The 72,089-nt window shown below is 38.3% G+C and overlaps 1 long non-coding RNA gene across 1 annotated transcript; it reads right to left on the bottom strand.

Annotated features, from left to right (window-relative positions):
• Window positions 1-33,039: 33,039 nt before the first annotated feature.
• Window positions 33,040-63,301, bottom strand: LOC308494671. Its single transcript, XR_013992938.1, has 3 exons — window positions 63,202-63,301; window positions 41,719-41,827; window positions 33,040-33,151 (listed from the first exon to the last, which is right to left on the bottom strand). It is a non-coding gene; the product is annotated as an uncharacterized lncRNA (long non-coding RNA).
• Between the last annotated feature and the right edge of the window lie 8,788 nt (window positions 63,302-72,089).

Raw genomic sequence — 72,089 nt, 5'->3', positions numbered from 1 at the left:
GCATTTATCCCTGGGATGCAAGGATGGTTCAACATATGCAAATTAGTGACAGTAGTATCGCGGCAGAGTGAGATGAGCCCTTTGTATTTCCTCACAAATAAACAACTAGTCAGGCATTTATAACCCAACAAAGTTTCCTCTGCTCAACACACTAGGACGCCTGAGAGATACACACATTGGGACACCTGAAGGTAAGCATATTGGAACATAATGTGGGGGAAGAACAGGGAAGATGCCCCCAGATGCAGTTCCCCAGTGCAGAGATTGAGCGTGCAGCACCATTGAATATGATAGTGGTGGTGGTGGGGGGGTACAGCCAGCCTGCACTCCACAGCTGGCATAGGGTAAGAGAGGCAGCAGCAGCACTGGTGCCCAAGAATCCAGCCCCCTCCCGATGGTGGCGGAGCTTGGTAGCAGTAACAGACCTGTCAGTGGCCTCCCATGGTGCCAGAGGCCATACGGAACCAGGTGGTACTGTGGCAGGCTTGTCAACCTGCCTACTCCCAACCCACCACATCCCACCCCCATGGTGGTGGTGCCACTGGACCCAGGCAATCTGGACACAGCGGGGTCACCCACCAGGCAGCAATTCCCATTACCACAGCAATGTTCTCCGCCACACTGTGACCCAGGAGAGGAAGTGCTAATAGCACAGGTAAGAGACAACAAAAATTTGTGCTATAGCATCATCTACTGGAAAAGAAAAAAATACAATTAAAAATGGACAAACAATTTGAATAGATGTTTTTCCAGAGAAGATATACAAGTGGTCAACAGGTACATAAAAAGATGCTCAACATCACTAGTCATTAGGGAAATGTCAATCAAAACCACAATGAGCTATCACCTCACACCTGTTAGAATGGCTAAAGACATCAAAAAGACGAGATAAATGCTGACAAGGATGTAGAGAAAAGGGAACGCTTGTGCACTGTTGGTGGACTATAAACTGGTACAGCCAGTTTATAAACAGTGTGGAGGATCCTCAAACAATAGAACTAATCATAATAGAAAATAGAACTATCATATCATCCAGGAATTCCACTTATGGGAACATACTGAAGAAAACAAAACACTAACTTGAAAAGTTATCTTCAACCCCATGCTCATAATAGTATTATACTGTGTTTCCCCCAAAATGAGACCTAGCCAGACAGTCAGCTCTAATGCGTCTTTTGGAGCAAATATTAATATTAGACCTGGTCTTATTTTACTATACTATAAGACCAGGTCTTAATATAATATAATACTGGGTCTTATATTAATTTTTGCTCCAAAAGATACATTAGAGCTGGTTGTTCAGCTAGGTCTTATTTTCAGGGAAACACAGTAAGTGATAGCCAAGACATGGAAATAACCTAAGTGTCATTGATAGGTAAATGGACACACACACACACACACACGCACAATGGAATATTATTCAGTCACAACAGATGAGGAAATCCTGCCAATTACAACAACATGGAAGGACCTAGAGGGTATTATGCTAAGTAAAATACTTCAGAAGGAAAAAGACAAATGACATATGATTTCACTTATATATGGAATCCGAAAAACAACAACAAAAAAACAGAAACAGACTCATAGACACAGAGAACAGACTGGTGGTTTCCAGAGGTGGGGTTTGGGAGGTGGATGAAATGGGTGAAGAGGGTTCAAAGGTACAAATTTTCAGTTATAAAATTAATAAGTCATGAGTATGTAATGTACAACATGGTGACTATAGTAATACCGTCCTGTATATTTGAAAGTGGCTGAGAGATCTTAAAAGCCCTCATCACAAGAAAAGAATATTTTCCTCATTATATATGGTGAGGGATGTTAACTATTATGGGGATCATTTTACAATATACATGAATATTGAATCATATGTTGTACACCTGAATCTAATATTAATGTTATATGTCAATTATACTATACATCAATAAAGATTTTGGATTTTTATTTATTTATTAAAGCTTTTAAAAACTAAGTACATATAAAGCTATATACAGAGGATGCCAAAAATATATATACACATTTTAAGAAAGAAAAATTATCAAAATTGTAATACTCAATATATACCAATAACACGAGGAATACAAGTCACATTTGACTTCTGCAATTACAAGAGATACTCAAAGTGGTTACCATCAGTCTCCAGACACTTCTGATTACAGTGAACTACTGCTTGAGCAACGTTGCCAAAGTGTCCACTTTTATAATTTTTTTTGGCACCCCCGGTATTTACTTAAGTATCGTTGTAGTTGCCTTTCATGTTACTATAGATTGATCAAAATACATATCTAGAGTCCATGCAGGTGTGGGGACAGAACCCCAGAAAGCAGTTTCCAGGCTCTCGGCCTCACATAGAAAGGTGCTGGCTCAGGTAGTAAATGGCCATCAACTATGATTGGATGGCCATCAGCTGTGGCTAGTTGGCCGTCAGCTGTAACCAGTGAGCCATTGGCCACTAATATAACTGCCATGGCTACGCTAGCAGAGAAAATGGGGGCTAGCAAGAAGATGGTGGCTGAGCAGTTAGCGGCGGAATGTGGATTATGGATTGCAGAGAAGTGGACAGCAGGTTGCAGACAGTGTGGCTCCTGCTTCCTGTGTATCCAACCCAGCTGCCAGCAAGATTATAATATTATGACTCCCCTACCTATGGCTCCGTGGGTGTTCCTTTTTGGCCTCACCATGTCCTGCGTTCTTATATGGGGAGCGGGTGCTGAGACCCCACGTGACAAATGGTGCAGCGAGCAGGGTCCCCTGTGTGACACATGGCATAGTCGGCAGGATACGGTGCCAGCCAAAGCTTTCCGAAGGGCAGTGGAGCAGTTTGTGCGCGTGAACACTCGGTCTCAAGAAGACCAGGAGGAGCAGTTGCCGGAGAGCTGGACCCCCGTGGAAGGGTGGGAAGATGTGGATGGTTCCCCAACCAGCACAGGCCAGATAAAGCGAAGGTCGTTGCGGCCCTGTGGGCTGGGAAGTGCTTGCTGACTCAGCCTGGATGCGGGACTTGTCCCAGGAGGAAACACTTGCTGAGTCCTCCTTGGGAGATGAGGGTGAGGTCAAGGTCATCCTTCACCCCCAGGACAGCCCTGGCGAATGACTATGGACTATGGGGAATTGCCTTCCATCCCTAATTTAATGGACTACTTGACTAGTTGAGAACATACTACCATGTAGTGGAACTGGCGGATGTTTGCTTTTGTGTCTTGACTGGCCGCCATTGATAATATGTAAGCACCTTGACTGTGAGGCACTGTTGTTCTAGCACGGTACCCCGAGAGGCCCAGAGAGAGAGTGGCAGTGCCCTGAGAACCCTGGCTGAGCCCAGGAAGTCTGGCTCTGCCCAGAGAGAGTGGCAGTGCCCTAAGAGCCCTGGCTGTGTCCAGGAAGTCTGGCTGTGCCCAGAGAGAGAGTGGCAGTGCCCTGAGAGCCCTGGCTGTGTCCAGGAAGTCTGGCTGAGCCCAGAGAGAGTGGCAGTGCCCTGAGAGCCCTGGCTGAGCCCAGGAAGTCTGGTTGTGCCCAGAGAGAGTGGCAGTGCCCTGAGAGCCCTGGCTGAGCCCAGGAAGTCTGGCTGTGCCCAGAGAGAGTGGCAGTGCCCTGAGAGCCCTGGCTGAGTCCAGGAAGTTTTGCTCTGCCCAGAGAGAGTGGCAGTGCCCTGAGAGCCCTGGCTGTGCCCAGGAAGTCTGGCTGTGCCCAGAAGTACTGGTGGTGCCCTGAGAAACCCTGGCTGTACTCAGAGAGCCTGGCTGTGTCCAGGATATTGCATTCACCTCCAGGCTCCTCGCACAGGGCGCCTCGTGGAAGACACTTGTCATGTAGATTGTGAGGCGAGACCCTGCAGGGGTGGAGTGTGGGGACAGAGCCCCAGAAAGCAGTTTCCAGGCTCTCGGCCTCACATAGAAACGTACTAGCTCAGGTAGTAAATGTCCATCAACTGTGATTGGATGGCCATCAGCTGTGGCTAGTTGGCCATCAGCTATAACCAGTGAGCCATTGGCCACTAACATAACTGCTGTGGCTACGCTAGTAGCAAATGGGGGGCTAGCAAGAAGATGGTGGCTGAGCAGTTAGTGGCGGAATGTGGATTATAGATTGCAGACAAGTGGACAGCAGGTTGCAGACAGTGTGGGTCCTGCTCCCTGTGTCTTCAACCCAGCTGCCAGCAAGACTATAGTATTATGACTCCCCTACCTATGGCTCCGTGGGTGTTCCTTTTTGGCCTCACCATGCCCTGCGTTCTTATGTGGGGAGCGGGAGCTGAGACCCCGCGTGACAGCAGGATTCTAGATATATACTTTACATAAGCTTTTTTAATTCAAATACTTTTTGTATTTATTCATTTTATCTTTACCTATCAGTTTTTGATATGTTAAATATCGTGATATGACTATAGATTTATTTTGCTTCATATTCTATTAAGAATTCCTGTGTTTTGAGTCGGGAGCAGGGGGATATTTGATCAATTCCATGGTATTGGATCTGAACTATGTCATTTATTCTTTCAGGAGATACAGAAAGGTAAACCTCATCAATTCTGCAGAAATCATGAAATCTATTAGGTAGAACGAGACGTTAGCATTTGATCCTGGACCCTGATTGTTACAGTTGAAGAGGATTTTACAAATGATTAAATTTCCAGTTGTATGCTAATTGCTCTGGGTTGAATTATTGCTCTCTCAAATGAACAACAAATTCAAATCTTGGCTGTTTGACTTATTTTATGCAGATATTGAGACAAAGAAATATCTTCCTTAGGAAGTACAAAATTACTATTTTTATTAATTTCAAAGAACATTAAAGAAAGTTCTAAATAAAAATACTTTTTATAATTCATTAATGGAAACTAAAGAGGGAAGGAAAACAAAATAAGCTTATTTCAGGGATTTAGTTAAGACTATAGAGAGGAAAGCAGGGAGGGAGGAAGAGAGAGGAAGGGGAATGAAAAGGAAGGAGGGACGGCAAGCGAGTATACACCTGTATGTGAGAGTGCCTAATGGTTCTAGGGTCAAAGTAAAATTTCTATTCATTTAAACCACCCTTCTATACCTACCTCTATTGTATCACAGCATGAGAATTGATCTTCAGAGACACCCTAGTGAAAATCTTGAATGATCTATGATTAATTATATTTCCTATCCTCAACTTACTAAGGTAAGAAAATAAAATATTTCATTTTATTCCAAAAGACATTTCAGTGTAAGCATTAGAGTAAAGGGGGTTAGATTTAAATTTTAATTAGTAGGAAAATTAAATTAACTGAATCCTCCATTCTTGAGGTACTTTGGCGAATTGAGATTTTATTGCAGTAAAAAAACTTCAGACTGCATTTCTACAGAGTAGGAAATTTCTCCTGTACTCTAATGCAAAGCTCTGAATAAATGCTATTCAGTTTCTGTTTTTAATATTTTCAGACATATATAGTAAATGACAGCCATGTGGAGACTGCCTTTGCTTCATTGTTTTATCAAGTAATTTTGCCCAAGAAATTCCGTGTATTTAGTGTTCTGCTAGGATATAAACATACACCCATACATCATTTTCATTTCTACATATATCCAACATTTTTAAAACATGCCACCAAGTCAAAATCTAAAAGATTTGGTTGATTAACACTTAGCTTCAGCATTTGTATATGTCACTTAAAACAATATTTTTAAAAATATTGCCTCTGAAGAGAAGAATCAAAGAAATAATTACAAAAGAAAGAACATATTTTGTAGACTGAGTTGAAAATTAAAAACTATTCTTGTTTAATGATTTACCTTCACAAAGTGTTTTTCAAGTGTTTCCTTTCCAGAGCTACAGATGGTCTTTGCCATTTAGCATCCTCATCCCTGTTAGAAGAAGCCAATTAATATCATATCCCTATACTTCTAATCAAGGCTGCCTTATTAGTGCTCTGTTGAATGAACTGTTGCTGATTAACTGAAAATTAGTCAGTGAAGCTAACGATTTTCTCTCTAGACCTGGTGGGCCCATAAAATGTTCATCTGAATTAAGGACAGTTAATTATGGTGTATGATTTGCCAGTAGACTGAAGTTCCTGAGTCAGTGTGAATAGCCCAGGTTGGGGGTGGTTGATTTGATGTAGTCTGGCAAGTCTCTCTTTTAAGATTTGCTGTTTTCTTCTTAGCTCGTATGTCTTCCAGGCATTTCCAGGAGATGGTGTCTGGCAGCTCCTTCACTCAGTTTACAGGAAAATCTCCCCAATGTGTCACGTGGGGAAGAGCAAAAGAAGAGTCTTTCATCACTGGTAATGTATTGTTTGGTAAGCAGCAGAAATTCTGGGGGTTAACAAAGATTATTATAATTTTAACATACTTTTAAGGTGTTGAAACACATTGCAATCAGCATAGAGATGATGTATATGAATATATGCCACCCAGGTGATGCTGCATCTGTAATGGTATGATGAGCAGATGTGAAGATGCTCTTTTAGATTGTTGGTCCTTGAGCTCCCAACGGAAAGAAACATAGGTTGGAACACATTTTTGAGTAAAAACAGTAAGAAGATTCCCCAACTTATTAAGACAAAACGGTAGATATACAGTAAAATGTCAAAGAGAGAAAATGCAAACATAGTTACTATGAGATACTGGAATTCATATTGCATCTTTCCTCACATGTCAAACAATAGTTTTATACATGGTATTGTTTTGTAGTCATTACATTTTGGTACTTCAGTTATTAAACCCACTGATTATAATTTAAGATGAATTTGGCTTTTAATTTAAAGTGTGAGGACTGACATACATAAAATATTTCCATTTTAGATCTATTTATCGTATTTCAAAATAAAGACTGCCTAGCATTTTCTCACACCAGTCATGTGCATGGTTAAAGAAAAGAGATATATCATTCATATAAGTCTAAAATCAATAGTCTTTATTTAAAGGAACCTTAGTAGTCTTCCATTACTATTTACTAAACCTGCCTTTTCTAGATATAGATGATCCTACGGACCTACTGAAGTATTCTATAAGACCTTCTCCCTTCAGATTATATTTTAGTTGAGCATCTTGTACTATAGAGATAGTCTACTTATAAGAGTATAACGTCAGAACTTGGTTTTGAGCCGAGGAATTAATAATAAATGAAATTTCTCCTCTCAAAAAATCATTGGTGAGAGAAAAAAATCAACCAACAAATGTGCATTTTTTTTCTTTTTAAAAGATTTCTTCAAGTGAGGAAAATAGAAGCTCAGAATTGGTTGCAGGTGTTAGTGAACCAGAAATTAGGTGAATCAAAAAAAAAAAATAGTTTCATGAGCCCTTTAAAAGCAATGTCTTTAATGACACACCAAGATATTCACTAAGATCGTGTAATGAACAAGAGGCACTCAGGATTAAAAAAAATAGCAGAGAAAGTTGTTGAAATATTAATATTTGCTTCAGGGTTTACCAAGGTAGATGTTGTGAGGCATGAATGAATGGTTGAATTAATCAGGATTTAAATAAGCTTAGCTTGGTTCCAGCCCTGGCTTCACCATCAGTGACCTGTGTATTTTGGCTGAGTCAAATATCTTCTCTGTCAGATGAAAGCATTGGCCAAAATCTGTGCTGTATGGTGTTTCCAAATCTCCTTACCAATAAGCTGAGTGGCAAAACACTTGGGCATCACTACGCTCTAGTTTATCATCTTCCCCCAGTATGCTAAGTTACAATTTTATATCCCATCCTTGTTCTTAGTCCACTAATCTCAGCATAGGTATTAAATGATCAGATATCATTCATACCTCCAAACTTTCATGCAACTTTCTTTTTAGCAACTATTATGTTCCAGGAATTGACCTTTCAACAGTTGAATAAATTCATTTTGGCTAATAAGGTTAAAATGAGAGTTGAGGAAGAGAGAGAAGATGCTTCATTTCATAGTGTTGCCTCTCTCTTGATCTCCTTCATGGAGAAACAGCTGTCTGGGTAGTAGTTTTAAGGTGACTCCATCCCTCTGTCCTTATTTAGCAAAAATGACTATAGATTGATTTTGGGCACCACCTTTAAAAACTTGTGATCCCTAAAAGATCCTGCTATTTTGAATGAAAAGTCTGTTTGTATTATGTGTTTTAGTACTGGTCATTGTTCCTGGAGGAAGATGTAAAAAAAATGAAAAGTTCAAGAGTGGCAACTGAAATAATCAAGGGGCATATTGGTGTCAAGTAAAAGAATAATATCTATAGATTCATCCACACTTTGAATTTTGAATGTGAGCATTTGTAGCTGAAAATTACTTCTTAAAGAGCGGTTTCACATATACGAGTATAATCTTTCAATAACCTTGAGAAAGACATCAAGACAGGTATGATCTGCATTTTACAGATGCAGAAATGGAAGTCTGAGACATACTGTGACTGTTCAAATTCTGATGGCCATTGGAAACTGGAATAATCTAGCCTTACATTCTAATCTCATACTTATTCCACTCTTCCAAATCATCTGAACTAACATATGCCTCTTGACAGGGAATAACCAGAATTATTTTTCCCAACCTCTGCCCTGTTTCTAAACATACTTTCCCTTTGACTTGCAATTGATGGTATATACTTCAATGTCCTTATTGTCTTGTACCTAATTATTTTAAATGCTGAACACATATCTAGTATTAGTATATTTACCTTATTTGATTTTGAAATTGGGAATCCTCAGACAAAAGAGGCTATTTTTATGTGCCTTGCTTAACAAAACTATATTAAAATAAATCAAATAATCATTTTATTACTGCCTTAGGGGATGTCAGAGAGGACTTAACGGGCTGACAAGAGATCAGAAAGCTATGGCCCATGGGCCAAATGTTTGCTGCCTGTTTTTATAAATAAAGTTTTTTTGGAACAGAGACACACTCTATCCTTTATGTACCATGTCTGCATTTGTACTACAATGGCAGAGTTGAGCAGTTGTAACAGAGACTATACGGCCTACAAAGACGAAAATATATATTTAGTATCTGACCTTTTATAGAAAAAGTTAGCCAACCCCAGGCCTAGATAATTAATTATACTCATATATAGAGTCAGTCCCTGAAAAGTGACTAAAGGGAATCAATGTAGAATACGCTGTCCTCTGTTTCATTTTAAGAATTTGATATCTCAGGAGCTGTTTGTTTTTTTTCAGGGAGAAAGAATATTTTTGGTACTTAACATAAGGGAATAGGAGGTAGAAAGGGAATTGCAAGAGAATTTGACAAAACTACATAGAGCACTTTAGAAGGGAAATTATATGTAGGAGAGTTATTCATCAAACATCAATCAAGAGAATGAGAAGGAGAATTGCATTAGGTAAAGGTGTGAACTGAGGTAGACCATCTAGAAGTGTTTGTGATAACCTGGTTGGTAGCCATAGTAATACATAGTGAATTTACTAATGCCAATCAAAATCCAAACCTGTTTACACTTAAAAATCATTTAAACTATTAGGGTTTAATTTTCTTTGCTTTTATCAAGGAAAAAGCTACCAGCTTTTCTTTATTACATGAGTAAATTTTGAATCTTGGGACATGGATTCAACTTAAGTAGAAGTTACTTTATGATCAGATATTAGCACAAATTGTTGTGCATCAGCTATTATAAAAACAAAATTTTAATATCCCATATTTTGAGAGTTATGGAGGTGACTTTTCTTTTCTTGGGAGATGATGAATGTGTGCCGACTGGCACCGCTGTTTAATTATAGATGGCTAGCTGTGAGGAATGTGGAAATGATCTCAGCCATTTAAACCTCAAGGCAATCTCCTGATGTGACCTAAAAGGTGTGCATTTTATTTATGTAGCTATTTTACCTACTCACCCAGATTTCTGTTGTACTTAGAAATTCCCAAGTGAAGTGTCTACAATTATTTTGTAAAGGGTTTGAAATAATATTTCCTTTCTTCTCATTTTCACTCCCAGGAAATTTTTACTTAAAGCTTTATTTTGGAAATAGTGCATAGGAGGCATTGTGGTATAGGGGAAAGGAAACAAAGTTTAGACTCAGGCACACCTGAAAGACCCTTTGAAAGGTCACCATGTGTTCAGGGAACTGCAAATGGCTCACCATATCTGGATGGCAGAGTGCATGTTGACTGTGGACAGTGACATGTCTGCAGAGGTAGTTGGAAGCCAGATAATGAAGGATGTTTTGTTGCATGCTAAGGAGTAGGAACAGTTCTCAAGGTAATATGGAACCCCTGAAGGGTTTTAAGACAAAAATATAATACAATCAAATTTACAACGTTGACAAATACTCTGGGTAGAAGATGGACTGAAATGGAGAGAGGGAGTGAGGGTAGGTAGAGATTTGAAGGGCTGGTGCAGGAATTGAGGTTTGCAAGGAATGATGAGGTGTAACACTGGGAGAATGTCTGTGAGGGTAGGGGACTGAATTGTTTAGGAGATACTTGTGTGGCTTAACTGATAGAACTTAATTTTAACAGAGACAAAGGTGAAGGAAGGGTCAATTTAGGGGCTGAGTTGATTATAATAGAAAAGTTAAGGAGAACAAGGATTAATGCCTATTTTATTTACTACTGCATGCTCAGAATCTAGGTCTGCCAAACAGAGTGTTCTTGTGATTTGACTCAGACAATAAAAAATACATAATAAAATAGAAATAAAGAAAACAAAGAATAATTTGGGTGATAATGAGAGAAGATGGCAAAAGAGAAGACAAATCTATAAAGATAATGCACATAGTCACAAATACAGTTGCCAAGTGCCAGCAAGAAAAATTGAGACAGGATTGTCTCCAAGGGCAGTGGTATGTCTCTAGATAACTGCCTATATGGAACTTCCTTGTGTAAAAAGATTATCTGCCTGGGTTTCCCAGAACAAAGACCCTCAGACTAAGGTTTTAGCACATAGTTAAGAGGTGATTACCGGCCAGGCTAGCATGGATTCAACAGGGGTAAAGAGTGTAAGGAGCAGGATAATGCTTCAAATACCACCAAATGTCCCTTCTGTGTAATCAGGTAGTTGTTTTCCTCTTCAGCTCTTCACCATAAAGAACAATCTAGGGAAACAACAAACTGGTAACAGCTGTTTGGACTTTATTCCTGTGAGACTTTTTGTCTCTAAATAACCTGGCTTGTCAATGGTTTTCTCCAATATCCCACAGCTAGATTTTCACACATGAAGATCTAAAGCTCGATGATCAGACAAGGAAGAGAAAGGACAGAGCTCAAAAGTTGATAGCTCGTTCAGAGGCTGGAGGAACACAGCTGAGCTGGTATGAGAATTGCACAAGCTAGACTACCTCAGGTTCCATAACAATGCCCTTGCACATGGCATGTGCTCAACAAAAGCTAGTTGTTACAAAAAGCAGTTGCAAACACTGGCCTGAACACTTGGTGAGACCAGCCTCACTCTCATGGTTAACAGAACAGGACCCCAGTCACTAAGGAGCCAGATATGGAAATGGCCAGAGTGAGATACTGTGACTAGGGCCACCAAGGATGACATGACACATCTCTATAGCCAACTCCTGAACCACGTCCCTGAGATTTACATCAACCAGAGAAGAAAGAGATGGAATAACACAAAATATACTATTTGAAACTGCATAAAATGGAGACAACTTCACCTAACAAATCAAATATTTTCTACCATCAAGAAGCATGAGAGAAAGTAGAGTACAGTGGGACCAGTGAACTTAAATTTGTTATGTGGTCCTCTGGCCTTGTTTTGCAAATAAGTGAATTTAATTTTATGCACATTTGATATGTTCATCAATCTACTGATCTATATCTGTCTGTAGAAGTCCTAGAGACCACCAGCATTCATTGATCAGTAGTTTCTCTGTCAACTACAATGATCTTTAAAACAAATTTTATATGCCTTTCTGTTTCTAAAAACAATGAAATTTGAAATTTAAATAAGGAACATTTAAATCACTAGTCATCCCACTAACCAGAATTAACTACAGTTAACATTGGAAAAATTTACTCTAATTTTTTATTTATGCATATATACGTGTTTTATTATAATCATGTATCTATTATGTTGCATTTTGTTTTTTACTTAACATTATATCATGCATATTTTCCTAGAAATTACTCAGAAATAAAAATTTGTAAATCATTTTAATACCTATATAGTATTTTATCATATGAGCAAATAAAAATGAATTCAACTTTTCCCCTATTGTTGGACATTTAGATTGCTTCCAATTTTTCATTATGATTAATAACACTATAATAAACTTCTTTTACTGAAATAAAAAAAGAGGTGATTACCAGCAGAGTGGATAACTGAGAAGGAAAAGCAAAAGCAGCCAATACAGAATGTGTTAATGAGTGGTCACCACCGTGGGCAACTGGGAGTTAAATCTCACTGATGGCATCTGGGAGACAGTATAGAATACACCTCAGAATTGTCCCATGAGAGGCAAAGAAAGTATTTATCCACCAATTCTAGTTTGTCACTGATTAAGGGGTTAAGCAGTGACAACTTTCTGACCCTTCCACCCAGTCGTGTGCTTGAGCTAAGTATACTTCCATGGGCAGAGAAAACCTGAGGAGTTGTGATTGTAAGAACTATGAACGCCAAACTCACAAACTCACTTGCTCTGGGTTCCAGTGCATGGGCAGCAGCTTGAAAAGCACCAGAGACACATGGGGAGGAACTGGATTGACTATCTTCAGGGCAAGTGTTGGAAAGGCAGGGGTCAGGGCAGTTCTGCCAGTGACAGAAGCACTGGCAGCCAATCTGGCTCCTTTGTTGAGCTCTCCTCCCATTCACCCAGAAGGTTCAGGCGGGCGCCAAATCTGAGTTCTCTGTTAACCTGGCTAACACTGTTCATCCAACCCTGGTGATTCCCTGAGACCCACCCCACTCAAATCAGGGGCCCGACCTGAGCTGCTGCCAGTGGGTTTTCCACACAAGTGGTTGGCCTCAGTTTGCACTGCAGACTTTCCTAAAATCAAACATCCACAAACCCCAAACAAGCAACAGCTAACCTTGGTGTGCCCTGTACCTCTTGCTAAGTTGCTTTAAGTTTGGCACAAGCAGTGACTGACCTCAACTGGCACTGTAACTCCCATTAAGTGGCCCCAAGCCTGGCACAATTTGCAACCTGTACTGGCTTGGAATATAGCTTCAGCTAAGCAGCCACAAATCTGGCACAAGTAGCAGCTGACCCTGGCTGACATTCTGGTGTCCATCAAAGGGTCCCAAGCCTGGCACTACTGACAATTGGCCTCACTTTGTAGCGTATGCTCTCCCAAGTGCCTCCAAGACCAGCACAAGTGGCAACTAACTGCAGATCACTTTGTAGTTCCCACCAGGAACTCCAAAGTTGGGCACAAATGGCAGCTTACCTTAGCCTGCACTGGATCCCCTCCCAATAGGCTCCATAACCATCACACCTGGTATCCAGCTTCAGACAACACCACAGTACCACCCAACCACCTCCACAAATAACACACCTGAAGGGCAGACTTGGCTGGCACCAGAGCCCCACTAAAGCAACTCCTGCTCTGTGGGGTCAGCCACCTCACAACAGCTTTCCCATTATAGTCACAACCAGTCAGTTTGAGAGTCAATCACACCCACTTATGTGCCAAGAGCAATCAAGGCCCAACTATAACAGGAAGGCACACAAACCTACACAAGGGACACTCCTGGAGCACCCAGCTCAGGTGAACAGGGAGACTGTTCCACTGGGCCTCACAGGACACCTCCTACATAAGGCCACACTGCCAAGACTGGGAGATGTAGCAGATCTACCTAATACATAGAAACAAACACAAGGAGGCAGCCAAAAAGAGGAGACAAAAACATGTCCCAAATGAAATAATAAGACAAAATTCCATAAAAAGAACTAAATGAAATAGAGATGAGCAATCAGCCAGATGCAAAGTTCAAAACACTGATTAAAGAATACTCAATGAACTTAGGGGAAGAATAATTGAACTCAATGACAACCTCAACAAAGAGTTAGAAACCATAAAAAAGAACCAGGCAGAAATGAAAATTACAATAAGTGAAATGAAGAGTACATTAGAGGGAATCCACATCAGATTAGATGAACGAGAGGATTGAATCAGTGCCTGGAAGTCCAGGTAGTGGAAAACACCTGATTGGAACAGCAAAAAGAAAAAGAACTTAAAAAATGAGGATAGTTTAAGGCACCTCTGGCACAAAACCAAGTGTACCAACATCCACATCATAGGGCTACTAGAAGGAGAAGAGACAGAGCAAGGAATTAAAAACCTATTTGAAGAAATAATGAGAGAAAACTTCCCTAACCAGGTGAAGGAAATAGACATACAAGTCCAGGAAGTGCAGAGTCCCAAACATGATGAACCCAAAGAGGACCACACCAAGAGACATCATAATTAAAATGCCAAAGGTTAAAGACAAAGAGAGAACTTTAAAAGCAGCAAAAGTAGATAGTTATGTACAAGGGAACTCCCTCAAGATTCTCATCTGATTTTTCAACAGAAACTTTGCAGGCCAGAAGGGGGATGGCATGAAATATTCAAAATGATGAAAAGCAAAGACCTACAAGCAATATTACTCTACTCAGCAAGGCTATCATTTAGAATCGAAGGAGAGATGTAAAGCTTCCCAGACAAGAAAAAGTGAAAGAAGTTTACCGCCACCAAATCAGTATTACAAGAAATGTTAAAGGGATGAAAAAAAAATATGAATGAAAAAATAAAGAGAAAACTTCTCATTGACAAAGACAAACATTTAGTAAATCAGTGGATCAACCAACTATAAAACTAACACAAAGGTTAAAAGGCAAAAGTAGGAAGATCATGTGTAATTAAAACAATAAATTAAGGGATACACACAAATGCACACAAAGGAAAATAGAAGCATAAACATGGAGAGAGTGAGTAAAAATGGTAGTGATTTTAGAATGTGTTCAAATTTAAGTGACCATCAACTTAAAATAGACTTCTATAAACATAGCTCAGTACATATGAAGCACATGGTAACCACACACCAAAAATCTATGAGAGAGATACAAGAAATAAAGAGAAAGGAATCCAAACACAACACTATAGAAAGTCATCAGCATCCAAGAGAAGAGAGCAAGAGAGTAAGAAAGGAATAGAGAAGAACTACAAAAACAATTAGAAAACAATTAATAAAATGGCAATAACTATATACCTATTAATAATTATTTTAAATATAAATGGAATAAATATTCCAATCAAAAGACATACAGTTGCTTAATGGATAAAAAGAAACAACACTTGTACATATGCTGCCTACAAATGACCCACTACAAATTGAAAGACACACAAAGACTGAAAGTAAAGGAATGGGAAAAGATATTTCATGCAAATGGAAACGAAAACAACACTGGTGTAGCAATACTTATATCAGACAAAATACACTTTAAAACAAGGGCTGTAACAAGAGACAAAGAAGGGTATTTCATAATGATAAAGGTATCAATTCAACAAGAGGATACAACTCTTTTTTTTTTTTTAATTAATTTTATTGGGGTGACAATTGTTAGTAAATTTACATAGATTTCAGGTGTACAATTCTGTATTACATCGTCTATAAATCCCATTGTGTGTTCACCACCCAGAGTCAGTTCTCCTTCCATCACCATATATTTGATCCCCTTTACCCTCATCACCCACCCCCCACCCCCTTACCCTCTGGTAACCACTAAATTATTGTCTGTGTCTATGAGTTTTTGTTTCTCATTTGTTTGTCTTGTTCTTTTTGGTTTATATACCACATATCAGTGAAATCATAGGGTTCTCTGCTTTTTCTGTCTGACTTGTTTCACTTAGCATTATTCTCTCGAGATCCATCCATGTTGTCACAAATGTTCCTATATCATCTTTCCTTAACGCCGAATAGTATTCCATTGTGTATATGTACCACAACTTCTTTATCCATTCATCTATCGAAGGACATTTTGGTTGGTTCCATGTCTTGGCCACCGTAAACAAAGCTGCAATGAACATTGGCGTACACGTGTCTCTATAGAGAAATGCTTTTATATTTTTGGGGTAGATACCCAGGAGAGCGATTGCTGGGTCGTATGGTAATTCTATTCGTAATTTCTTGAGGAACCTCCACACTGCCTTCCATAGCGGCTGCACCAGTCTGCATTCCCACCAACAGTGTATGAGAGTTCCTTTTTCTCCACAGCCTCTCCAACACTTGTTACTATTTGTTTTGTTGATGAAAGCCATTCTGACTGGGGTGAGGTGATATCTCATTGTGGTTTTCATTTGCATTTCTCTGATGATTAGCGATGTTGAGCATTTTTTCATATGTCTATTTGCCATTTGTATATCCTCTTTGGAGAAATGTCTCTTCAGGTCCTCTGTCCATTTTTCAATTGGGTTGTTTGTTTTTTTGTTGTTGAGTTTCATGAGTTCCTTGTATATTTTGGATATTAGCCCCTTATCAGAGGAACTGTTTGCGAAAATCTTCTCCCATTCAGTTGGTTGCCTCATTATTTTGTCAATAGTTTCTTTTGCTGTGCAGAAGCTTTTCAGTTTCATATAATCCCATTTGTTTATTTTAGTTTTTACTTCCATTGCCTTTGGAGTCAAATTCATAAAATGCTCTTTGAACCCAAGGTCCATAAGTTTAGTACCTATGTTTTCTTCAATGCAGTTTATTGTGTCAGGTCTTATGCTTAAGTCTTTGATCCATTTTGAATTAATTTTGGTACATGGTGACAGATAGCAGTCCAGTTTCATTCTTTTGCACGTAGCTATCCAATTCTGCCAACACCATTTATTGAAGAGGCTGTCTTTCGTCCATTGTATGTTTTTAGCTTCTTTGTCAAAAATTATCTGTCCATATTTATGTGGTTTTATTTCTGGGTTCTCAATTCTATTCCATTGGTCTATGTGTCTGTTTTTCCGCCAATACCAAGCTGTCTTGATTATTGTAGCCCTGTAGTACAAGGAAAAATCAGGGAGTGTGATACCTCCAGTATTGTTCTTTTTTTTTAATATTGCTTTGGCTATTCGGGGTCTTTTGTGGTTCCAAACAAATCTGATGATTTTTTGTTCTATTTCTTTAAAAAATGCCATTGGGATTTTAATGGGGATTGCATTAAATCTGTATATGGCTTTGGGTAATATGGCCATTTTAACTATGTTGATTCTTCCAATCCATGAGCACGGAATGTCTTTCCATTTCTTTGTGTCTTCTTCAATTTCTTTCAAAAATGTCTTATAGTTTTCAACATATAAATCATTCACATCCTTGGTTAAGTTTATTCCTAGGTATTTTATTCTTTTTGCTGCAATTGCAAAAGGAATTGTTTTTTCTATCTCTTTTTCTGATATTTCATTGTTGGTATATAGGAAAGCAATGGACTTTTGTACGTTGATTTTGTAGCCAGCAACTTTACTATATTCATTGATTGTTTCTAATAGCTTTTTGGTGGAGTCTTTAGGGTTTTCTATGTATAGCATCATGTCATCTGCAAAGAGTGACAATTTAACTTCTTCATTCCCAATTTGGATGCCTTTTATTTCTTTCTCTTGCCTGATAGCTCTGGCGAGGACTTCCAACACTATGTTGAAAAGCAGAGGTGATAGGGGACAACCTTGTCGTGTTCCTGAACGTAGAGCAAAGGGCTTCAGCTTTTCACCATTAATTATGAGGTTAGCTGAGGGCTTGTCGTATATGGCTTTTATTATGTTGAGGTATTTTCCTTCTATACCAATTTTAGTAAGTGTTTTAATCATAAATGGATGTTGTATCTTATCAAATGCTTTTTCTGCATCAATTGATAGAATCATATGATTTTTGTCCTTTATTTTGTTTATGTGATGTATCACATTGATGGATTTGCGAATGTTGAACCATCCTTGTGCCCCGGGGATGAACCCCACTTGGTCGTGATGAATAATCTTTTTAATGCATTGTTGTATTCGATTTGCTAGAATTTTGTTTAGGATTTTAGCATCTGTATTCATCAGAGATATAGGTCTGTAGTTTTCTTTTTTTGTGTTGTCCTTACCAGGTTTTGGTATCAGGGTAACGTTGGCCTCATAAAATGAGTTAGGGAGTACTGACTCTTCTTCAATTTTTTGGAAGAGTTTGAGCAGGATTGGTATTAGATCCTCTTTGAAGGTTTGGTAGAATTCACTGGTGAAGCCATCTGGTCCAGGACTTTTGATTTTGGGAAGGTTTTTGATGACTGATTCAATTTCCTTACTGGTGATCGGCCTGTTAAGATTTTCCAGTTCTTCATGATTCAGCCTTGGAAGGCTATATGTTTCTAAGAACTTGTCCATTTCTTCTAAGTTATTAAATTTGGTGGCATATAGTCCTTCATAGTATTCTTGGATAATCCTTTGTATTTCTGTGGTGTCCGTGATAACTTCCCCTTTTTCATTTCTGATTTTGTTAATTAGTGTCTTCTCTCTTTTTATCTTAGTGAGTCTAGCCAAGGGTTTGTCGATTTTGTTAATCTTTTCAAAGAACCAGCTTTTTGTCACATTAATTTTTTCTATTGTCTTTTTGTTCTCTATTTCATTTAGTTCTGCTCTGATTTTTGTTATTTCCTTTCTTCTGCTGACCGTGGGTTTCGCTTGTTCTTCTTTTTCTAGTTTTTTAAGGTGTAACATGAGGTTATTTATTTGGGATTTTTCTTGTTTCTTGAGATAGGCCTGTAATGATATAAATTTCCCTCTTAAAACTGCTTTCGCGGCATCCCAAAAATTTTGGTAGGATGTATTTTCATTGTCATTTGTTTCTATGTATCTTTTGAGCTCTCCTCTAATTTCTTCTTTGACCCAGTCGTTCTTTAAAAGTATGTTGTTTAATCTCCATGTATTTGTGTTTTTTCCTGCTTTCTTTTTGCAGTTGATATCCAATTTCAAAGCTTTGTGATCAGAGAATATGCTTGGTATGATTTCAATCTTCTTAAATTTGCTGAGGCTGATTTTGTGTCCCAATATATGATCTATCCTTGAGAATGTTCCATGTACACTAGAAAAGAATGTATAGTCTGATGTTTTAGGATGAAGTGCTCTATATATGTCAATTATGTCCAATTCCTCTAATGTGTCATTTAGGGCTGCAATTTCGTTATTTATCTTCTGTTTGGATGATCTATCCATAGCTGTCAATGATGTATTTAAGTCCCCTAGTATAATTGTGTTTTGGTCAATTTCTCCCTTTAGTTCTGTTAGTAGTTGCTTGGTATATTTCGGTGCTCCCTGATTGGGGGCATAAATATTGATGACTGTTATGTCTTCTTGTTGTATAGTCCCCTTTACCATTATGAAATGTCCATCTTTGTCTCTTGTTATCTTTTTCACCCTGAAGTCTGTTTCATCGGAAATCATTATGGCTACACCTGACTTTTTCTGGGTACCATTTGCTTGAAGTGTCAATTTCCACCCTTTCACTTTGAGTCTATGCTTGTACTTGTAGCTGAGATGTGTCTCTTGTAGGCAGCATATGGTTGGGTTTAGTTTTTTGATCCAATCTGCTACTCTGTGTCTCTTTATTGGTGAGTTCAGTCCATTTACATTCAGGGTGATTATTGATATGTGAGGATTTCCTGTCATTCTGTCTTTAGTTTTCTGGTAAGGCTGTGTCTCCATTGTTTCTTTGCCTTTTTGTTGTTGTCTGTTATTTCTGTGTGGTAGTATTCTATGATGTTTCCCTCTGTTTCTTCTTTTATTACAGTATATATTTCAGATTTGGATGTTTTTTGAGTGGTTACCCTTGAGTTTATGTAAAAGAAAGTTTGATATTTAGAGTATTCCAGTTTCTTCAGTACGCTTACTTTCTCTATTCCCATATTCCAGTTCAGGCCTTTACGCTCCCCCTTTTTATGTTTCGGTTGCCACAAGTTGTCCCTGTTGATGGTGGTCTAATAGCCTCCTTTAGTATTTCTTGTAGTGCAGGTCGTGTATTAGAAAATTCCCTCAGCTTCTGCATGTCTGGAAAGGTCTTTATTCCTCCTTCATATCTAAAGGAGATCTTTGCTTGATATATTATTCTTGGCTCATGATTTCTCTCTTTCAATAGTTTGAATATTTGGTTCCATTCCCTCCTAGCTTGTAGAGTTTCTGCTGAAAAATCTGATGATAATCTAATGGGCTTTCCTTTGTAAGTTACCGTCTTCTTTTCCCTAGCTGCGTTGAGGATTCTTTCTTTATCATTGATTTTAGACAGCTTCAATACAATGTGCCTTGGTGAAGGCCTGTTGGGATTGAGGTAATTAGGTGTTCTATTTGCTTCTTGGATTCGAGGATCCAGTTCTGTCCACAAGTTTGGGAAGTTCTCATCGACGATTTGTTTGAATATATTCTCTGTTCCCTTCCCTCTTTCTTCTCCTTCTGGTATACCCATTATTCTTATATTGCTCTTTCTGATGGAGTCAGAAAGTTCTTGTAGAGTTCTTTCATTTCTTTTAAGTCTCAAGTCTCTTTCTTCTTCCCTCTGTGTAAATTCCAGGTTCCTATCTTCGATGTCACTGATTCTTTCCTCCATCTGGTCAACTCTACTACCTAAGCTGGATATTTTATTGTTAATTTCTTCTATTGAGTTCTTAATCTCCAGAAATTCTATTTGGTTCTTTTTCAAGATTTCAATCTCTTTTGTAAAATGCTCATGGTGTTCTTTGATTGTGTTTCTGAGTTCATTAAACTGCCTTTCTGTGTTTTCTTGCATCTCGTTCAGTTTTTTCAGAATTGCGATCTTGAATTCTCTGTCATTTAAATCACAAAGGTCCATATCTCTAAGTTCCTTTTCTGGAGACTTTTCACTTTCTTTCTGAGCTATCTTGTTGCCTTGGTTATTCATGGCAATCACTGATTTACTATTTCTCTTCCTAGACATCTACAGGAGTGTCTTCTGCAACAGGTTGATAGGTATGCGAAGAGCTTTTGGAGTTCCAAAGCTCTTTCTGCACCAGATTCAGAGCCCGTTTGTTTCAGCAGTTCTGTTTACTCCTGCAGGGATCCGCCCAGATAGGTGGGGCCAGGGGCGGGGTGAGTTGTCAGAGGTGGCCCAGAGCAATGGCCGCGACCACCACCACAGCCAGTCCTGCTTCCACAGCTCCCTCCCCTTTGCCGGAACTAGTTGAGCTGCGAATCTGTGTCTGCGGTCCACAGTTCTCAGAGCAGCAAATATTCTGTCCTTTGATCCGACACTGCTACTTTATCGCTTCTAGCACCGGGCAGGTGGGGGCGGGGCGAGCTCTGGGAGGGTAGGGAGGGGGCGGCTAGTCTCCGTGCCTAAGGCTTCCGTTCTCTGCTCGGCAGTGAGGGCTTAAACCACCGATTTCAGCCCTCTTCCCTCAGTCTTTGCTCCGAGGTCTGCCGGGAGCGTTGGGTTCAGCGGTTTTGTATGCTGCCCCCTCAGCCCTGTGGGCCGTAAGCGGAGCCCTAGCAGTCCGAGTCCTTCCCTCTCCCGCAGTTGCGGAAGATCCGGGCGCAGCGGGCTCCGAGCACTGAGCTAGGTCTGCGTCCTGCGCCCACGCGGCTCCGTCTCCGCACTTCTCCTCTCCCTCCTCCCCCGCTCGAGCGATTCACCCACCTGGAGGTGAATTCAGTAGTCGGCCTCTTCGTCTTGCCTGTCTGCTGTGCAGGGAGTCCTTTGTGGAGTTATTGTTGTCCGATTCGTTGTAAATTCCAGGGGAGCGTTACAGAGCCTCACCTCACGCCGCCATTTTTTTTTCCCTCTCCCCCCGGATACAACTCTTATAAACATCAATGCACCCAATGTAGGAGTACCTCAACATATAAAGCAAATATTGAGAGACATAAAGGGAAAGATCAACAGTAATACAGTCATAGTAGGAGACTTTAGCAACCCATTGATATCAATGGATAGATAATTCTACAAGGAAACAGTGGCCTTAAAGACATATTAGACCAGGTGGACTTGTTATTTTTAGGACATTTCACCCTGCAGAATATACATTCTTTTCAAGTACACATGGAATATTAAATTAAAACCACAATGAGATATCACCTCACATCTGTTAGAATGGTTATCATCAATAAATCAACAAACAAGTTTTGGTGAGGATGTGGAGAAATGGGAAACGTCCTCCACTGTTGGTAAGATTGTAAATTGATGCATCCACTATGGAAATTAGTATGGATTTTCCTTAAAAAAATAAAAATAACTACCATACGACCTAGCAATTCCACTTCTGGGTATTTATCTGAAGAAATCCAAGACACTGATTTGAAAAGATATATGCACCTCTATGTTCATTGCAGCATTATATACACTAGCCAAGATATGGAAGCAAACTAAGTGTCCATTGATAGATGAATGGATAAAGAAGATGTGATATATATTATATAATAAAATATTACTTGATTATAAAAAGAACGAAATGTTGCTATTTATGACAACATAGATGGATCTAGAGGGTATTATGCTCAGTGAAATGTCAGACAGAGAAAGACAAATACCATATGATTTCACTTATATGTAGAATCTAAAAAACAAAATAAATGAACAAAAAAGAAAAATCTCATAGATACAGAGAACAAACTGATGGTTGCCAGATAAGAGGAATTTGAGGAGATGGGTGAAAATGGTTAAGGGATTAAGAAGTACAAATTGCCAGTTATAAAAAGAGTCACAGGAATGTAAAGCACAGCATATAGAATATAGTAATAATACTGTAATAACTATGTATGGTGTCAGATACTAGACTTACGAGGGCGATCACTTCATAAGTTATATAAATAAATGTCTGATCACTGTGTTGTACACCTGAAACTAATATAATATTGACTGCCAACTGTAATTGAAAAATTTAAAAATGTTAAAATGTAAAAAAAAAGGTGATAATAGTACCTACCTCATAGGGAAGTTATGAGGATTAATAAGTTAGCATATGAAAATTACTTAGATTTCCTACACATAATAAGAAATACATATGTGTTTTGTTAATAATAAGCATATAAAGTTCTCCTCAGGGTGAAGAGTGAATCATAGCTAACAGAATCTGACTGTCATGAATCACACAAAAAGTATATCATAGTAATGTTTTTAATGATTTTTCACATTCAAAAGAATTGCCATAGGAAAAGGATTATTTGGTATTCCAGAGGTAAAACTAAGACCACTGGTGGAAGTTGTATTTCTGACACAAGGAAGAAGTTTTACTCATTAGAGCTGGCAAACAGTAAAATGGGTTGCCTTTGAAGTCATGCATTCACTGACAAAGGAGGCATAACAGACAGAATGACTGATTATTAGTGACCCCGGAAAGGGAGTTTGTGCATCAGATAAAAGATATAAATAAATGACCTTTCAGATTTTTCTAATTTTTAAAGTCAATGATTTCACAATTGTCTCTAAATTCCCTTCCCCATCTTCTATCTTACTGTATCCTCATGCAAATCCTCAGCCCTAGACACACAAGCACACTCATAAACACTCAACAAGTTTTATGTTTTCTCACTATTTGCATTTTCTGCCATTCTCGCCACATTAGATGCCATTTTCTTAATAGGGCAAGCATTTTAAATGTATAAATCTCATTAAAAGTTGTAGGGCATATGGTGTAGTAAAGCTTAATTTCTATGTAGCATATAATTAGGACTTGCTATTTCATAGCCATGTTATGATTGATCCTGAAATATTTAATTGAATATTTATGAAGCGTGAAAAGACAAATCACTCCCCCAACCCATACAAACTCATTTAGAAAGGAATGAGTCTGTATGAGCTAATTTATATTTAAAGTAGTAAAAATAGTTCTAATATTTTAGATTTTTAATTTATATTATAGTTTACCTGTAAAAATATTAATACTTCAACATTAAAACTGAATAAGGTAAGTGAAAGTATGTCTTATACAATGTTTCATCAAAAACATGTCTGTTAGTAATTCCTTTCAAGGAAAAATTTCTGGGGGAAAGAAGGCAAGGGCATGAGCTGTTACCCATTACTTGTTCAATAGTTTTATATATTTTTGGTCAGAATCCTTTACTTAAACCAAAGCTCACTAAGAAGCACAGTATGAAAACTTGGAGTTGCTTTCATTGAGGAAGTGGTGGGAGAAGACCCTTCCTGGAAGACTAATAGGGAAATGGGAGTGCTCTTTGAAGCTATACCAATGAAGGAGACAATACCTTCTTGCCCTGACAATCAGGACCATTTTCGTGGCCCATAGGCAGCACGAGCTTGCTCTTGTAGACATACAGAAGGGCAAATGCAAAGTTTGAGTGTTTATATGAGCTAAATCAGCATCTGCAAAAGGCTCTGTGGATTATAACATCATTTCCTGACATGACTTGAGAATCCACATTGGCCTCTCCATGTAGGTTTCAAAACCTAAAAATTATTCCCTGCTATCTTGATTTCCTAGTGTTTAATATAAAATTTCATGTATGTTTTCTTTTTCCACTTTCTATTTTTTTAAATTAAAGCTTATTGTGGTGACAATTGTTAGTAAATTTACATTGGTTTCAGGTGTTCAATTCTGTAACACATCATCTATATATCACATTGTGTGTTCACCACCCAGTCAGTTCTACTTCCATCACCATATATTTGATTCCTTTTACCCACACAGAACCTTAGGTATTCCTGGGGAAAAAGTATTAGTGGTAAAATATGCACTTTCCTATCAGAAGTAATAAAATAAACTCACAGATAGTTCCCCTTTTCCATAAAATTCTGAGGGATAAACATTTAGGAAATGTAGACTGTAATTGAAGAATTCTATTGAGCATACATAATATAAAATTAAACAATAATTGGGCAGGAGTATGTTGTTTTGAGGTCACTGTCGGGTTGCAATTTTTCTGTAATTTCTGGATGAAAAAGATGAGTTGCTATGGTTTCTTGTTCTGCTCAAATTGGGTTTCATTTGGCCTCAATATTTGTAGTTATTTTTCCATTGCTCATGAAACAGTAAAAACACTCAGCAATAATTGCACATGCTTTTTAAAATGAGTACACATCTCCCCTGACAGATTTTATGAATTCACATGTTCTCAGAAACGTTTTATGATGCATTAATATGTTTGACAAAGCACATGCTTTCAGTACAATTATTTACTGAAATACTCCTTTTCTACAGCCCCCTCTCATATTGCTTACCTAGATGATTCATCAAAAATAACTTAGATATGGAGATAACATGGAGGTAACTATGCGTGACATGAATGCAATGTGGTTCCTGGGGTGTAAGGTATATATGAGAACCTCTTCATTACCCAAGGACTACCTTGATACCGCCATCTCTAATTCACGAAAAGGGTAAGGACCTTGTACAGAGATTTACACTCTACTGTTTTATCTAAATGATTAATAAATTTAGTCCTTTCTTAAATTTTTAAAAACATTTTGTTATACTTATGTAACAATAAAATCATTTTCTACTTGAATTAAGAACAAACATCTATGTTGATTCATTATGAGTTTATTTAAATAAGCAAATCAATTATAACCAATACCCAAATTGTTTTAATTCCCATAGAACATCATGTCTAGAATTACAGAGGATGAGAATCACAATTAAAATGCTTTACTCTTTTTTTACATCCTCATAGCACATTCTGCTTTACTGATATTATTTAAGGAATAGAATATATGAAAATTTTTCTAGTATTAAGTGAGCTTTTAAAATACATACAAAAATATATGATAGTGATTTTTGATGGGTGTGTTTTTAAAATATAGGTTTTAAGTATATTTATGTTTTTGCAATATAACTTCTTAAATAAGTAAAACAATGCATATTGTAATAAAATACTTTGTCAAAACTTTAAACAGTATATAGATTTCATATAAATCACTCAAAAATCATGAGATTTAGATTTCATGCTCAACTTATCAGAATGAAACATATTCAAAATAGAAATGACTATGTCTATACAATTGTGAATTAAAATGAACAAAAAACAAAGACTAGTATGGAAATTGGTTCTTAATCACTATCTCTAGTTATGACAAATTGGGACATTCATATGATTTTGACAAGGTCCCTACTTCGGCAATCAGGCATTCAGAGTGTCCCAATGACTCAGATAAAGGGTGTACAGATGAAAAGAAGAAAACATTAATGTAATGGAACACAAATAATTCATAACCACATCCTGAGCCCCATTATCCTAGCACTATAGCCATGATCTCTCTTAGCTATCTCTCTGTCACTGTTGTTCTCAGTGCTAATTTTAAGAGAATTTACCTTTGGGGGAAGGGTGGTGAGTAGGGAATACACTGAATCACTGTGATGTGTTATGAGTTTTCCTAGGAAGGGCCCCAGGGGTCTCCCATGTGAGTATAACAAATCCTATGTGAGTGTATCTCATTTTACATGCACATACCGTATAATAATTTAACATGTTGCAAAATTCTCAACTTGATATAACTTCCCTGTGCTTATTTAGGTTGCCTCTACCTCATGAGAAAGATTTGGAGAACGTTTGAAGACTATATTCAAAATCTTATTCATAAATGTCTTCCGTTTTAGGCTATTTGAAAGGGAAGCAAGGGCAGTTCTGAAAAACTCTTAAATTATAGATTTGGTCAAACCAACACTAAATTAAAAAAAATGTCTTTATCTGAGTAATTGATACTTCCAAGATTTGACAAATTGTGCTGTTATATAGATTAGTTAGTTCAAAAGTTATGGCAGGAGAAATCCTAGAACATTTTATAATTAGGTTTGCATTTACCTCTAAATACAAAACCACGGTATATAGTTCCACCCATTTTATAGCTTTATAACTTTGGCTCATCTATCTGTTGGATGAGGACCAGATTAGCTCCACAAAACCTAATATTGGAAATAACTTAAAACCCCAAAGTCAATGTCACCTTACCTGTTTCACCTGCCTAATGACTTCCTCTCTTTTCATACAACCCAAACAGGTATGTACTCACATTACTGGGAAGAAAAAACTCTTCTATATTTACACAATGAAGTAATTTTTGCCCTTCTAATTAACCAGCATGAGCCAAATGTTTAAAAGGTTTCTTCTGAAAGCATGCCTTCAATTAACATTCACAGTTTCTAAATTAATCATTGCTGACCTTAACATGCAGGATGTCTTAAAGACATGTTTCCAATAGAAAGGAAAAAAAGTGAGCGAAAGATAATTCCATTCAGAGAAATCTACTAACTACTTATGTTTCATAAGTCTTTGGTCAATGTTTTTCTCCTATCACTACATAGAGTCCTAGAATTTGGTGTGCTGCTTCATCACATCTCTGGATAAAAGTCCTACAAATGACCTTGAACATGATCCCCATATCTCTTCAATATCAAAATTAGTAGTGACTCATTAATATCATACAGTTTTCAAAATCTATACCATTCCATATATCATATGACTTGGATTTTCCTGCAGGAAAACAGTGGCATACTGAATTGCAGAATATTCTTATGACTTTCTTTTCAAAAATGGAATCATTATAATTATTAAAGGAGCCCATGCTGCTGGTTTATGTTGAATATCAAAATAAGGAGTTCCCAGTGGGAAATATTTTCCAACTCACTTCAAGGATTCAGTGGAACTGTCTTCTTTCTTTAAGAAATCATAACTCCAGGGAGACTCAAAGATAGAATCCTGCCAAATCTTACAACAAGGAAGAAAAAGCTTTTCTAACAGATAAAAAGGAAAATTGTCTGATACGTACAGCCAGAGACTTAAAGCATCATCTCTGAACTACCAATTTGTGAGGTGAATAACGGTATCACCTACAAAGCCCTATTATTCAGTGTCTTCTTGCCCACGGTACTGAAGCTAATGCTCTTCTAGGAGCAACCTTGAGCTTCAGTAACAGACCACGGACATCCAGGCCAGATGCCAGCGTGGGCCAAGTAGCTCACCTTGAAACTGTGGTCCTGTATGTGTAACTCTGCTTCTTGAACTCCTTTATTCCGTGAATTGTGCTTCTGTCCTTAATGGCAGAATCCTGATTATGTTCATTTTTGTCCTCCCTAAGTCAACTTGGATTCTGAGCTCCCTATGTTTATTGTATTTTAACCTGGTCCTAGAATTTAAAATATTACTGCTTGAGCTTGAAAGAACCAGCATTAAAATTCTAAAGTTCATCTAGTTCAATCTTTTTAAAAAAAAAAAAAACAGGGAAAAACTGTATGCTGGAGAATGTGTCTTTCCCAAGGTCATATAGATAGTTACAGATATAGTTGGAATTTCTTAAAATAAAATTTCACATATTTGGAACTTCTCCTCTTATTAATGAATTTTAACAGTCAACCAGATGAATTAACCCTATTACAGCTATTTAAAGGGAAGAGTGAAAGCTTTTGTGCACATCCTTCTTCATCTTTCTTACACACATACTCTAAACTATATGCTAGAGACTAATAAAGCACACATTCCTGAAAGGGGTCGATGGAGACAAGCTAAATATGTGATAACATCAGAGAAATATTTCCCTACACAACCAACCATCCATGGATATGTTATTCAGACTACCAAGTGAAAATAAATTTCATGGAGGACTGGCTTAGAGGGCCAGAGAGGGGGTAAACAGAACACAAATTTTAATCTAGGGAATGCAACTTGGAACATGGTTGCAACCATGAGCAAGGTCTACTAAAGGAGAGTTCATAAACAGCTCAAACTATCAGCAAACTTCTCCATGAAAATACCACTGAAGAAAATACCTCAACACTAATTTTATGGTGGAAGAACAGGTCTTCTTTTCTCATATATTCTGGTTTAGAGAACTTACTGTATCTTCCCCCTTTTCATTGAAGATGAGAAAACTGTAACTTATCTTCTTGACTCAATAAACTATGAAAAAATTTACAGACAGTCTATAGATAGGCCCTGAGTCATAGATTATAACCATAACTGCCAAGAATGCATCTGCAGTTCCTAGAGCACTCAAAACTATTGCTCTAACCCATCTATCACGCACGTTCCTCTAGTATTCCATGTTACTTCTGCATTGAAAAATCAATATAGTTGTGGTAGATTAGGGTATTTTTTCAGTGATTATTCAGTCCCACCTCTCCCTACTTTAGAGGAGGAGTACACTTCCATGCCTCATTGATATTGGACTTGAGCATGTGATTTTCCTTAGCCAATGTTACGTTGGCACATCTGACCATGCTCCTTCAAGACTGTCTTAAGAAGCATTGCTTGTTTTGCTCTCTTCTCTGGAAGCTTTTGACCTCTGTCACCTTCAGAAGAACATGCTGTCATGCGAGGCGGCCTGCAGGGTCTCTGGTCCCACTCCCCACATAAGAACGCAGGATGTGGTGAGGCCAAAAAGGAACACCCACGGAGCCATAGGTAGGGGAGTCATACTACTATAGTCTCGCTGGAGGCTGGATTCACATGACATGCGACCTGCTGTCCGCTTTTCTGCCAACCGACTGACTCTCCTTGACTCCCCTCGACTCCCCTTGACTCCACTCCCCAGCGCAGCCGCGGTATTTATATTAGTGGCTAATGGTTACAGCTGATGGCCATCTACTACCCGAGCCAGCACCTTTCCTCTTGAGGCCGCGAGCCTGGAAACTGTACTCCTGGCGCTGTCCCCACACATGCTTATACAGCTTCCTGGTATAAACATGGCACACAAGAGCACCAGGTATGAATTCAACCCATGTCCTGGGGCCAAGCCCAGCTGGGCTCAGTCTATATCAGCCAAGCTACTGCTGAATCACAGAGAAATCAATTCTTATTGTAAACCACTGAGATTCTATGGTTGTTAGTAGCACTAGCTGACTGACACAATAGTTATAGCATATGTTATTGTATTTGTTGCTTTGTAAATCTTTGCTGGTTGTGGGGACAAAACCCCAAAAAACAGTTTCCAGGCTCTCGGCCTCACATAGAAAGGTGCTGGCTCGGGTAGTAAATGGCCATCAACTGTGATCAGATGCCAGCAGCTGTGGCTAGTTGGCTATCAGCTGTAACCCGTAAGCCATTGGCCACTAATATAACGGCTGTGGCTATGCTTGCAAAAAGAGAAGGAATGGGGGCTAGCAAGAAGATGGTGGCTGGCAAGCGCGGACTGCTGTTAGGCAGATTATGTAGATCCTGCTTCCTGTGTCTCCAGCCCAGCCGCCAGCGAGAATATATTGGTTTGACTCCCCTATCTATGGCTCCGTGGGTGTTCCTTTTTGGCCTTACCGTGTCCTGCGTTCTTGGGCGGGGAGCGGGAGCTGAGACCCTGCACGACAAATGGCGCAGCGAGCAGGGTCCCCTGTGTGACACATGGCGTAGTCGGCAGGATATGGTGCTGGCCAAAGCTTTCCGAAGGGCAGTGGAGCAGTTTGTGCGTCTGAAAGCTCAGTCTGAGGAAGACCAGGAGGAGCAGCTGCCGGAGAGCTCGATTCCCGTGGAGGGGTGGAAAAATGTGGATGGTTCCCCAACCAGCAGAGGCCGGAGAAAGCGGAGAAAGCGAAGGTTGTTGCTGCTCTGTGAGCTGGGAACTGCTTGCTGAGGCAGCCTGGATGTGGGACTTTTAGTCCCAGGAGGAAACGCTTGCTGAGTCCTCTGTGGGAGATGAGGGTGAGGTCAAGGTCATCCCTCACCCTCAGGACAGCCCTGGCGAATGACTATGGACTATGAGGAATTGCCTTCTATCCCTGATTTAATGGACGCTTGACTGTTTGGGAACATACCACCATGTAGTGGAACTGGCGGATGTTTGCTTTTGTGTCTTGACTGGCTGCCATTGATAATATGTAAGCACCTTGATGTGAGCCGCTCTTGTTCCAGCACAGTACCCCGAGAGGCCCAGAGAGAGAGTGGCAGTGCCCTGAGAGCCCTGGCTGTGTCCAGGAAGTCTGGCTGTGTCCAGAGAGAGTGGCAGTGCCCTGAGAGCCCTGGCTGTGTCCAGGAAGTCTGGCTGTGTCCAGAGAGAGTGGCAGTGCCCTGAGAAACTCTGGCTGTGCCCGGGGAGACTGGTGGTACCCTAAGAAGCCCAGGAAGTCTGGCTGTGCCCAGAAGTACTGTGGTGGTGCCCTGAGAAAACCTGGCTGTGCCCGGGGAAACAGGTGGTACCCTAAGAAGCCCAGGATGTCTGGCTGTGCCCAGAAGTACTGGTGGTGCCCTGAGAAACCCTGGCTGTGCCCAGAGAGCCTGGCTGTGTTCAGGATAGTGCATTCACCTCCAGGCTCCTTGCACAGGGCCCCTCGCAGAAGATGCTTGTCGCGTAGATTGTGAGGCGAGACCCTGTAGGGGTGGAGTGTGGGGACAAAACCCCAAAAAACAGTTTCCAGGCTCTCGGCCTCACATAGAAAGGTGCTGGCTCGGGTAGTAAATGGCCATCAACTGTGATCAGATGCCAGCAGCTGTGGCTAGTTGGCTGTCAGCTGTAACCCGTAAGCCATTGGCCACTAATATAACGGCTGTGGCTATGCTAGCAAAAAGAGAAGGAATGGGGGCTAGCAAGAAGATGGTGGCTGGCAAGCGCGGACTGCTGTTAGGCAGATTATGTAGATCCTGCTTCCTGTGTCTCCAGCCCAGCCGCCAGCGAGAATATATTGGTTTGACTCCCCTATCTATGGCTCCGTGGGTGTTCCTTTTTGGCCTTACCGTGTCCTGCGTTCTTGGGCGGGGAGCGGGAGCTGAGACCCTGCACGACAAATGGCGCAGCGAGCAGGGTCCCCTGTGTGACACTGGTTTTCCATTTGTATAGATTGTGCCTTCCCAACCAGATTGGAAGATACTCATACAGTTTGATAAATGTTTTTAACTTCTCTGGTATGCCCCAAATGCACACCACTGTAACCACTCAATATATTCTAGTTTCAAAAGCCAATGTTTGCCTTGTACTGTACATTGGAGTAACTCTTTACAGTACCATTGATAGCTCTCAGTGACAAACGTTTCATTTCAGTGGCAATCTCAGAATATGTTTTAGAAGCACGGAGGCTCAGCAACTCACCAAGATAATCAGCAGAATTGAGCATGGAGCATCCTTCATATGGGGGCACTGCTGGCATTTTCAGTCACTTTCCATTCATGGTAGAACAACTTTTGTACATAACTGAAAAAGCCATTTTTCTAAGACAAAATAGCTGATTTTAGTAGCACAGGGCCTGAAAATCCCTTTATGGAGGAAGCATTATTTTCCCACTGGATTTCTCCACGAATCTGGTATTTAGAGTTACCTCAAGGCTAAGGGTTGATATATTTACTATTACTGTTCACAAAAGGGCACAGATCAAGCATGGCAGACCTCAAGGTGACCTTTACCTGTGCTCAGTCCAACCTTTATCACACATTTACAGTACGACACACAGTACTGGAATTTATTCTGTCCTCCCCGAGACAGGAAGGTCAAGGATCTATGAGAGAACTGAAGGGAGCTAAGGGTGTGATGGGAGAAAGAGAAACAAGGGAGCAAGTGAGGAGAGTTGACATTTACATACAGGTGAGCTCTATAGGTCACAGCAGTTAGGGGATTCAAACTCTGAGCTAGAGACAGAGCATTGAATCAATCTAATATTGCCTGAGTTCCCTGCCTATAACAGTGTTCTTTTTCTGTGCCCTCTCCCACCCCCAATCTGAACTGAAGTTTCTATTTCCACTTAATTTTCAATGCCTGGGCAAAAAATCAGGGGCAAACCATCTATAATTACTTCCTTTAACAGATAATCTAATTTTTGTCATTTCCATTGTATGTCAACCCCAAATGTAAGGCTATATACTAATACATGATAGTATACCTGTCATGTATGTCACACACTGTTAGTGTTAGGAAAAAATATCCAGGTAGTTCATTGAGGTGAATTTTCTTTATGAAATGAAAACTTCTGGCATTAATTCATCTAACTGAGAAATGATTTAACATTACCAAATAACACCAATTCTACTATGGATTGATAGGCATTTAAAGCATGAAAGATCATTTAAAAAATGTATTAAGGGAGAGGGTACAAAAAATTGCAGCGATTCCCAAATTGTATCTATCAGTGGTAACAGATGAGTGCTTAGCCAGCCAGGCTATTGAAAAGATTTAATTACATCTCTTTCTTACCTCGAAAGTCTGAATTAATTTGATAGACCGCTTAAAGCAATGGTTGTCTAAAGAACAAACTCTTCCTGGGGCTGGTGAAGTGACTCCCCCTAACAGTAAGACTTATTAATAGCAAATTAATGATTGCCAAATCTAGAGCTCAACAAGACAAAGCTCTGTTGGAACTTACCATATTCTTTCTGCATGACATTTTCAGCCTTAAATGTTTGTTCTGTTCCTTGAAATCTTGATATGTAAAATCTTCATGGGAGCACTCCTGGTTAAGATTTCTGCAACCTGATTAAAAAGGGGAAGAAACACTGAGAAAATAAACTGTTTTGTTTCTGGTGTTATTCTTAATTTATCCAATATTAGCAAGATAATTTTTTTTTTCCTTTGCAGAAGAGTTAAACAAACTAGCACAGATTTTCCAGGACTTGCAACAAAAATTGGAAAAAAATCCTAAGGAATTTAGGTTACAGAAAGGTAAACTTTTAATTAAAGAACTGAAAACCTCTGGCATTAGATAATATTTTAGTTCTTGGCTTTTCACAGTCATTTGTCATGCTTGTCTCGAGACACCATTAAGAGTAGAAATGTTTCAGGAGCTTTTGTAGGCTATGGAAAATACCTGTCTATTAACAGATTATTTCAAAGTTTGTACAAGATTGTTTGAGAACATTTGTCCCTTTTCTAGAATCCTATTACTCTAGAAATGTGAACTCTTTTCCTTATTATTCCTCCCATGAGTACTTGGAATCAGAGTCTGCTGAAAAGACAGGCATCACAGCTTCTTTTTCTTTTTTTTTTTAGCAAGAGTTCAATTCAATTCAATACTTTGTTTTTTTATTCTTTTTAAATTAAAATTTCTTGGGGTGACAATGGTCAACAAAACTACATAGGTTTCAAGTGTACAAAACATAATGCAATATATAGATGATGTATTATGGAACTGTACATTTGTACACAGCTTCTTTTCCACTCAAGATTTTTTGAGCCTAAGGATGAGGGACAGTCTGAAGAATGTTTGTGGCTAGGCTGGAAATCAATGGAAAACATGTTATGGTTTTACAACAAGTCAAGTAGCACAGATTTGCTTTGTGTTTGGAAGTTAATCTATACTCTCTAAAAATGCTCCAAAAGCTAGTTAAAGCAATTGAAGTAAAAGACTTTGCTGGAACCCCTAGAGAGAACACATTGCTATGTCACACAGCTCTCACAAATGAGTGGGAGAGATCATCTTGAACCTCAAACCCTGTTTTAAAACACATGTCAATTGCTCTGATTTTTGCCATTAACAACTTCAGAATTAGCTTACAGATGGTAATCTCCACCAAGCAGTGACTTCTGTGTGGGAAACCCAGGGAAGAAAGGTTGCTTTAAATTTTTTCTTTTGCAGCTTAACACAAGTAAGTTGGGAGCCTTAGCATGGTGTAGAAAATACAACTATATTCATGGAAGTGTATATCTGGCCTTAATAATTCAGAGAAAGTGATAAACAGTCAAGGGTTTTGGGAGAGGTTGGAAACTTTGAAAGTATAAAAGCTGAAAGCTAAAGTGGTGAAAATTTCGTTGGCCATTTAAAAATTCAACAAATTGGTAGTTATAAGATAGTCAGGGGATGTAAAGTAAAGCATAGAGAATACAGTCAGTAATATGGTAATAACTATGTATAGTGCCAGGTGGGTACTAGACAAGTCAGGGTGAATCACTGCATAAATTATATAAACGTCTAACCACTATTCTATACACCTGAAATTAATATAAAATAATATCGAATGTCAAAATAAAGTGTAAAAAAATAAATAAAAATTCATATAAACTGTAGTTTCAAATCAACATTTTGGTGTCCAAATTCCAATGCCTGATTTTTATGCCTGATTCCAAACAATAGTCCTGCATATAAAACTGAAGTAGGCCCCAAATATTAGAAATTGAGATAGAAAAATGATGTAGCTGTTTATTTTAAACCTGAGGCAATAAATAATCCCTAAAATATTAGTGATTTGTTTTTACGTTACCCCCAAAAACCTGACTAACAGTGAGGACTGCTGTATTTTTTTCCATTGTTTTAAGTGGTATAGCGTTTTACTGCATAATATAAATCTGCCCAGAAATAAGGAAGAAGGGAAAGATCACACATACACAAAAACTAAGATGGCCAGAAAGAAATGCCCTGTCATCTTTCAACAGTGCAAGAGAGGTGAGGTAGGTAATTCCAACTATAGACTGATCCCCAAATCCTTTTTATTTGGTTTGGAAGTTGTGGGGACACAGCCAGGAATGCAGTTTCCAGGCTCTTGGCCTCACATAATAAGGTGCTGGCTCAGATAGTAAATGGCCATCAACTGTGATTGGCTGGCCATCAGCTGTGGCTAGTTGGCCGTCAGCTGTAACCAGTGAGCCATTGGCCACTAATATAACTGCCGTGGCTACGCTAGCAGAAAAAATGGGGGCTAGTGAGAAGATGGTGGCTGGGCTGGCAAGCGCAGATTGCAGTTAGCACTGTGGAGTGCGGGTTGTGGATTGCAGAGAAGTGGACAGCAGGTTGCAGACAGTGTGGCTCCTGCTTCCTGTGTCTCCAACCCAGCTGCCAGCAAGATTATAATATTATGACTCCCCTACCTATTGCTCCGTGGGTGTTCCTGTTTGGCCTCACCATGTCCTGCGTTCTTATATGGGGAGTGGGAGCTGAGACCCTGCACGACAAATGGTGCAGCGAGCAGAGTCCCCTGTGTGACACATGGCATAGTCGGCAGGATACGGTGCCGGCCAAAGCTTTCTGAAGGGCAGTGGAGCAGTTTGTGCGCGTGAACACTGGGTCTCAAGAAGACCAGGAGGAGCAGTTGCCGGAGAGCTGGACCCCCGTGGAGGGGTGGGAAGATGTGGATGGTTCCCCAACCAGCACAGGCCAGAGAAAGCGAAGGTCGTTGCGGCCCTGTGGGCTGGGATCTGCTTGCTGACACAGCCCGGATGGAGGACGTGTAGTCCCAGGAAGAAACGCTTCCTCAGCCCTCCATGGGAGCTGAGGGTGAGGTCAAGGTCGTCCCTCACCCCCAGGAAAGCCCTGGCGAATGACTATGGACTATGGAGAATTGCCTTCCATCCCTAATTTAATGGACCGCTTGACTATTTGCTTGGGAACATACCACCATGTAGTGGAACTGGCGGATGTTTGCTTTTGTGTCTTGACCGGCCACCGTTGAGAATATGTAAGCACCTTGACTGTGAGCCACTGTTGTTCCAGCACGGTACCCTGAGAGGCCCAGAGAGAATGGCAGTGCCCTGAGAGCCCTGGCTGTGTCCAGGAAGTTGGGCTGTGCCCAGAGAGAGTGGCAGTGCCCTGAGAGCCCTGGTTGAGTCCAGGAAGTCTGGCTGAGCCCAGAGAGAGTGGCAGTGCCCTGAGAAACCTTGGCTGTGCCGGGGGAGATCAGTGGTACCCTAAGAAGCCCAGGAAGTCTAGCTGTGCCCAGAAGCACTGGTGGTGCCCTGAGAAACTCTAGCTGTGTCCAGGGAGACTGGTGGTACCCTAAGAAGTCCAGGAAGTCTGGCTGTGCCCAGAAGAACTGGTGGTGCCCCAAGAAACCCTGGCTGTGTCCAGAGAGCTTGGCTGTGTCCAGGATATTGCATTCACCTCCAGGCTCCTCTCACAGGGCCCCTCGCGGAAGATGCTTGTCACGTAGATTGTGAGGCGAGACCCTGTAGGAGTGGAGTGTGGGGACAGAGCCAGGAGTGCAGTTTCCGGGCTCTCAGCCTCACATAATAAGGTGCTGGCTCAGATAGTAAATGGCCATCAACTGTGATTGGCTGGCCATCAGATGTGGCTAGTTGGCCGTCAGCTGTAACCAGTGAGCCACTGGCCACTAATATAACTGCTATAGCTATGGTAGCAGAAAAAATGGGGGCTAGCAAGAAGATGGTACCTGGCCTGGCAAACGCGGATTGCAGTTAGCACTGCGGAGTGCGGGTTGTGGATTGCAGAGAAGTGGACAGCATGTTGCAGACAGTGTGGCTCCTGCTTCCTGTGTCTCCAACCCAGCTGCCAGCAAGACTATAGTGGTATGACTCCCCTATCTATGGCTCCGTGGGTGTTCCTGTTTGGCCTCACCATATCCTGCATTCTTATGTGGGGAGCGGGAGCAGAGACCCCGCAGGCTGTCCCGCACTACAGAAGTACACTGCAGGCTGTTTAAAATTTTCTATTTCCTTCTCGGGGCACCTCTTTCAGGCCAATATTAACGTGGGGGATTACTCAATTATGGCGGGGGTGGGGGGACTTGAGGGTGGCATTGAATGGGGATCAAACAGCTCAGAAAGCAGGGAAATGATTAACAGAGATTAAATATCTGCTGTCATGACCCCCAGTGATAGATAATCCATGCAAAAATAGAAGTCAACTCGTTTATGCTGTATGCCCCAGTATCATTCATTGAGTACGTCCCTCCTCCCAATGTGAAGAAATGTGGCTTTCTGTAACTAAGAAAATCAATTCTAGAAAAGATTTTCATTATGATGGGTCACATCTTCTCTCAGAAAAACCCAGTTCTTGAAATTATAGTGCTTGAAATTCAGGCACTTTAAGCTTAACAGAAATTTCCTTGGACAGAGTCATTGCTCTACCACTTTTGAAGTGAAATAAGCCCGTTTCACTCACCTTCTCAATAATAGGGCTTCTAGGCTTGTTTTTAAATTAATTTTATTCTTTTTAGTTCTTGGATAGGAACACAACTCTTATCATGACTCAGAAAGGCTCTATTTCAAAATCTCGAAACCCGAAATCACCTCTCACTGGAGACTTCTCTTTCTCACTTTCACTTCTTTTTTAATTCTTCGCAGATAGTTCTCTTCAAATATCTCTTCCTACAGGTGGCCTGGCTATGAGTCCGTCCTTGATTATATATCTTCAGCTCTTTCCCATGGCCATGGGATAAAGTACAAACTCCTTAACAAGGCAGGCAAAGCTCTTCCGTGATTTGGCCCCACAAACCTCTCTATTCTCATCTCCTGCCTCCTTTTGAGTCATATTACTCACAACTAGGTTAAGCTGATTGCCGTTGCTAATTTTCCTAAATCACAGCTCACCTTTCATATTAACATGCTACAAAGCATTATCTTTCCTTATTGCCTATCCAATGAAAAATGACCTTTCAGCCTTGGCATTGCAGGTCCTCCATATCAATTCCAGGATTTCACCACCCTACAATAGGAAGTTTAGTAAATAGTTCCAAATAAAGAATATGTGGCTCCAGACTTGCTTAGATGACTCAAAATCTTAACTTAGGAATCAAGGGCATGGATGAGATCCCAGATAGGGATCAAGTGACTCCAGCTGTGAGAAGGAAAAGCAGGGATACAGGGTCAGGGAATCTGCCGGGACTGACATGGCAAATGTTTTCACCCATATATCCCCTGCGTACTTCTTTGTGACATAAACATTTTTACATTAAACAAACCAAGGCTGGGAAAGTTTAAGTAACGCCCCCATTGTTACAAAGCTGTAAATGTCAAAATCAGGTTTCCACGTCAGGCATCTTTCAATCCAGAGTCCCATTTATTTCCAATACACAAAGCTGCTTTCTAGTATTGATTTCCCCGTTGAATGTTTCTTCTATCACAATCCTACCTATAATTCCAGTTCCAGACAAAAGTCACAAAGACTTCCTTGAAATACCCAACAATATATGGTTATTTATCTTCCTTGGAGAACTAACTGCAAAAACGGACATGTTCTATAGCTTTGTTGTCCAGTATGGTAACCACTAGCCACATAGCACTTGAAATGGGGTTACCGAGACTGAGGAACTGAATGTTAAAATGTATTTAAATTTATTACATTAACTAGCCACATGTGACTAGTGGATCTGTAGCTCTAGATCTCTGCTCTTCAAAAGCAGCCAATCAGCATTGGCATCACCTGGGAGCTGATTAGATATGTTGATTAGATATATTGAATCTCAGGTCCTGCCTCAGTCCTGCTAAATCAGAATTTCTAATAAGCTCCCCAGGTGATTTATCTGCATGTTAAAGTATGCCAAGCACTGCTCTAGAGCATTTGTTAGCAATTGTAATAACTCTTTGAAAAAATTGTATTTTGTATCAAGTTTTATAAAACAGAAACCTGGAAAAAAGGAAACATATTATTCAGATAGCTAAATAATTATCTGTTGAATTGAATATAGCATGTATACTTAAAGAATCTATCTGGTGTTTCCTCCTGCCAATTGCCTTCCAGCTTGCCGGGGAAATGAATGCACTTTTGTTCACCTTCTCACCGATGTGACCCAGCCCTGGGAACCCTTCAGGAACCAGAGTCCTTTCTGTATGACCTTTGTGGTGTGGACCCATGGAATCTTTTGCCCACATGCCATCTGTCCTTTCAAGGTCCTGGATGTCTTCTGGCTAGTATCATGCCTCAATGTTGGCTAGAGAGTCTCAGGTAGGATTCTACCTATCCGCTCGCAAAGGAAACTTGGAAGGCTTTGCCTTGCACTGGTGCCCTGCTTGTTCCATCTGAGTACTATTCTGTCCTCATGCTAGCGTCCTGGTGGTCCTTAAACTCACCCTCCTTCCCCCTGCTGAGGAAAGGGGTGAACTTTCCCTATACCATGCTGATTCTCCGAGGGCCCAGCTGGTCTCTGGCCTGTCTAATCTTGGGATTTCTGAGATCTCCTGGGCTACACACCTGCTTGTTTGCTGGAGAACTGTGGTTCATTTGAGTTACATTTTTTCCTCCTGATGGTGCCGGCAACCATCGGGGTACATGCCTGCCCATATGCTATAGTTCCTAATGTCCTTCAGGCTATCAGCCTTTCCCATTGCTGCAGAATGGAGATCACTTTGGGTTACCTTCCTAGCAGTGCAATGATGCCCTATGTGCCCATCTGGTTACCAATTTGCCCTCCCTGTGCTTTTGGGTTTATTTTGAGCCAAAAGCCTGCCCTTGTGCTAGAGAAGTGGGGCTCCTTTTGCTCACCGTCTTATCCTCACCTTGTTCTCTTTGAGAACGTTCAGTGCACCAGCCTGAAGAAGTGCTATAGTTCTGGTTGCTTTTCCAGCCATTAGCATTCTCTTTAGCTGCAGAATGGAGAGCACTTGAGGCCTCCTCCCATGTGGTCTCTAGCTTGCCCACCTCCTGGCCTTCCTGATATCCTTTGTGCCCTAAGCCTGATTTTCGTTGGGAAACTATGGCTCCTTTCTCTCACCATAGTTTCCTGGAGGTGGTGTACTGGTAGTACTTTCCGGGCACCAGCGTACACATGTCCCAGGATTCCAGTGGTTCTTCAAGTCATCAGCTTCCCCCTTGATGGGGAAATAGAAAAGTATTCCTCCTCCTTCCCTCCAACACACTGAAGCCCTGTGGGCCTATCAGTCATAAGACTACCTATATGGTGGTGTTGTTGGGATACTTTAGGTCATATGCCTGCTGGTGTTCTGGAATAACATGGCTCCTCTTGGCCACTATACTGTTTCCCCGAAAATAAGGCCTAGCCAGACCATCAGCTCTAATGCATCTTTTGGAGCAAAAATTATTATAAGACCCGGTCTTATTTTACTATAAGACTGAATCTTATGTAATATAATATAATACCGGGTCTTATATTAATTTTTGTTCCAAAAGATGCATTAGAGCTGATGGTCCGGCTAGGTCTTATTTTTGGGGAAACACAGTAGTTCCATGAGAATGGTTACTCATGTAACTTTCCCTGTGTTAGCCCATCCTAGCACTAGGGTTTCCACATACTTCTGGCTATCAGCCTTTCACCTTGCTAGGCAACCAAGAGCACTTTTTAGTCACCATCCCTGCAATGTACTGATTTTCTGTTGGGGTGTAGGAATATTGGTCATCGGTCTACCTACCACCTAAGGTTGTGGAGATCCGTATGCCCACAAGCTTCCTCTGACGCTGGGAGAACCTGACTCCTATCTGTCCACCAACCTGTCCTCATACTGATGCCTCCAGAGAATCAGTGCCTGCAAGTATGATAGGGTTCCTTTAGTTCTTAATTTACTAGCCTTTTCCCTTGCTGGAGAAACGGGTGAACTTTTGGCCACCTGCCCTGCAGCGCACTGATGCTTGATATGGAAGGCGGCAGGTGTGGGGGGAGGGATCCATCTGGTTACTAGCCTGCCCTCCTCCTGAGATTCCTTGGTCTACAAGCCTATGTTCTGGAGGAACCATGGTTCCTTTGCTCAGAATGTTGTCTCCCATGGAGAACCTTCCAACCACCAGCCTGTCCATGTGCTATGTTTCCAGTTGTCCTAGCCATCAGCCTTCCCCCTTACTGGTAAACTGATATCACTTTTGGCAACCTTCCCTGCAGTGCACAGAAGCCCTGAATGCCCACCTGGCCACTAGCCTTCCTTCCTTCTGGGTTTCCTTGGATACTTAGGTTCACAAGCATGCTGATGTGATGCAAAACTTTAGTTCATTCTGCCCACAGTCATAGCCTTATGCTGGTGCCTTTGGGGGAAACTTCCATGTAACAGCCTGTGGACATACTATGGTTCTGGTTGTTCTGGCCTTCCCCTTTGCTGTGGAACTGAGAGAACTCTAGGTCACCCTTCCTGCATAGTTCTGATGCCCTGGAAGCCTACGTGGTCACTAGCCTGCCTGCCCTCCTGGGATTTCTGGGATCCTTAGGGACACACGACTGTTGACATACTGGGAAGTATGGCTCCTTCTGTTTACATTGTTTCCTCAAGATGGTGTCCTGGTAGGACCCTCTGAACACCCACCGACCCATGTGCTATGGTTCTGTTGGTCTTTAGGCCACCTGCCTTCTTGCTTGCTGGGGAACCAAAGATACTTTGGGCTACCTTCTGTTAGAAGCAGTGGTGCCCTGGTGACCCTTTGGTTTTCTTACCTGCTCTGTGCCATGTGCTATGGTTCCCATGTTCCTTCTGGCCATCAGCCTTCTTCCTTGCTGGGGAATGGAGAACACTCAGCCATCTTTCCTGTAGCATGCTGATGCCCTGGAGGGATGTAAAATCGTGTAGCCACTGTCAAAAACCTTTTGGCAGTTCCTCAAAATATAAAGCATAGAGTTACCATTTGATTCAGCAATTCTTCTTCTAGGTATATACCCAAGAGAACTGAAAACATGTTCTCAACAAAACTTGACACAAATATTCATAGCAATATTACTCACTATAGGAAAAAAAGTGGAAACAACCTAAATGAAAAGAAATGATGAATGAATGAACAAAATGTGGTATATCCACATGATGGACATTATTCAGCCACCAAAAGGAATGAAATACTGACACATGCTACAACACGGATAAGCCTTGAAAACTTTATGCTAAGTGAAGCAAGCCAGACACAAGAAAATAACATATTCTATGATTTCATTTATGTTTAAGTCTACATTAGGCAAAACTATACAGGTAGAAAGTAGAATAGTGATTTGGCTAGGGGATGAGGGGTTATTTTGGAGGTATAAAGTTTATTTTTGATGAAAGAATATTTTAGATGAAAATATTCTGGAATTAGATAGTGGTGGTGGTTGCCAACAATGTGACTATCCAAAAACACCCCACTCAATTGTGCAGTTTAAAATGGTGGATTTTATGTTATATAATTATCTTAATAAAAAATTAAAAATACTGTTATCCTAAGGTCCCAGCTCAGAAATCTATTGCTTTAAACAGTTTTAAAAAAATCTATGTGATTTTAATGGAGATGTTCCATGGTCTATTGTTTAAGAATCAGAGAAAAACATGGATCCTTGGGTAATTGTTTCAAACTTATAATGAAAGTTACCATTAACCAAGGGCAAACAGGTCACTTTTTCAAAGATGTGGGTGAAACATTTTTGACAAGATCACTCTGGAATTCTTCTTTAAGAGGATTTTATAGGATTGAACTCCACATAGTGTCAGGGATCCCTATGGAACAGTACATAGTACAGTCCACTGATGCTCTCACACTGACCACGTGGTAAAGCAATATTGGATGAGTACTCTTTGTGTGTAGAACTAAAATCAATCCTACTGTAGTTTCTTGCCTGATGATAAACTAAATGAAGCACTAGTGGAATAGAGCAGAAGTCAAAAGAAAAAGAACAGGGCTAATAAATACATTTGCAAATCTTCTACAAACCTGGGCTTGGCCTATGAGCAAGAACTCTTCCAAAAGTGCTCATTCTGAGAGATTACTTCAAAGTCACAGCTGTAATCAGATAATAAGATTATGCAACTGAAGTTCCCATGGTTTATGTCCACAACAAAAGACATGTTATCCCTGCAACTTCAGTTACGAAAGGTATTGCATTTGGAGTATTAAAATAAATTCCTGAATTATCAGTATAAAAAAATGGACGCCAATGCTGGCTAAATCTAATATACTTGGCTAAAGTAAACTTACAGCACAGATAATTTTATTTTCCCCCATTTTATTTCAATTGATAAGATAAAAAAAAATTGTTCTCCAGTTGCTTCACTTGCTGCCATGCTGTGTTTCAAGACCCATTTCGTTGCTCTTTAGTACCGACTTATTATGGCCCAATTTTTCTCTTAATTTATTCAGGTATTTATAGAATGATTAATGTGCCCTTGGCTCTGGGGATATGAAGACAAAAACAAAACAAAACAACCAAAATACCCAATACCTGTTTCCAATAAACTGCCACAGAGTAATAGGAAAATGTGGAAGGTGGTGGTGAATTAAGATATGGAATTGTTTAGTTTTTCACTTCTAGAGAATTTCTCAATAATGTAGTTTTTACAAACCTTGATTTTAAGATAGTAGTTTTAAAATGTATATTCTAATGTTTAAAATAATTTCTTGTCACCATTTCTTGTTCTACCCAGATTGTATGCACAGGTCAATGAGGGTATTGCAGAGAGGATTCTGGTATTATCATAAAAATTTTCCTAAGTTTTTCATTTTTAACTGGAACTTATATTTCCATACAGCTATAGTTATGTTAATCACTGTAATTTTACGAAATGCAAACTCTTAGGCTTGTGGTAAGAAAAATGCTGCAAAACACTCCCCAAACAGAAATAAAACCTTGTCCTTTAAAGACCAGCACCCATGTTTTTCTTATATATTTCCCCCACTCAAGACTAGTTGTAGAGTAGCACAAAGCTAACTAACACCTTAAAGAAGATACTAACACAGAGACTATAACAATATAATACAAGAATAACCCACTATGGTAAAGTAGAGCTTATCTCAGGAATGCAGGAATGATAAAATACAAGGACATGCATTAATACAATCATGTCAATAGTACATTAGCTGCAGGAAGTCATTTGTTAAAATTAAACTTTTAAAGGTATTTTAAAAAAGGAATGGAAGGCTTTCCTATTAATATGTATATATAGATAATTAATAGTCCTTATAAACCTATCAATACAGATAATTAATAGTCCTCATCATAAACCTATTACAGTCAATAGCAGATCTCTAGAGGTAGTCCCTGTCAATTCAGGAACAGCAATAGCAGATATCTATGTTTATTGTTTTTATATAGTAGCATTCTGGAAATTTTTATTAATGTGGTAAATCATAGGAGTAAAAGAAAATAACACAGAAATTATTGTATTGAGGTGACTTGATTGTACACCTAGAAATCCAAGGCATTCAGGTAAAAATAACAATCTCTGGTCTAAATGAAATCTTAATCAAGGTAACAGTAGATGAGAAATACTCAGAAGTCAATAGTACTTTGTACTTTCATAATATAGACATATAAAACATAATTTTAAAAAGATCAATTCAATAGAAATATAATGCCCTTAAAAGCAGAAGAAGTCAACATCAGATAAGATATGTAGAAGTTGAATAAATAAAACTGCAAAATTTCATTGGTATATTGAAAAGACCTGAATGAATGGAAAATTGTGACATGTTACCAGATGGAAAGACTGCCTATTTTCTCATAGTTCTCTCCCAAATTATATTTTAGATGACCTAGAATTCCATGCTTGATCTTAAATGATATTTTTTTTCTGGAAGTTGACAATTTTATTCTAGAGTTCAACTTTGAGAATAGCTAACACTTGTAAATTTTCATTTGGAAATAAGGATCTTCATAAAGGGATGCAGAGATCCAGAAAAAGTAACTACATGGGTAAATATAGAAGAATTTAAGATATAAATCACAATTTAAATTTTTAATTAAATCTTTTCAAAGGATAATTAACTGTTTTCCATAGAACTGCCGTATAACCCGGCAATTCTACTTCTGGGTATATACCCAAAATAATGAAAGCAGGAACTCAAACAGATATTTGTACACCAATGTTCATAGCAGCATTATTCATAATAGCCAAAAGGTAGAAACAACTCAAATGTCCATTGTCAGGTTAATGGATAAACAAAAAACATATGCAATAAACATACAATGGAGTATTATTCAGCCTTAAAAGGTAACAACATTCTGATGCTTGCTGCAACATAGATGAACCTTGAAAACAGTATGCTAAGTGAAATAAACCAGACACCAAAAGGACAAATATTGTATCACTCCACTTATATGAGGTACCTAGAGTAGTCAAATTCATAGACACAGAAAGTAGAATAGTGTTTACTAGGGGCTAGGGAATGGAGGAATGTGGAGATATTGTTTAATATGTACAGAGTCTCAGTTTGGGATGATAAAAATGTTCTGGAGACAGGTAGTCATGATTATGGCACAATAATGTGAATGTACTTAATGCCACTGAATTGTACACTTAAAAATGGTTAAGACAGTAAATTTGATGTTATGCATATATTACCATCATAAAAAGATAACTTAAAAAGTGATAATGTAGTATGGAAACACACAAAACAGACCTGGAGGGTAGGAATATAAGTATACTATGGTAAGGTTTTTATACATTTGTGAGGTGGTGTACAGTTATATATGAGTGGTATACAGTTGAAAGTAAACAGATAAGTTAAAGATCTATACTATAAACTCTAAAGCAATCACTAAAATAATAAAATAGTTATAAGCTATAATCTAACAAGGAGATAATATGAAATAAAAAGTATTTAATTAATCTAAAAGGAATCAGAAAAAGAGAACAAAGAATAGTTTGGACAAACAGAAAACAAATACCAATATGATAGGCTTCAACCTAACCATGTCAATCATTATAGTAAACATAATAGTTCTAATTATCACAATTAAAAGTTAGAGACTGCTTAAGTAGATAAAAATGCAAAATCTACAAAACTCATACTGTAAATATAGACATAAATTGGTTAATAGTCAAAGAGTGGAGAAGTATACCATGCCAACATGACTCAAATAAAACTTGAGTGTTTATATTAATATCAAAGATTTCAGAGAAAAGAATATTGCCAAGGAATAATATGATTATTTCATAATAACAGTGTCAATTCATCAAGAGAACATTATTATTCTAAACTTTTATACATAGATGCTCAACATCATTATTAGGAAAATGCAAATTAAAGCCACAATGAGATACCATTACACACCCACTAAGAATGGCTAAAATTAAAAAGACTGATTACACCATGTGTTAGTGAGAATGTAAAAGAACTGGAACATTCATACACAGCTGGTGGGAATATAATATGAGACACCTAATTTGGAAAACAGTTTGACAGTTTCTTCAAAAAGTTTAACACACACTGACAATATGCTTCAGTCATTCCACTCTTAGATACTTACCTAAGAGAAATAAAAGCATATGTCCATACAAGGACTTGCACATAAATGTTCATAACAGCTTTATTTGTGATAGTCAACAATCATGAAATGAACCAAATGCCCATCGAAAGAAGAATGGATAAATAATCTGGGGTACTGCCATTCAGTGGAATATTGCTCAGCAGTAAAATACATGAACTATTGATACACACTACAACATGGATGAATCTAAAAATATTTATGCTGAGTGATATTAGCCAGACCAAAAGGGTGCACACCATATGATTCCATTTATACAGAATTCTATTTTGTGTGTGTGTGTCTTTTTTTCTTTATCTTTTAAAAATTAGTTTAATACAGAATTTTAAAAATGCAGTCTAATCTATAGTAGCTAGTGGTTGCCTGGGGATGGGAAGAAGGGGCTGTGAAGGGCAATAGGAGCAAGAGTTGGGGAATACAAAAGGGCACGAGGAAACTTTTGTGGAGTGATGGGTATAGTCATTTCTTTATTATGGTGGTGATACATTTTAAGAATGTACATTTATTGTATGTTAAATATACCTTAATAAAGCTATTAAAATATACAGAACACATTGTATATAAATATGAAGAACCATTTTATATCTTTAAAATAGGAAAAGAAGAATAGAAAATAAATAAAATTACGGTAATTCATTAGCAATTGGACAACAATAAAATGAACATATTGCACTAAATATGAATGAAAAGTTTTATATAAATAAACTAATATAAATAAAGGAACAAAATCTAACAAACATAAAATGGAAAGAAATTGGTCATTTATCAAAAACAGCAGAAGATGATGACTTTGTAAGTATAGGAGAGATAGACATAGTCACAAAGAAAAATAAGGACAGATAATTCTGTATATTCTACACAAAAGAAAACAAAAAGGCATCTTGGAAAAAATATCTGCCTCAAAAATGCCTCAGGGTGAACATCTTTAATAGATAAAGGGTCTGAATAAATAGATCAATCCTAAGACCAACAAATAAGCAGGAAAAATACATGAACAGCCAATTCACAACAACAAAAGAGAAAATTCAACAAGTAAATGTTCATAAAAAAGTGGCAACATTTTTTACCCACTTAATTAGTAAAGTCTTAAAAATGAATGCTGGTAAGTGTATGTTAAATCTGATACCTTTCTATATTAATGCAGCTTTGATTATTAGACTAAATTTTATACAATGTAATATATTCAGTTTTTAAAAACTATTTAAAGCCTTTGGTATAGTAATTTCCCTTCTGGGACTTTAGTTTAAGGAAATAATGCAAATTCTTAAAAAGTCTTATGCCGTAAGATATTTTTCAAATAACAAAAATTAAAAACAGTCCATGAGTGATGTCATAAAATGGCAGTGTGAGGTGAGCCTCTTGAAATGTCCCCTGGAATTTACAACAAATTGAACAAATATAACTCCAAAAAGAACTCCCTGCATAGCAGCCAGGAAAGACGAAGACACCCACTACTGAATTCACCTAAAGGTGGGCAAATTGCGTGAGCGGGGGAGGAGGGGAGGGAGAAGTGCAGAGATGGAGCCGCGCAGGCGCAGGATGCAGACCTAGCTCAGTGCTCCGAGCTCCCTGCATCCTAGAACTACCACAGCTGCAGAAGAGAAAAGACCTCGGACTGCTAGGGCTCCGCTTGTGGCCCACAGGTCTGAGGGGATAGCATATAACATGGTTGAACCCAATGCTCATGGCAGAGACGTTGGAGAAAAGACTAAGGGAAGAAGGCTGAAAAACAGCACTTTAAGGCCTCACTGCCAAGCAGAGAACAGAAACCTTAGGCACTGAGACTAGCTGCCCTCTCCCTACCCTCCAAGAGCTCGCCCCGCCCCCAACTGCCCGGTGCTAGAAGCAGAACGGTAGCAGTCTCAGATCAAAAGAACAGAATATTTGCAGTTCTGAGAACTGTGGTCCACAGACAGACTTGCAGCCGAACCAGTTCCAGCAAAGGGGTGGGAACTGTGGAAGCAGGACGGGCTGTGGTGGTGGTCATCGCCATTTCTCTGGACCACATCTCACAACTAACCCCGCCCCTGTCCCCACCTATCTGGGTGGATCCCTGCAGGAGTAAACAGGGCTGCTGAAACACATGGGCTCTGAATCTGGTGCAGATAGAGCTTTGGAACTTCAGAAGCTCTTCACATCCCCCCACTGAGGTGGCACAGTATGACCCATGTGAACTGTTCACAGAGGGAAGCCCACTTCCAGGGAATCCCCCCATTGAGTGAGAAGCTGGAATAGTGCAGATAAAACATAACACTACAGTGTGAGAGAGAATAAAAGGCTGCAGTCAGAGAGAAAATAAAATATTCTACCAACACCTACTGGAAAATAAAAGAAACATCTCTTTCTATGAACTTGATGCAGAATCCATTCCTGTAGATGTCAAGGAAGAGAAATCATAAATTGACAAAAATAACCAAGGCAACAAGACAGCTCAGAAAGAAAATGAAAAGTCTCCAGAAAATGAACTTAAAGATATGGAAGTATGTGACTTAAATGACAGAGAATTCAAGATTGCAGTTCTGAAAACACTCAACAAGATGGAAGAAAACACAGACAGGCAGTTTAATAAACTCAGGAACACAATCAAAGAACAAAATGAACATTTTACAAAAGAGATTGAAATTTTAAAAAAGAACAAAACAATTTCTGGAGATTAGGAAAAAAATAAAAGAAAATGAAACGAAGAATGAAATAGCCAGCCTAGGTAGTATAGTTGACCAGATGGAGGAAAGAATCAGTGACATTGAAGTTAGAAATCTGGAAAATGACACAGATGGAAGAAGAGAGAGACTTGAGATTTAAAAGAAATGAAAGAACTATACGAGAAATTTCTGACTCCATCAGAAAGAGCAATATAAGAATAATGGGCATACCAGAAGGAAAAGAAAGAGAGAGGGGAACAGAGAGTCTATTCAAACAAACAGTCGATGGGAACTTCCCAAACTTGTGGAAAGAACTGGATCCTCAAATCCAAGAAGCAAGTAGAACACCTAATTATCTCAACACCAACAGGCCTTCTCCAAGGCACATTGTATTGAAGCTGTCAAAAATCAATGACAAAGAAAGAATCCTCAAGACAGCCTGGGAAAAGAAGACTGTAACTTACAAAGCAAAGCCCATTAGATTATCATCTGATTTTTCAGCAGAAACTCTACAAGCCAAGAGGGAATAGAACCAAATATTCAAACTATTGAAAGAGAGAAATTATGAGCCAAGAATAATATATTGAGCAAAGACGTCCTTTAAATATGAAGGAGGAATAAAGACCTTTCCAGAAACACAGAAGCTGAGGGAATTTTCTAACACACGTCCTGCACTATAGGAAATACTAAAGGAGGCTATTTGACCAGCCTCAATAGGGATAATTTGTGGAAACCAAAACATAAAAGGAAGGAGAGTAAAGTCCTGAACCGGAATACGGCAATGGAGAAAGTAAGCACGCTGAAGAAAATGGAATACTCTAAATATCAAACTTTCTTTTACATAAACTTAAAGGTAACCACCCCAAAAAAAATCCAGAACTGAAATATATACTGCAATTAAAGAAGAAACAGAGGGAAAAATCCTAGAATACCACCACACAGAAATAATAGACAACAACAAAAAGGCAAAGAAACAATGGAGACACAGCCTTACGAGAAAACTAAAGATAGAATGACAGGAAATCCTCACATATCAATAATCACCCTAAATGTAAATGGACTGAACTCACCAAGAAAAAGGCACAGAGTAGCAGATTGGATCAAAAAACTAAACCCAACCATATGCTGCCTCCAAGAGACAGGTCTCAACTGCAAAGACAAACAGAGACTCAAAGTGAAAGGTTGGAAACTGACACTCCAGGCAAATGGTATCCAGAGAAAATCAGGTGTACCCATACTAATAACAGATGAAACAGACTTCAGGATAAAAAAGGTAACAAGAGACAAAGATGGACATTTCATAATGATAAAGGGGACTATATAACAAGAAGACATAACAGTCATCAGTATTTATGCCCCCAATCAGGGAGCACCAAAATATACCAAGCAACTACTAACAGAACTAAAGGGAGAAATTGACCAAAAACACAATTATACTAGGGGACTTAAATACATCATTGACAGCTATGGATAGATCATTCAAACGGAAAATAAATAAATAGCAGCCCTAAATGACACATTAGATGAAATGGACATAACTGACATTTATAGAGCACTGCATCCTAAAACATCAGACTATATATTTTTTTTTTAGTATACATGGAACATTGGAACATAAGACTAGCCTCAACAAATTTAAGAAGATTGAAATCATAACAAGCATATTATCTGATTAGAAGGCTTTGAACTTGATTATCAACTGCAAAAAGAAAGCAGAAAAAACCACAAATATGTGGAGATTAAACAACATACTTTTAAAGAACAACCAGGTCAAAGAAGAAATAAGAGGAGTGATCAAATGACACATAGAAACAAATGACAATGAAAATAGATCCTACCAAAATTTTTGGGATGCAGTGAAAGCAGTTTTAAGAGGGAAATTTATATCATTACAGTCCTTTCTCAAGAAAGAAAAATCCCAAATAAATAACCTCATGTTACATCTTAAATAACCTCATGTTTCACCTTAAAGAACTAGAAAAAGAAGAACAAATGAAAACCAACGTCAGCAGAAGAAAGGAAATAACAAAAATTAGAGCAGAAGTAAATGAAATAGAGAACAAGAAGACAATAGAAAACTAATGTAACAAAGACCTGGTTCTTTGAATAGATTAATAAAATTGACAAAAACTTGGCTTGACTTACTAAGGTAAAAAGAGAAAAGACACTAATAAACAAAATCAGAAATGAAAGAGGGGAAGTTATCACGGATGCCACAGAAATAGAAAGGATCATCCAAGAATACTATGAGGGCCTATATGCTACCAACTTCAATAACCTAGAAGAAACGGAAATGTTCTTAGAAACATACAGCCTTCTTAGGCTGAATCATGAGGAACTGGAAAATCTAAATAGACCGATCACCAGAAAGAAAATTGAATCAGTCATTCAAAACTTTCCCAAAAGCAAAAGTCCGGAACCAGATGGCTTCACTAGTGAATTCTACCAAACCTTCAGAGATGATGTAATACCTACTCAAACTCTTCCAAAAAATTGAAGGAGACAATACATCCTAACGTATTTTATGAGGCCAACATTACCCTGATACCAAAATCTGGTAAGGACAACACAAAGAAAGAAAACCACAGACCAATATCTCTGATGAATACAGATGTAAAAATCATAAACAAAATTCTAGCAAATCAAATGCAACAATACATTAAAAAGATTATTCATTACGACCAACTGGGTTTCACCCCAGGGGCACAAGGATGGTTCAACATGTACAATTCCATCGAAGTGATACATTGCATAAACAAAATAAAGGACAAAAATCATATGATTATAACAATTGATGCAGAAAAAGTGTTTGACAAGATGCAACATCCATTTATGATTAAAACACTTAATACAATAAGTATAGAAGGAAAATATCTTAACATAATAAAGGCCATGTACGACAAACCCTTAGCCAATGTCATAAAGAATGGTGAAAAACTGAAGCCCTTCATTCAGGAAAACGACAGGGCTGTCCCCTATCACCTCTGCTTTTCAACATAGTGTTGGAAGTCCTTGCCAGAGCAATCAGGCAAGAGAAAGAAATAAAAGGCATTCAAATTGGGAATGAAGAAGTTAAATTGTCACTCTTTGCAGATGACATGATGCTATTTATAGAAAACCCTAAAGACTAAGCGAAATAAGTCAGACAGAAATAGTAGAGAACCATATGATTTCACTGATATGAGGTATATAAACCGAAAACAACAAAAGAACAAGACAATCAACTGAAAGAACAAAAACTCATAGACATAGACAATAGTTTAGGGGTTCCAGAGGGTAAGGGTGGAGGGTAAATGGGGTATAATAAAAGAAGAGGGTAAACGGGGTATAATAGATGGTGATGGAAAGAGAACTGATTCTGGGTGGTGAACATACAATGTGAGATATAGATAATGTATTATAGAATTGTACACCTGAAATCTATGTAACTTTACTAACAATCGTCGCCCCTATAAACTTTAATTTAAAGAAATGAAAAAACAGTCTGAATACCTAAAATAGGAGACTTACTGATTAAATTAGGGTATAGCTGCTCAATGGCATACTTTATAGGCATTAAGCAAAACACAAACACTATACAGCAAGATGGAAAAGACACATAACAATAGGTTTCAAAGCATGATATTAAATTTTATGTACTCAAGATTATGATAGAGTAAATATTTTAATGCACCAAATGTGAAAGGTAAATATAAAACTGATAGCAGTAGATTAGTGGGTGATTCATTTTCCTAATTTTAACTTTAATGCTCATATTACTTTTATATTTAGAATTAAAAACAGTTCATGACAAACTATTTTACAGTAAGTAAGACATGAAATTCTAGAATCTTTGAAAAACAATAGCAATACAAACATGAGATCTTTTGTTATGCAAGGTGAGCATTTTTGGGTTAATTTTCTGGAACTCGTTATCTGCCTAGGTAGACTGATTTTTCTAAAGGCCTTCTAAATCACACATTTAGGGTTCTCAGTACTCCATCAATACCAGTTAAGATAAGCTGGATTTCTATTGATTTTCTTTGTCTATTTGTGGACCACAAAATGCTAAACAAGTCAGTCTATACAAACTAATCTAATTGAATAATTCAATGAAAAATGTTAAAGTGCTAATGGTGCATTTTATTGTTTCAAATGAAACTAAATGGATATCGGTTCTTTTATTAAAAAAATTATTGGGGTGACAATTGTTAGTAAAATTACATAGATTTCAGATGTACAATTCTATATTACATCATCTATAAATCCCGTTGTGTGTTCACCACCCAGAGTCAATTCTCTTTCCATCACCATATATTTGATCCTCCTTACCCTCATCTCCCACCCCCTACCCCCCTTACCCTCTGGTAACCACTAAACTATTGTCTGTGTCTATGAGTTTTTCTTTCTAATTTGTTTGTCTTGTTCTTTTGTTGTTTTTGGTTTATATACCACATATCAGTGAAATCATATGGTTCTCTGCTTTTTCGTTCTGACTTATTTTGCTTAGCATTATACTCTCAAGATCCATCCATGTTGTCACAAATATTCCTATATCATCTTTTGTTACTGCCGAATAGTATATATCATATATCACATATATATCACAACTTCTTTATCCATTCATCTATTGAAAGACATTTTGGTTGTTTCCATGTCTTGGCCACCGTAAAAAAAGCTGCCATGAACAGTGGAGCACACATGTCTTTATGGATAAATGTTTTCAGATTTTTTTGGTAGACACCCAGGAGAGGGATTGCTGGGTCATATGGTAATTCTATTCATAATTTTTTGAGGAAGCTCCACACTGCTTTCCATAACGGCTGCACCAGTCTGCATTCCCACCAACAGTGTATCAGGGTTTCTTTTTCTCCACAGCCTCTCCAACACTTGTTAGTATTTGTCTTGTTGATGATAACCATTCTGACTGAGGTGAGGTGATATCTCATTGTGGTTTTTATTTGCATTTCTCTGATGATTAGTGATGTTGAGCATTTTTTCATATGTCTATTTGCCATTTGTAAGTCCTCTTTGGAGAAATGTCTCTTCAGGTCGTCTGCCCATTTTTCAATTGGGCTGTTTGTTTTTTTGTTGTTGAGTTTCATGAGTTCCTTGTATATTTTGGATATTAGCCCCTTATCGGAGGCACTGTTTGCAAAAATCTTCTCCCATTCAGTTGGTTGCCTCTTTATTTTGTCGATGGTTTCTTTTGCTGTGCAGAAGCTTTTAAGTTTCATATAGTCCCATTCATTTATTTTAGCTTTTACTTCCATTGCCTTTGGAGTCAAATTCATAAAATGCTCTTTGAACCCAAGGTCCATAAGTTTAGTACCTGTGTTTTCTTCTATGCAGTTTATTGTGTCAGGTCTTATGCTTAAGTCTTTGATCCATTTTCAATTAATTTGGTACATGGTGACAGATAGCAGTCCAGTTTCAATCTTTTACATATGGCTTTCCAATTATCCCAGCACCATTTATCAAAGAGGCTGTCTTTGCTCCATTGTATGTTTTTAGCTTCTTTGTCAAAAATTATCTGTCCATATTTATGTGGTTTTATTTCTGGGTTCTCAATTCTATTCAATTGGTCTATATGTCTGTGTTTCTTCCATACCATGCTGTTTTGATTATTGTAGTCCTGTAGTACAAGCTAAAGTCAGGGAGTGTGATACCTCCAGTATTGTTCTTTTTTTTAAACATTGCTTTGGCTATTCGGGGTCTTTTGTGGTTCCAAACAAATCTGATGATTTTTTGTTCTATTTCTTTAAAAAATGCCATTGGGATTTTAATGGGGATTGCATTAAATCTGTATATGGCTTTGGGTAATATGGCCATTTTAACTATGTTGATTCTTCCAATCCATGAGCACGGAATGTCTTTCCATTTCTTTGTGTCTTCTTCAATTTCTTTCAAAAATGTCTTATAGTTTTCAGCATATAAATCTTTCACATTCTTGGTTAAGTTTATTCCTAGGTATTTTATTCTTTTTGCTGCAATTGCAAAAGGAATTGTTTTTTCTATCTCTTTTTCTGAGATTTCATTGTTGGTATATAGGAAAGCAATGGACTTTTGTACGTTGATTTTGTAGCCAGCAACTTTACTGTATTCATTGATTGTTTCTAATAGCTTTTTGGTGGAGTCTTTAGGGTTTTCTATATATAGCATCATGTCATCTGCAAAGAGTGACAATTTAACTTCTTCATTCCCAATTTGGATGCCTTTTATTTTTTTCTCTTGCCTGATAGCTCTGTCGAGGACTTCCAACACTATGTTGAAAAGCAGAGGTGATAGGGGACAACCTTGTCGTGTTCCTGAATGTAGAGCAAAGGGCTTCAGCTTTTCACCATTAATTATGAAATTAGCTGAGGGCTTGTCGTATATGGCCTTTATTATGTTGAGGTATTTTCCTTCTATACCAATTTTAGTAAGTGTTTTAATCATAAATGGATGTTGTATCTTATCAAATGCTTTTTCTGCATCAATTGATAGAATCATATGATTCTTGTCCTTTATTTTGTTTATGTGATGTATCACATTGATGGATTTGCGAATGTTGAACCATCCTTGTGCCCCGGGGATGAACCCCACTTGGTCGTGATGAATAATCTTTTTAATGCATTGTTGTATTCGATTTGCTAGAATTTTGTTTAGGATTTTAGCATCTGTATTAATCAGAGATATAGGTCTGTAGTTTTCTTTTTTTGTGTTGTCCTTCCCAGGTTTTGGTATCAGGGTAATGTTGGCCTCATAAAATGACTTAGGGAGTACTGACTCTTCTTCAATTTTTTGGAAGAGTTTGAGCAGGATTGGTATTAGATCCTCTTTGAAGGTTTGGTAGAATTCACTGGTGAAGCCATCTGGTCCAGGACTTTTGATTTTGGGAAGGTTTTTGATGACTGATTCAATTTCCTTACTGGTGATCGGCCTGTTAAGATTTTCCAGTTCTTTATGATTCAGCTTTGGAAGGCTATATGTTTCTAGGAACTTGTCCATTTCTTCTAAGTTATTAAATTTGGTGGCATATAGTCCTTCATAGTATTCTTGGATAATCCTTTGTATTTCTGTGGTGTCCGTGATAACTTCCCCTTTTTCATTTCTGATTTTGTTAATTAGTGTCTTCTCTCTTTTTATCTTAGTGAGTCTAGCCAAGGGTTTGTCAATTTTGTTAATCTTTTCAAAGAACCAGCTCTTTGTCACATTAGTTTTTTCTATTGTCTTTTTGTTATCTATTTCATTGAGCTCTGCTCTGATTTTTGTTATTTCCTTTCTTCTGCTGACATTGGGTTTCGCTTGTTCTTCTTTTTCTAGTTTTATAAGGTGTAACATAAGGTTATTTATTTGGGATTTTTCTTGTTTCTTGAGATAGGCCTGTAATGATATAAATTTCCCTCATAAAATTGCTTTCGCTGCATCCCAAAAAGTTTGGTAGGATGTATTTTCAATGTCATTTGTTTCTATGTATCTTTTAATCTGTCCTCTAATCTCTTCTTTGACCCCGGTCGTTCTTTAAAAGTACGGGTCTAGAAAAGTTGTTTAATCTCCATGTATTTCTGTTTTTTCCTGCTTTCTTTTCACAGTTGATATCCAATTTCAAAGCCGTTTGATCAGAGAATATGCTTGGTATGATTTCAATCTTCATAAATTTGCCGAGGCTGATTTTATGTCCCAATATATGGTCTATCTTTGAGAATGTTCCATGTACACTCGAAAAGAATGTATAGTCTGATGTTTTAGGATGAAGGGCTCTATATATGTCAATTATGTCCATTTCATCTAATGTGTCATTTAAGGCTGCTATTTCATTGTTTATTTTCTGTTTGGATCCATAGCTGTCAATGATGTATTTAAGTCCCCTAGTATAATTGTGTTTTGGTCAATTTCTCCCTTTAGTTTTGTTAGTAGTTTCTTGGTATATTTTGGTGCTCCTTGATTGGGGACATAAATATTGATGACTGTTATGTCTTCTTGTTGTATAGTCCCCTTTACCATGATGAAATGTCCATCTTTGTCTCTTGTTATATTTTTCAACCTGAAGTCTGTTTCATCTGATATCATTATGGCTACACTTGATTTTCTCTGGGTACCATTGTTTGGAGTGTCAATTTCCACCCTTTCACTTTGAGTCTATGCTTGTCCTTGTAGCTGAGATGTGTCTCTTGGAGACAGCAGATGGATGGGTTTAGTTTTTTGATCCAATCTGCTACTCTGTGCCTTTTTCTTGGTGAGTTCAGTTCATTTACATTTAGGGTGATTATTGATATGTGAGGATTTCCTGTCATTCTATCTTTAGTTTTCTTGTAAGGCTGTGTCTCCATTGTTTCTTTGCTTTTTTGTTGTTGTCTATTATTTCTGTGTGGTGGTATTCTACGATGTTTTCCTCTGTTTCTTCTTTTATTACAGTATATATTTCAGTTTTGGATTTGTTTTGAGTGGTTACCCTTAAGTTTATGTAATAGAAAGTTTGATATTTAGAGTATTCCATTTTCTTCAGCGTGCTTACTTTCTCCATTCATATTCCGGTTCAAGCCTTTACTCTCCCCCTTTTTATTTTGCCACAAATTGTCCCTGCTGTTGTTGGTCGAATAGCCTCCTTTAGTATTTCTTGTAGTGCAGGTCGTGTATTAGAAAGTTTCCTCAGCTTCTGTATGTCTGGATAGGTCTTTATTCCTCCTTCATATCTAAAGGATATCTTTTCTGGATATATTATTCTTGGCTCATAATTTCTCTCTTTCAATAGTTTGAATATTTGGTTCCACTCCCTCCTGGCTTGTAGAGTTTCTGCTGAAAAATCTGATGATAATCTAATGGGCTTTCCTTTGTAGGTTACAGTCTTCTTTTCCCTGGCTGCCTTGAGGATTCTTTCTTTGTCGTTGATTTTAGACAGTTTCAATACAATGTGCCTTGGAGAAGGCCTTTTGAGATTGAGGTAATTAGGTGTTCTATCTGCTTCTTTTAATTTGAGGATCCAGTTCTGTCCACAAGTTTGGGAAATTCTCATCAACAATTTGTTTGAATATATTCTCTGTTCCCTTCTCTCTTTCTTCTCCTTAGGATATGCCGATTATTCTTATATTGCTGTTTCTGATAGAGTGAGAAAGTTTTTGTAGAGTTCTTTCATTTCTTTTAAGTCTCAAGTCTCTTTCTTCTTCCATCTGTGTAATTTCCAGGTTTCTATCTTCAATGTCACTGATTTTTTTCCTGCATAGAGTGAACTCTACTACCTAAGCTGCTTATTTCATTCTTAATTTCTTCTATTGATTTCTTACTCTCCATAAATTGTATTCGATTCTTTTTTAAAATTTCAATCTCTTTCGTAAAATACTCATGTTTTTCTTTGATTGTGTTTCTGAGTTCATTAAACTGCCTTTCTGTGTTTTCTTGCATCTCGTTGAGTTTTTTCAGAACTGCAATCTTGAATTCTCTGTCATTTAAGTCACATATTTCAATATCTTTAAGTTCCTTTTCTAGAGACTTTTCACTTTCTTTCTGAGGTTTCTTGTTGCCTTGGTTATTCATGGCAATTACTGATTTATTATTTCTTTTCCTAGACATCTATAGAAGTGACATCTACAATAGGTTGATGGGAAGAGGTTTTTCTTTTGTTTTCCATTACTTGTTGGTAGAATGTTTTATTTTCTCTCTGACTGCAGCCTTTTTTCTCTCTCTCACATGGTAGTGCTATGTGTTCTGTGCACTGTTCCAGCTTCTCACACTATAGGGGCATTCCCTGGGAGACAGGCTTATCCTCTGTTAATAGTTTTCCTGGGTCATAGGGCGCAGTGTCCGTGTAGAGATGCAGAGAGCTTTCGAAGTTCCAAAGCTCTTCCTGCACCAGATTTAGAGCCCGTATGTTTCACCAGTTCTGTTTACTCCTGCAGGGATCTGCAGAGATAGGTGGGTCCAGGGTGGGGTGAGTTGTGAGAGGTGACCCAGAGCAATGGCGGCGACCACCATCACAGCCGGTCCTGCTTCCACAGCTCCCTCCCCTTTGCTGGAACTAGTTCGGCTGCGAAACTGTGTCTGTGGTCTACAGTTCTCAGAACAGCAAATATTGTGTTCTTTTGATCTGAGACTGCTACTCTTCCACTTCTAGCACCGGGCAAGTGGGGTCAGGGTGAGCTCTGTGGGGGTAGGGTGAAGGCGGCTAGTCTCAGTGCCTAAGACTTCCGTTCTCTGCTCAGCATTGAGGACTTAACCACCATTTTCAGCCTTCTTCCCTCAGTCTTTTCTCAAAAGTCTCTGCTGTGAGCATTGGGTTCAGCCATGTTATATGCTGCCCCCTCAGCCCTGTGGGCCATAAGCGGAGCCCTAGCAGTCCGAGTTCTTCCCTCTCCCGCAGCTGTGGTTGCTCCGGGATGCAGCGATCTCGGAGCACTGAGCTAGGTCTCCGTCCTGAGCCCTTTCAGCTCTGTCTCCGCACTTCTTCCTCCCCTCCTCTCCTGCTTGCGCGATTCGCCCACCTTTAGGTGAATTCAGTAGTGGGCCTCTATGTCTTGCCTGTCGGCTTTGCAGGGAGTCCTTTGTGGAGTTATTGCTTTTCGATTAGTTGTAAATTCCAGGGGAGCTTTACAAAGGCTCACCTCATGACGCCATTTTGATGACATCTCTGGATATTGTTTTTTTAGTGGATATTTTCACCCTTTGGTTAAACCTTGAGTTGAGGTACATGCACAGACAAGGATCCGGCTCTTCATAAAAGGTTAAAAATGAACTCTTTACAGCTCTCAGAGCCAGCCTTCACTGCAAATCACACTGATTACTAATATTAAGTATAGAGTGCTCAGATAGAAAGAATTATAATATTTTTAGTTAGTGTACTCCTTATTAATTCTCAGAGTAGCTTTGTTTGACCATCCTTTCCAAAATAGCCAACCCCGTGCTGCAATGCCATATCCACAATCTTATTTTTTGTCATAACACTTATTAGTATCTTAAATTATTCTATTGATTTGTTAACTATTTTATTCATTATTTTCATTAGTTTCAGGTGTACAAAGCAACATAATAGTTAGACATTTACACCCTGTTATTTTCATTTTTACTCATAAGGTCTTATTTGTCTTATTGACTGAAATATCATCTGCGTCTAGAACCCAGCATGGTACATAGAATGTGCTCAACTAATAATTGTTGAATGAATGATGGAATGAATGTAATTGATACCAGTAATGGTAAGGAACCAGGCATAACAGGGCTGAAAGATATTCAGGATAAGATGAAGGCTAGGGAAGACTCACTATAGGCCAAAGTTGAAACCAAAGAGGGCAGCCCAATGGGATGAAACAATCCTAATCCTCACTGTGGAAAATGGTTGGCATCAGGGTATTCAACAAGATAGTCTTGCGCATAATTGGAAATCTATACTATCCTCTGATGAAGCAGTAGGGCAAGGAGCTAAGGCGATTTGATCATCACAATTCTTAGGCTCATTCTGGAAGCTCTCAGAAACCACCAAAACTTAGAGGTAGGTGAAGGTTGACATCTCTTGCAATTTGGTAATAAAAGAAAGTCTCCGACCAAATCTTGCTTCACACATACACATTTATTAACGAGTAAACAAGAAGTGCCATATATTTTCAAACTAAAATCCTAGAATTCTGTTCTTTCTGGTACTCCATAAGTAACTTGCATAAAATGTTCACCTGACAACTACAATATTATTATAGTGGTGGGACCCGCTAAACATCCACTATAAAGAGGTGATCAGGAATATTCCAGAACAACAACTGGGTTCTGAGTTTTGGGTTAAACATGTGCCCAAACCAATGATAAATGTAAAGAGCTTGCTTGATTCTTAAAGATGAGTGGTGCTTTTGAGTATTTTGCCCAATAAATACATCTTGAGTGTCACCAATTGCACCCATGAGAGCCATTTCTAACGTGTCTTAGCCTAATAACAAGCTATAAATTTCAGCAATGAAAATCCATTTCTACCGTTGATTATGCCAATTAGCAAAACCTAGTGTGGATGGGAGATAAAGATATGGAGACATTTGTAGTAGCCATCCCTGGAATGGCCTTTCTTATTAGTTGTTACCTGACCATTCCAGGGATATGGATTCCTGACTAGGATCACTAATTTCTCCTAAGGGTAGATTAAAACTGACATATTTATATCACGTAGTCTATTCTGAAGTATTTTAAAGAAAATTAAAGAAATCATAAACGGTATCTCTGTTCGTAACAAAGAAGGCCTTAGTTAGTGAGGTATTGGTATAATGAAGAGGTATAATGGAGGTAATGTTGAAAGATTTGAGGCTATGAGAACAAAGCAGGGATCCATGGCAGGCAACAATCTCATGTCAGGGCAGAAAGCTAGCTAGGTAACTAAGTAATCCATAGAGAGGTCCTACTTATAAAAGATGGGGAAAAGCAGAGGTAAGACATTAAATCAGGAGCAACACAGATAAGGACTTCTCTTCTGGGGCACAAAATCTTCCCTCTGAACTTGGCACTGGAGAGCCTGAAGAGTCCAGGAAGTCAGCAAGTGTGACATCATGATTTAATTATAAGTCCTATGGCCTTATGGGGGAAAAGAAGAGAATGATAAGGGCCGAAGTTCCTTGAATTTACATGTATGTGTATAGGAATATCTGGAGTCCAGGCTACCATTCATATTTCATTATAACTCTATTCCTTTGCAATCCTATACATTTTATTTTATGAATTTAAAAACATTCTGAAATGTGTTCACAGACTGCCAAAGGATTTCATAGCATAAAAAATGTTAAGAACCGTGTGTGTGTGTGTGTGTGTGTGTGTGTGTGTGCGCGTGTGTGTGTGAAAACGTTTATGAGGACTCAGAAGTTGAGTGAAGCTAAACCTATGGGTAGGGTAGGGGTGGTCATCAGAAGACCCATCAACATAGAACAGGGAGAAATGAAGCAGGTGTTGGAGTATGAGGTAGGAGACATCCTCACCATTTATATCCAAATGAAATCAAGTAAAATTTAATCATGAGGGGAAAAGTTGCCACAAAAGCTAACATCAATTGGTAGAGGTATATATAGAACAGGATGGGTTGTATACCTATATCATGTGTGTACAGATATACAACTCTACCAATGGATGTATTCATCTTTTGTTGAATATATATATATACCTCTACCAATGAATTTATTCATCTTTTGTTATTGGTATATATTATTACAATTTTAATACAGTGTTTTCCTTTCTTAAAATGTGTATACATTTTTTGGCACCCACTGTATATATGAACCTCACCTAACAAAGCAGCTCCTCCTCTTCCTTTAGAGTCTACATCCCAAAACTGTCTTAAGCCAACCCATAGACATAGATTTAGGTTCAAGTAGTTTATTTAGGGTGTGATTTCAAGAGACATAGTAGAAGAGTAAAACAAAGAATGGAATCCAGAAAATAAAGTTGTGTTATTACTATTGTAGGCAACTGCAGCTTAATCACACTGGAGCACTCTGGGGCCCAGAAGAGGTCAACACTTCAGACTTATGCCACCTGAGGGACAAAGGCACTGAGATATTTATGCACCAACTTCTGTGAGTCACTGGTCAAAGGCTGTTCTTGTAGGGAGGCATTTATTTCTTGGCATTTGTGGCCTCATATTTGTATGGGGGAGTAGAAGTGCTGAGGAATTTAAGGCCAGAGAAAGCCCAAGGGCAAAGAAAGGCAGATGCTGGCAGCTGGCAGTTGGCACTGAAATATAAGGACTGAAGGAGACACGGGTGTGGTGGTGGTAGGGATCTACCATACTTGGTAAATAACAGTTGCAATCAACTCTACATAATAGGGTGTCTGAAGTCAGATTAAGGGGGAGTTCAAGTTTGTGTACCCTCTCTCTTTATTTCAGCTTTCTTCACCATTCCTGTGGCCCTCCTCCTCTGTGGCAAAGAGAAAGAGAGTCAAAAATGTCTTCTCCAAAATTATTTTTATAATTCCTGGAGTCTGAGAAGTATATCCTTGCCTGTTACCAGAAGTAAATATTGAGGCTATACCCAAAGACTACAGCACTATTTGTCTTCATTACCAATGGGGGGATAGTGTTAGTTAAATTAATTGAAGGTTGAACATGTAAGGCACTTAGAGCGCCACCTCTTACCAGTCAGAGGAGGGAGAGTCTTCTGTTCAGCTTCAAGCTCACACTGTTCTCCATCGTCTAGGATGACTCAGAAGAATGGATCTTTTCAAAAGCATTAAAGGGGACTGTGGAAAGAAAAATGGTGTTAAAAGCATGATGAAATTAAAAAGAAAACAAAACTCCTGGCGTCTGTGCCCTGAAACATATCCAATTCCTATAAGTGCGTCAAGCACAGCCTTTCACTTCCGCGTGCTTGTGTTCCTGGCATTCTTCCCTCTTTGAAACGAGAGAACCATCTGTATGCCCAGGTCATTTCATAATAAAGTTTATGTTGTTAGTACTGACACTGATTCAGCCCTGACTACAAAAATGTTGTCAGAAAGAGCCAGATTTCTGTGAGAAGCCACAAAGACTTGAATTTCAGAAGGTGAAAGCTTTTCTTTTCTTTGAAGGAAACTTGATTATTATTTCTCAAACTGCTCTTTTCTGGGTAAGGGTATGAAACCTAGAAAACATTTTAAAGCTGTAATTAAGGGGTCTAGTCCATGCTAAATGGAATATGATAAGCCTCTTGCTGTAGTAGGGTCTCCAAAGTTTTAATCAGATCAGAAAAGGAAGAATTAACCCTTTATAACCTGAAAATTGGTTTTTGAAGTTGAGTTTTGCCTTTCAAAAGAATTTGTCTTTAAGACCATCTGTAAAAGTCTTTAGAACATACAGTATTATGAGCTCACGAGTGAGGTAAATGTGTGTGCGTGTTTCTATTGACCCTTTTCTAGTCAAGAATCACTAGAGAGAACAACACCCTAACCAGAAACGGCAGTGATGATTCACAAATACAAATGGAGGGTTTCTTCTCAGTAAGTAATTGAAAATATTTTTACAGTCATCACTGAAACTCTTCAAATCTAGAGGTCAGATCTGGTATTATTCCCTAATCTAATGCATCTTGGAAGAAAGTACCTAGTGTTTTAATAGGCTGCTTGGTTTGAAATGATAATGCGAAGAGTTGCCATTTTTACGAAGAAAACTCACTGATGATTTAGTGGGGATTAGGTAGGCTTCATTTATCTGGATGGTTATGCTGAAATGGGAAAAGGATATATTTCATCCAAAATGGCCTCTGATGCTGTTCAACAAAGTATCTAGCTGTCTTTCTAGTAGGGAAACAGGATTTCACAATGTTTTTGTTTTGATTTTTGTTGTGGTTTTATTTGGGTCTGCTTCTTAGTACACGCACACATGGATTTGACACAACTGAGAAGGTGGCTGAACCTGACCTTGGAGAAGTCACTTGGTAATTGAGAATAAGTTTGCTTATTTGTAAAATGATGGCTTCTCTAAGCTCCTTTCCTTAATCACAGCCAGTATTGTACCTTTGCTCCTATCTCCTGGTGGAAAAGCTAGTCAGAGGGGAAAAAGAGGCTCTGAGAAAGAGGAAGAGAAAGGAAAGTAGAAATGAAGAATATTTTACCCCTTTCTTCTGGAAAGAGTTTTATTAGCTCAATTCTGATTTACAGTAAAAAAAAGACGAGGCTAGTCTACTTTATTATTTCTTTTACATCTAAGAAGGCTGTATGAACACTGTTTCTCAGGCTCAGGAAGCAAATGAAGAGAAAAATATCTTTATTGCTATCTCATTTCCCTCAATGGCTTAAATGTTTTCTGTAGGATTCCAGACCTACCTATGAATGGGAGGTTGACAAGATGTGTTTGGAGTGGGATAGCAGCAACTTTGCTACAGGAACTAGACCTGCAGGGATATGCATCTTCTTCACCTAATTTCCTCAAAATGTAGAATGCCAGACATTGAAGACAAATTACCAGTGTACTGCATCAGCATAGTAATGATTCAGCTGATTAGGCCAACACATATTTCTCCTAATTGACTAGGAAGGTATTTTGTTTTCAGGACTACTAATTAAATGGTTTCATTTTTTATTAACTCTAGGCTTGAAGCTTCTATGCAAAGGCCCTTAAATTAGTTGCACATAAACACACATTCTTCTTTCAAATTGAATTTTTAATCCAAAGTAAAATTTTGGTGGGTGCAAGCCTACAGATTGTTTTGAAAAAGCTGCATAAATATAATTGGGCACAGTTGAATGTTGCTTATTACTTCAACAATAGAGAGACTATTAGTCAACTATTATCATATTTTCAGAACCTCCAGAGAAATGTAATTTTAAATACTAAGTTCTAAATGAAGACCAAGTTATTCAATATTAAAACTCAACACAGTTGAAAATAGCACCCCATTAATGTTTTAAAACTGTCAGCCTTTGTTCTTTTTAACTTGAATTGTTTTTCTTTCAGTATGCTAGCTATATAATATGGAAACAACCTCATCATTAATATTCACTCAATCTGATGCCTCCAATGTAGCCACATGCAAGCAGAGCAGCATATCTGTAGAGCAGAATACTCTCTGAATAAGAAAATTGTCCATAATGAATCTAGCTATACTGCAGATAAAATGTAACCTCATCTCATATGACCATAACATTTACAGGAAAATTCATTAAATTTGCCCCAGAAAGGCAAAAGGGCATATTTCTCTACATTGATGGAAATCATTGATTTTTTTTTTAAACTGAGGCCCTAAGAGCCTCGATAGATGGGATCCCACTTTCTAAATGTCTGTACGTTAGAGACAGGATTGATAGTCTTATCAGTCTGTCCTTTGTGTACTTAAAACATCCCAAGTCTCTGGAGCTAAAAGATTTATACATCATTTTATATTTATAACTCATTTCTATTCATTACCCTTCAGGATGGCTGCAAGAAGGTTGTTCTTGTATTGGCCCCAGGTTTCAGAGAGGACAACAGCTACTGAGAGGTTATGTGATGAGATGGAAGCTTGCAAATGGCAGCAGTAGGATTATAACAAACTGTGACTTTATTGTCTCTTAGAATATGTGATCAGAAGTAAAAGAGAAGCTTTGGAGGTCCAGAGGATTTTGCTCAAATGAGATAAATTCCCCAAAACCTTGGCATTTAGCACTTTACCCACTATTGCTAGATCCTTAGAAGTCTACACACGCCCTTAGAGGTCTCCTTGGGGCTATGTGTTTAGGCTACTGAATTAGGGGAATAGGTAGAGGGAGATGGTTGCTATCTATCAGCCCTGAACATTCTCTTCATGTCATCATTCTCTGACACCATATATTTAAAGACGGAAAGAAGAGGCCAACCTAATACAATGCTAAAAGTTATCCTTCAGGAAAAAAAATGTAACTGCGATTTTCACCCACTCTCAAGTAAGAGGAAACAAGTGGGTACTGCATTATACCGATTATCTTGAAACTTACTATGGGGAAATTTCACAGAAAAGGAAAGTTAATCATTACCATTTCTTCATGTTACAATGGCTTTGCTCCATGTATGTGCTTTTGGGAGCAAAACATTGTCTTGGCATTATTTCTAAAAATATTTTTTTCTGATGACACTGTTCTGGGAAGTTTTTTCTTTTAATTTAATCGTGGTAAAACACACATAATATAAAATTTACTATCTTAACCATTTTTTAAAAATGTATTGGGGTGACAATTGTTAGTAAAATTACATAGATTTCAGGTGTACAATTCTGTATTACATCATCTATAAATCCCATTGTGTGTTCACCACCCAGAGTCAGTTCTCCTTCCATCACCATATATTTGATCCTCCTTACCCTCATCTCCCATCCCTCACCCCTCTTACCCTCTGGTAATCACTAAACTATTGTCTGTGTCTATATGAGTTTTTGTTTCTCATTTGTTGTCTTATTCTTTTGTTGTTTTTGCTTTATATACCACATATCAGTGAAATCATAGGGTTCTATGCTTTTTCTGTCTGACTTATTTCGCTTAGCATTATACTCTCAAGATCCATCCATGTTGTCACAAATGTTCCTATATCATCTTTTCTTACCGTCGAATAGTATTCCATTGTGTATATATACCACAACTTCTTTATCCATTCATCTATCGAAGGACATTTTGGTTGTTTCCATGTCTTGGCCACCATAAACAAAGCTTCAATGAACATTGGAGCACACGTGTGTTTATGTATAAATGTTTTCAGATTTTTTGGATAGATACCCAGCAGAGGGATTGCTTGGTCATATGGTAATTCTATTCGTAATTTTTTGAGGAAGCTCCACACTGCTTTCCATAACGGCTGCACCAGTCTGCATTCCCACCAACAGTGTATGAGGGTTCCTTTTTCTCCACAGCCTCTCCAACACTTGCTTAACCATTTTTAACTGTACAGTTCAGTAGTGTCAAGTAAATTCACATTGTTGTGCTACCAATCTCCAGAACTCTTCAACTTCCAAAAGTGAAACTCTGTATCCATTAAAAAATAACTCCCCATTCCTTTTTCCCCCAATCCCCTAACAATCGTCATTCTATTGTTTCTATTTATGAATTTGACTACTCTAGTACTTCATATAAGTGAAATCATACAGTATTTGTTTGTTTTTTTGTGACTGACTTGTTTTATTTTACATGTTTTCAACGTTTATTCACATTGTAATGTGTCAGAATTTCCTTCCTTTTTAGGCTGAATAATAAATAATCCATTTTATGTTTATATCACATTTTATTCATTCATCCATAGATGAACAGTTGGTTGCTTCCACCCTTTGGCTACTGTGAATAATGGTGCTATAAACAAGGGTTTACAAATACCTATTCAAGACTCTGCTTTCAATTATGTTGGGTATATACTTAGAAGTGGAATTGCTGGATCATATGGTAATTCCATTTTTAATTTTTTAAGAAACCCCAATACTATTTTGTATAGTGGCTATACCATTTACATTCCTACCAATAGTGCACAAGCTTTCCAATTTCTCCATATCCTCACGAATATTTGCTATTTACTATTTTTTTAGTAGTCATCCTAATGGATGTGAGATGATATCTCATTGTGGGTTTGATTTACATTTCCATAGTGATTAGCGATGTTGGGCATCTTTTCATGTGCTTGTTAACTTTTGTATATCTTCTTTGGACTAATGTTTATTTTAGTCCTTTGCCTGTTTTAAGAGCAGTTTTTAGTTGTGTTTGTTTGTTTTGTTGTTGTTGACTTGAGTTCTGTCAAGTTTTGTGGTAAAAGAATCCCATGTTCAAAGAGTTTGGGAAATCCTCATTGTTTTATCACCTCTTGAAGATTTGCAGTGTACCGATGTCATTTTAAAGGCTTTTAGAATTACTATGGTAAAGAAAATTGCTAACTTGTGTAACACAGTATTTCCCATACATAATTACTGTGAAAGCATTTTACATTGAATACTTATTCCCATCTTGACACAGTGGGTAGCCACTGAATGCAGTTTGTGGAAAGCTCTTCTAAGGGTTTAAAAAACCAATAGTTCATGAAGAAACATTTCCATTTGAGAAGTAATGGCTGTTGTATCAGTCTTCATCATGCTGTGTCTCCCACCCAGACAAGCTTTTCTCTTTCATCACTTTGCTGATATTTATTGAGTACTGACTCAGTGCTAGGGATATGAAAAAAATAAGTGATAGCTACCTACTTAAAGAATCTCTGTGGGTAAGTAAATAATTATAGAAAAATTTGGAAAAGCTGCTGTGATAATGGTAAGACATATTATCTTAGGTTATTTGGTCACAAGTGAGAGAAAGCAAATCAAACTTGCTTTAGCAAAAGAGGAATGTGTTATAAGGATACAGCAGTGTCTCGTGAAACTCAAGGGCAGGAATGCAGCCAGCTTAGGAAAGAGCTGGAAAGCAGCCAGGACTCTCTATTCGTCCTTTTTTCTTTATGAGGGCCTGTATAAATCTACTATGTACAATATTCTTTTTATATGACTGCCACTAAACTTTTCACTTTACGTATTATACTTGCATGCACTTGCAGAGAATGTTTTGTTATTTTCAGTTCTTGTTCTAAATTCTAAGGAAAGAGAGTGACTGACTCAGCATGTGTCATCTATACATGGTTCAGTCAACTGTGACCAATAGGATGGAGCTACATATCAAAACATGGCTACTATGGACCCAACATCTTCTCCATCTTCATCTTTTGTCTCTTCCTGTATTCATTCCATGTTGTACTGATACCAGTAATGATTGTTTATTGAGGAAACCAAAAATAACATAAAAGTTTACTATTGATAAGATAATTCTGGATAAACATTCAAAGCCTGACTTACATACCAGCAATAAATAATTACAAGATGTAACAGAAAAGTACAACTCATTCACATTAATAATAAAATGACAATTTAAATAAACTTTACTCTTAACAAGAATGTATAAGACTGTAAAATTTTAAATTTAAATGACAAACCATTGATCTTGGCCAAAATATCTAAATTGGGTTTTCTAGAAATTGAATTCTCAAACTCATTAGCTACCATCCTATATGCCTCTCTCTTTTACACAACTTGGATAAAAAGTGAGAGTAGTCATTGAAGTGAACCAGCCAGCCTCAATAACACAGGCAGCACATACTCATTTGCTGACTTATGCTATCATCTGCTTTTATATATGTTAGCAACTTGAACTAATTGTTGAAGTAATGAATAAGTAAGAGAGGATTTAAGCAGTTTCAGGAAAGACAGATTAGCTCCCAGAAGCCAGAGAACAATAAATCAAAGTGGAATCCAGGTCTGAGAAGTTGGCAGAAAGTAAATTCACATACATAAAATATATTAGTTAAATTCTATTCACTGAGGTTCTGTATTTTCGTAGTTTGCAATTTGAGAGGAATATTGTAGATTCAGAAAGGGAAATGTTTGCGGATAATGTTTTATATATTTCATACTGAAGCATCTTCATCTTACGGGTTTTTAGAAAAGTTATTCTATAGATGATTTCCCCAAAATATTGGATGTTTACTACTGGCATTAGACAGTTTTAACTTAGGTAACAAAAATCCTAAATTGGTTCTCCCATTCTTTAAACCTGTTATATTTCTTTGGTCCACTAAAATTTATGCTTTTCACTCACATAACTCTTCCTCAAATAGTTTAAATTCATGAGGTTAGACAGTGCTATTTTTCTCTTTTATTCTGTGAAGCTTTAACTCTTTAACTCTGTGAAGGTCTCTTGTTTTTTAAAGATGCTGATTTCTTGAGGGATACAGTTACTTGAGTCCTAGGTGCTTAAAGTTTTATTATATTTCTTACTGCAGGCAATAAAAATTATCATTTTTGAATTATAATTAAGTGGAAATAGCTCACTGTTTGCCTTGTATTATTTAGACTCAAATATTATTCTTTTGCGAAGTAGAGAATAAAAGTAATTCCAAGAGAACACTAAGTGACATTTTCCTCCCTTTCATATGAAGTTGGGTATATATAATAAAGCCTATAATTAAAGTTGTAACAGCAGAAATGTATGGGCTATTAAAACTCTTCTAACTGATAGTTTTGACACAGAAGCATATTTGTGGCATCATCAAATCTCTTGAAGACATTTTAATATGCAGACAGATTCATTCATTAATCCACTCAACAAACTACACAAATAATTTCTGGCTTTCAGGTTTATCAATCTATGCTTCAAATCAGGGGTCAGGAAATTATTGCCTGCAGGCCAAATCCAGCCAATTCCTTGTTTTTATAAATAAAGTTTTATTGGAACACCACCAACACCATCAAATTCATTCATTTATGTATCATCTCTTGTTGTTTTGACAGTATAACAACATAGTTGATTAGTTACAAGAGAGACCATGTGGCCTACAAAGCTGAAAATACTCTATAACTCTTTACAGAGAACATTTGCAGGGAATTCCAGTTTCAGCTCCAAAATGTAAAAATCTGAGAAGTTATCACACTTTTTCTTATAACTCCTGTCTTTTCAACTGAGCAGACTGAAAGTCAATAATTTTCAAGGACCTATCAGAGAACTAAGGTTACAGGGAAACATGCCATCCCCAAATCTGGAGAGAGAGGTGAATGCAGAGACACAGTCAAGATTTTCTTATCAGGAGCAGAAGCCACTGCGGCTATTAACTTGTAAAAACACTTAAATGACAATCTTCACTAATTTCTGGAGACTGAGTGTGGGCTAGTATGAGAGTAAGAAAATCCTCGGGTCTTAGGGGCCCCCACACTTTCATGGAATTTACCTCCAGAAACATCACCAGTGTGAAATGTTGAAAAAGATGTCCTTGGGATCTTATGGAAGTGGGAGGAGAAGAGTAACCAATGTGAAATGTGCCCAGAGTCTTCTCTATAACAAAGACCTTGTCCCAAATGGGAGAAGGATATTCTCTCATTTCAGCTATCTCTAACTTTCCTGTCTCACTCGAGGAGGGTAAGCTAGGGAACACTTGTGAAAGTCAGAACCTAAGGACACAGGTCCAGTAAAAGACTGGGATTTAATCATAAGGTAATTGTATGTTTCCCCTCCCCCCACCCTTTATCACCACACCAAACAGCAATCCAGTATAACAGTGAATTAAGCTGAATGAGCTGTAAGAAAGGGACTCTTTCTGAAAAGGAATACTTAGGGAAGCTCAAAGTCTCCAGGAAATACAAAGACAAGGACACAAAAGGAACTAGAATCCTTACAGCTGCACAAACATTAAACACAGTCCAACTCCTAACCAGATTAACATAAAACATCACACTAAAGGCTTGTTTCCCTCAGTTTTTAATTATCTGATGAGTCATGTCTAGCTTCCAACAAAAAAATTCAAAGGCTTTTTAAAGGCAAGAAAAATATTTCCTGAAGACACTAAGCAAGTATCAGAACTACACTCAGATATGAATAAATGTTGGAATTATCAGAAGGGAATTTAAAATAACTATGATTAATATCTTAAGAGTTATAATGAAAAAACTAGACAACATGCAAGAACATGGGTAATATAAGCAGAGAAATAGAAACTCTTAGAAAAAAATCAAAAGGCAATAGAAATTTTTAAAAACCACTGTAAGGGAAATG

This window comes from Rhinolophus hipposideros, assembly GCF_964194185.1.
Source record: "Rhinolophus hipposideros genome assembly, chromosome: X".
Taxonomy (NCBI): domain Eukaryota; kingdom Metazoa; phylum Chordata; class Mammalia; order Chiroptera; family Rhinolophidae; genus Rhinolophus; species Rhinolophus hipposideros.
Note: the sequence above shows the minus strand (reverse complement) of the source record. Positions and strands in the feature narration are given on the sequence as shown.